We start from the raw sequence: 72,089 nt of genomic DNA, 5'->3' as shown, positions 1-72,089 counted from the left end.
ACGCATCCCTTTTATCTTTTCCCAAACTTTCTGAAAATTCCTAAACAGCGAATACCTCAAATTACGGGAAATTTATTTTTTTAACAAAAAACTTTTCCCGAACAACATTTGTTCGGTTATTATGAGCGAAATAAAGAACAAAGTTTTTAAACGAGGTTAATAAACTTCCATTTATTTTCGCCTATAAGGTATGTGCAATAGCAACGTCGCGAAGCGAGTAACGATTTAATAATAATATAGTTATTATGAATTCACCCGCAATCAGGTGAAAATACTAATACACTTGAATGATTAAACGTTCCGGTTCCATCATAACTACTTCGTCACAAATGTAAGCTTTTGGACTCATTAACCGAACTAAATGAGACCAAATTCAAGGAGCCTAGCAGTTGTGGTAGCAGTTAAAGTCGAAGGTACGAATTTATTATGTTAACAAGTGAAAGTGAACATGCACTTTGAAAATTTCCTCACTGTGAGAGGAAACCCGTGCCCAGCTGTGGAATAGTGATGAGTTGTCGACGATTTTTTTTAATACAATTAAGTGAAAAAGAGAAAGTCGAAAGAGAAAGAGAAGTTTTACAAAAATAATCTTCGAGAATATATATTACCGATACAAAGTATTCAGTCGTTTCATCTCTTAGCCCTTCAAAGTATGACAAGCGATATTTTTTTGTTTACCCCTTGTATCGTTTCAATTTAAAAGTTCATCATATTACAGAAGCGACTTGCAAAGTTGCGTGGAATCTTTTTACCCAATTTTGGGACAATGGGCTTGTCTGCAATGTTTATTGCAGTTGTTTTGTGTTGTTAACAATTAATTTAACAGCACGTAATATTTTTTTCTGCAAGGTTAATTATTTAATTGGACTTTTTACGCGTTTCATTAAAATTTTGTACGACTTTTAAATGAAATATATTTGAGGTAAAATATTAAAATATACTGACATACAAAATTATTTATATTTTTATATGTTCTTTTTTATTTTAAGTACTATTAATGGATTTATTAATAAAATCTATTAAAAAATTAATTAATCTATGAATTCAATTTATTAATCGACTTCTAGATTTTCGGACTACAGTGTTCTACACTAAAATTACCTGTATTAGACATTACTCGTATATACAAAAACAAACCTAAGTGCCCAAATATAGATACCCATATATTTTTAAATATTCCTTTGTCCAAAATAAAAATCTAAATTTTAAGACCAGTATTATATAAAGGCAATAGTCGAAAAGAAAATACAAAATACCTTACAATATTCTAATTTCCTTCTTACGTCAAACTTGGACGAAACCGCAGCTCAAACAAGTTACATTATAATTAAAAACGGGGCATCTAAACCAACTGTGTTTAATTTACCTTTCAAGTTAACAAGCGGGAAGTCAAGTAGAAGATTAAAATAACGCCAGGAAAAATGTAGCTTCAAGAAATAGCGGAATGAAAAATAAACATTTCATAAGGTGCCGGGCTTATTAAGTGCACGCTCGCGTTTTTGTTCTCGTGTTATGAGAAATAGTCTACGCGTTATGCTCGCCTGGTACTTTTTGGTTGTGGACCACGCTTTTGTGAATTGATTTTGGGGAATTTTTGGTTTCTTGTCAACATAAAAATCTTATTGAAAATAGGTTATAAAATAGGTCTGAGGCTCAAATCCCAGACACGCACCTCTGATTTTTCAAAATTATGTGCGTATTAGAAACTAATTATCACTTGCTTAAACGGTGAAGGAAAACATCGTGAGGAAACCTGCATACCTGAGAGATTTATAAAAAAAAATCTCAGGGGTATGTGAAGTCTACCAATACGCACTTGGCCAGCGCGATGGACTATGGCCTAATCCTTCTCATTATGAGAGAACGATAATGGGTTGTTGATGATGACTTGTCTTTTCTCATAACTGGGGGAGGTCTAAATCATACTGCACTATCCTACTCCAATGTGGATTAGTGTAGAGAGGTATGTTAGAGGTATATTAGTGGCCAACTTTGTGAGATGTTACAGGCTTGTGTTCTTAAGTATTGATCTATAAGATCACAAGCGAAACTACATAGACTTATTGAGGAGATTTTGATCATATCCATTGGTGAAAATGCGATGCAGTAATCAACATAATGTTTAAAAACCTTGTAGGAATTATAAGAGCTGGATAATAAGGTTTGCTATCTAATGATAACAACTGAGTCTGGATTAACGTGTCCTTTGAATTCCTACTAATTAACATAAAAGGGTCTAACAATCTAAAAGTTAGAGATAGTTCTACTTGTTAGAAAGGGTGAATTCAACACATTTGTTTCTGCTAGTAAAAGTTAAATTATATTTGTAGATATTAGACCTAGATTTAATACTAATATAATTGGTCAAATGCCAGTCGTACTCGCACACGGCGGGTTCTGTACCACAACATTTTTATTTATGTTTTTATTTTTAGTATTTGTTATCATAGCAGCCATAAAAGTAAATGTATTGTGAAAATTTGAACTGTCTATCTGCTACCTGCTAATCAATAAATAAAGCGAAAAACGCCACAAAATAGAGGTTTCTTGTATGGCAACGCCAATTTATTTTCAACATTTGTTTATTTTCCGTATTTGTTATTATATTGGCAATATTATACATACTCTGTAAAAAAATTAAGTGTCTATCTGTTACGGTTTACGAGATAAAGCCCTGTGATAGACGGACAGACAGACAGACGGCCCGATAGGCGGACGAACATACAGCGGAGGCTTAGTAACAGTACCCATACCAGGAGTTTTTACGTTTCGACAAATATGACTGTTTTGGTATTTGTTTACGTATTTGCCCATACAAATTCCAATCAGCATCAAAACCAAAACAGTCATATTTGTCGAAACGTAAAAACTCCTGGTAAGGGTACAGGGTTCCGTTTTTACCCGTTGGGCACGGAACCCAAATAACGATATTGTTAAATTTTATTAAACGGAAGTATGAAAAATTATAACTCGGACTTTGATGAGTTCAGCGGGAAATTAAAACAAAGGCAGGAAGGAATTAAAACAAAGAGAAAGAAATTAAATACTCTCTTTTTACATCATAAGAAATGAGTAAGTGATTAAATCCAGAAGTCCAAATGATTTTCAGCAAAGTTATTCGCTTAACCTCACAAATATGCATTACCAAATAATTACTTAGTAAAAGGTTTTTAAGTAATTAGAAAATCTAGCTAACCATGGTAACTGCTGCATATGTACATAGTTTGTGTTTGTTGCTGCAAAAATGAAAGGAATCTCGCAAGGTGTACGGATATAATTTTATATCCGGATCCATTCCAAAGTAATTTTATGTAATCAATATTTTAAAGTAAAAAAGAAAAAAATGGCTTAAACTGTCGAATAATAATAATTATTTCATTCTTCATGAAGCTTATCAGAACATCCTAACTAATTGAGATTGTGTTTCCGAAACTTTGAAAATTAAGGATTTCGTATAGAGTTGCCCATATACGATGCTACGAGAACTAAATTACAACGGCGCGGGCAAGTGCTTAGACATACCACAGCCCCTTCAAACTAGAACACTTATTTATAATAATAATTGTGTAGACATCGTTACCCAACAAAACAAACAATGTTAAATGAGCAAAACTATTATGTTTAGTTTTCCGCAGAACGAGCATAACACTTCAGCAGGCTTGTTCGGAAACATATTGAATTTGATAATTAAAGTCAATGACGAAGGAACGGAATAGACTCTTAATAAAAGTTAGGTATTTTAATAGCATATTATGCTGATAAGTACAACTGTAGTACAAAGATACCTAATTTAAATAATAATCTTCTAGTCCGCGCTGAATATAGAAATGCATCGCGTCGTCATAGCAAATTGTATGCCTACACCTACTCAACAACTTCATAACGGGCTAGTAGTTTGGCGCGGACTATATAATACTACTGAAACAGATTTAAGATGAATTTTGCGGCTACAAATATAAATGAAAATCATTTCGAAATTAACTAAGTTAGGCATAGTTTAGTCTATGGCGTGCATTTAACGATATCCAGATAGATCTTGAATAAACGATCTTAGGATTATTTACACCTATAGGCATATATAGTGTCAGGTGCATACGGGCAAACAAAACAGTATTTCTCTAGATAATTTGTAGCAATATATTTGCATCAACCCTTTAACACGGCCGTTTAGACACATGTGTAGAATGGTTATAAACGGGGCCTTAGTTCGACAGTTAAACCCGAGTGTGTACGGCTTTACGTCCGATAGTGGTATCAGATTGTTGTGTCAAATTTCACGGCTGCGAAATGGCGGAGAATTGTTCGACAGGTTCTAAACTTCGGTAGTCGATGTACGGAGTACATTTCCTGATAGCGCCAGGAAATGTTATCTCTAAAATAGTTATAATTAAAATTATTTAATTCTAATATTTAAAACGCTTTCTATAGGCATAACTCATAACACTACAACATGATTCCCTGTGTTATGGTTGCACATAATTAACACACACAAAACGAATAAAACATAAAACGATACAAACATCCAGAGAGAGGACAGATATTTAAATTCATCTTAAAATTGTCTGGCCGGGGATTGAACCCGGACCCCTTTGTTTGTCAAATACTTTTTTAAATTGTTTGATGACAGATGTCGATGGCGAGTTCCTAAATTCGATCCCCGGCTAGTCTGATAGCGTAGCTTAAGTATATTTACTTTAAGTACGTTTGTTACAATTAATACCAACATTCTTCTTAGATATACATATATTAGTTACGTCCGGTCTATTTACATAATTATAATATAATATTAAAATAGATTAATTGTAAGGAGTCTATACTTATAATTTGTCTATGACTACATTTAGTTTTGTCCGACTATGCCTAACAAATGATTGTTTAGGATAAACTAGATAAACTTTACAGACGAGTATTGTTATAGATTTATATATCGTTATGTTCTCTTAGTGTTAATACTAGTAACCTATATACATGACATAACTGTTACTATAAGAGTCTCATATGCGAGAGGTCTTAGGTTCGACGCCCGGCTCCGAAAACGTCTAATTTTTTTATACTGAGTCTGGGTCTGTTTTTATTTCAAATCTTTTCATTTCCTGAAAACATTTTTTTTAATAATATCGGAGTAGCAGACGTACATGCAGTCCACCTGAGAGTAATTGGCTACTGCCTCTGTAATCTGTAATCGACCCCAGATAGGATTAGATATTCCTACCTGAGGTCGACCACAGATGCGCCGCTACCTTTGAGGACTAAGCTGAAACGCCTCGGAAAAGTATGTTTCCCTTACCACACCCTTCAAAACGGAACACAGCAGCGCCTAACACTGCTGTTATTAGGTAGAAATAGGTGTGGCGGTGGTGCCGCCAGAGTCGAACCACAAAGGGTTCTACCACCTTCAAACTATTCAAATTAATCGAAGTAATTACAAATTTAAGACGGAAATAATTTTAATTATTTACGGTTTAATCTAAAATTATAACGTATGCTACCATAGTTACTTGGTATTTACTTGAGACACGTAAAGGAGACAATATGTTGTAGAAATGTGTGAAATGCTTCAAACAGCTAGGAACACGACTTGATGAAATTGTTCCTCCTTCATTATATGTAGGATGAGTTGTGCCTGCGACTTCGTTTGTGTACATTCAGAATAATATAGCAAATTTTATTATGCATGTAAAATAATTGTCAAAGGTCTATATTTATTGATAGCTAAAACATTGGTTAGATAGTTATAATGCGAATATCTTTGTTTATAATGATTACATTAAAAATAAAAAATAAATACTATTTAAAATAAAATTAATACGATTAACGCTAAAATTTTAAAAATAAAGTAAATGGGCCAAATCGCTGCCCCGAGGAAGTGTACCCAAAATACTAGCAGTGTTACCTCGCTGAATTGACAAACTAATGTGTTGGACGTACATCTCCAGGTCTGGGGTCACCGGATAGATTGATTATAATTAATAGGCGTAGATGGATTTGAATTAAGGAAAAACTAAATGTTGAGTCAAGATTAATGACAGAGTATGAACATAGTAAAATTGTTATTTCATAGTAATAGAATAAAAGTATTTCTTGAATCAATTTGCAACTTTTATATTTCCTGCGTAAAATACAAGTCAAATGTCAAAAGCGTTCTGTTTATTTTTTATGCTTACTCATACAATCGTACCAGCCAGTGACTATATAGATGGACACTTATTATTAATTTGAATATATTTCTAACAATTGTATCAAATTCAGTAGTATGGCGTGATTTCAAAGACACAGAAAAGCAGACGGACGAATATTCTAAAAATGCTAGAAAATATTCTCCAAACTCCTTTTTTGCAAATATATGCGATGTACAGACACGCGAAGCCAACATTATTATTACACGTAATATGTATAGATCATGTGTTATTAACATACGTTGGTATGTGTGATGTAGGGTGTGGCAATTTTAGCATTATGAATATATAAGGAATATACTAAACGAGTTAGTTTTATGTTGCTAGGATAATGTTAGGTGCAATATGTAGATAATGTGTATTTTAGTTTAGTGATATATTAAATCTTGGGGAAACTCTAGCTAAAATTAGAGTTTGTAAATGTAATGTATTTCTGCCTCATAGCAGTGTTAAGCGCTGCTGTGTTTTGGTTTATAGGTTGACATATTTATCTTAGGCTTTCCAACGCAGTACTAATTATGTTGCTGCCCCTAGCAATACATCTGCTGCCAACCTCAGGTAGGAATCTAATTTTATTGGGGATTGATTACATGTGTCATTAATGGGCGGTATTAACGAATTAACGACCCTCTGATTTTTCAAAGTTATGTGCGTATTAGAATTTAATTATCACTTGCTTAAACGATGAAGGAAAACATCGTGAAGAAACCTGCATACTTAGTTCTTAAAAAAAAGTTTTCAAAGGTATGTGAACCAACCACCAATACGCTACCAATACGCACTAGGCCAACGCGGTGGACTATGGCCTAATCCTCCTCATTCTGAAAGGAGTCCCGTGCCCAGCAGAGCAGTAATGGGTTGATGATGATGATGATGAACGAATTATTTTAGGTTGAACTGCATGCTCGTTAGTTACTTCAATATTGGTAACAAAAGCGAGAAAAGTTATTATCAGAAGGAGAGTCTTACATTAGCAAATGCTTGAAGATTACAATTGTCCAATTGGTTAAAGGTTCGATATATCTATAGGCTTTCAATATCCAGTTTCATTTACCCCGCTTTACCCTTGTCAATAAATTGTATTCGATACCACTCGTGTTGCTGGCCTCTGTATTATTTACACAGATTCGTACATCTTCATCTAAACGTCTCGCTGCCATTCGATAAATTATGTTCATATCGGAGAAATTTCTTTTAATCTACTAATTACAAATTCCTTTAAACTACAAAAAAAGTAGTGATAGCCTAGTGGCTAAGAACGTCGGCCTCTCGATGGAGAGGTCCCAGGTTCAAATCCCAGGCCCTCTGATTATCACTTGCTAAAACGGTGAAGGAAAACATCGTGAGGAAACTTGCATAACTGAGAGACTTATTAAAAAAAAATCTCAAAGGTATGTGAAGTCTACCAATACGCACTTGGCCAGCGCGGTGGACTATGGCCTAATCCTTCTCATTATGAGAGGAGACCCATGCCCAGCAGTGGGACAGTAATGGGTTGATGATGATGATGATGACTAATTACAACTTTTTCTGTACAAAAGTGGAAAATTTATATTGAAGTATATATAATCTGTAGCTGTATCTTCGGGACATCCATTATGTCCCGTTTAATCTACGGACATAGAATATTACAGACGCGGGCCGTGCAAAAAATGATTATAATTGTGTATAGGTACAATATTTTTACTAAGATCTACAAAAGTCGTGCACTACGCTATAATAATAGTAATGTGAAAAAATGCTTGGTTTTACATATAAGAATCGATTATTTTTCTGTAATAATCAATTTTTAAAAAATATTTTTTTTTTACAATGCAATATGTGTAGCTCGCTGCCTACAATTTGAGCAAATTTCGTAACGAGTATTACTTGTACAATAATCGATTTTATGAATAAATAAATAAATTACTCGATTTTTTGACTCGCTACACAGCCTTCGCTATAATATGAGAAGAAAGATCCAAAAGGTTGATTCAATTCGCATTTAACTTATGTATGGGTGCGTTTTGATCCTGGGGTTTACGTAACGAACTTCCGTTCAATTCCGTCCGTTTACCCGTTTATAATTTTCCAGGGTTTTTACCGATAGCGTACACTCCTCTTTAGAAGTTATCATTTAGTAAAACCGGTAATAATTTCGGACGAGACAAACTATTATACTTTACATATTTGGTATTATTCTTATAGTAATAGAAGAAATTCAGTGATTTCTCCTTTCTTATTATTTTTCATAATCATTGTCCATGGAACATAAAATACAAGATTTTCTGTTTTTCATACATGATCAATGCCCGTATGTTTGAAGGTGGTAACTCTGTGTTTTTACTGGCAATTATATTTCTGCCTTATAGTATTTAGAGCTGTTGCGTTATGGTTTGAAGGGTTAAGGTACTTATCTGAGGCGTTCTGACTTAAGAGTTAGGCTAGCAACGCACCTGTGGCCGACCTTATAGGACATCTTATCTGTCATCATCGTATCTTATATTATAGTCATCTTATCTGGGCAGATGTCTATGGACGGCAACAGCCGCTTAAATATATTTTTAAAACTAGATTAGACATTTTTTCGTCTATTTTTCATCACATTCACAAAATTAAGAAATATTATCACGGAAGGATTGGATATCATACAAGTTCATAAATGAACTATTAGATCCGTAAATAAACGCGGGTACACAGAAATACACACGTCGACTTGTAAAGTATGTTAGTTAAATGCCTGCTCATGGCAAGGGTCTGGCAGATTTAATTTCAGTTGCGGTTTAAATTGTAAGAATAAGCGTAATTTAAATAGTTTTTGGATATTTTATCCAATTGTACTAAAAGAAGGGTATTTTTTAAGCGTTATTACTAAACTATTACTTGTAACTACTACTAAATAATTAAATAAATCCTACTATATGGCTTATACTCTTCTTTTTGTGGGAGGACACAACCGAATTTTTACACAAATAACATTTGTCATTTTTAGGATTCAATTCATTCAGTGAGCATGTTCACAGACGAGAAAGGTGGATACTACTATTTATTTAGTCAGTAAATGTGTACGAAAAACTGGCACATGTATTCGTAAATTTGATGATATTCAATATTAGCTACACTGACCAACCATGGTCAATGAACCTCATGTAGTCAACTACAAATACGATAAATGTCATACGTGTAATCGAAAGATGCCTTTCTTCTCCTAAATACCAAGTTAGTATGCCTTGGATAAGTATCTCCCTTAACACACTCTTCAAACCAGAATACTGCAGCGCTTAATACCACTATTATTAGGCTGAAAAATACGTGGCACTGGCGCCTCTAGAGCCGAAGCACAAAGGGACTCACTGCTTTGTGGATGCAAACATAAAGCAAGTCAGTGATCAACTTGAGTGCTTCGGTTTTAACTGGCTCTAGAGAACAAGTCGCCCGATCAAGTCCTAAAGAACTTTAAGATTCAGCATTCTATTTTTACGCGTTTTTATATAAATAGACGAGCATTCAGGCTACTTGATGATAAGTGGCTACTGCTGCCCATGGATATCTGTAATCAACACCAGATAGGATTAAATATTCCGAGTTGAGGTCGACCACAGATGCGCCACTACCCCTGAAGACTAAGCTGGAACGCCTCAGAAAAGTACCTCTCTCGCTGCCTCCCTTTGAACCATAACACAGGAGAGCTTAACATTGCCGTTATTAGGTAGAAATAGGTGTGCTGGTGGTGCCGACGAAGTCAAACCATTATCTTAAAATGTTAAGTAAATGGACCTTAATAATAATAAATACTAAATTATTCTTACTTCTTCTACTTATATCCTGTCCCTTGCACCTTGTTCCACAAGCCTGGCGTGAATAATTCATCGCTCTCCCCTGAATAAACATGGAACGAAACTGTAAGTAAACGCACTATTATTTTTACCTTTTAGCAGAACTGGCTAAATGACGATTAGTTTATGTGATTTTGAGATGAAATTACTATTTGTCTTTCGGAAACGGAAGTAAATGTAGCTCCGTGGCTTGTGTATATCTTAACCGATGAAGTAGTTAAGCAACATAGATTCCAGCACATAGTCTTTTTACTCCGTTTGAGCTTCAAGCTCGCTAACTAAACTCGGCGAAGCTGTTAAGGTGCAGCAGCAGCATCTATGTATTTCGAAAAAAAAACAAATTGGGAGTCACCCCGCCTTTCGGATTAAGTACTTGAATCGTGGCACGACCGAAGTTTCCCCATTGTTATCCATGTAATTGGGTCCAAATATACACAAAAAATACCGAGTTACTTCCTGTGTATTCGTTACAAAATAAAATAACTAAATTTTTTGATAAAACTAATAGTTTTATCATAAAATTTGAACTGAACTAACAAAAATACTTGTTATTAGTCTTTCTAACTAAACCCTACAAAAATGTTAAACACCATCGCCACGAGGTACCAAAAATACAGTTTCTTAAAATTAACGAAGGATCCTTCCTTATTAAGTAGCTATATAAGGTAAAATATGAAAACCACAATTGCCAACAATGTATGCCGTTATTAGTAGTGACGTAACCGAGAGTCAACATACGAGTAGCATTGATCGCTGTCAATCTCCGCCCGTTATGAAGACGGCGCAGTAATGTCGGCTATAAATTATAAATTACCCACTGGCATGTTTTGATGAAGCCATAATCTGTGAAATAAGTTCACAACACTATTGTGCAAAATGTAGCGATATTTACATACAAAATAGAATAATAAAAATTTAATCCTTTCAGAGCATTCAATATAAAAGTATATAGACTGCATGATAGTCCATATACAGGATGTCCCGTAAGTTCCACGACAAACTTGGGGAGAACATAGGTTAGGGTCTGACCTCTCGGAAAAAAAATACCTTGATAAAAGTGTCACCGTGTTTGCACTATCGATTGTTTTATATTTTTTGAAAAATTCAGCCTTCTTCATCTTCTTTCGTTAACTGCGTGTACAAATTTGATGATGCAGTGTTTATGTTTCCTGTTAAATGCTATCAGATAACAAAAAGTAAATAATAACTAACTAACTAACGTAACTAATAATAACAAGTACAAAAGATAAAGATATACTTTAAACTTCTAACAATAACTGACCAAAATAGAACAGTTAAATTAGGTAGTCGTAAATATCTTTAAATTGTTCGTTTTAAATATTTAAACTATCCAAAGTCTTGCCTACCAAACATCGACATTTGAAAATTCCTTCATACCAGGCGATTGTTAATTTCAATCCTAGATAGATAAAAACTTGAAAGATTGATTATTAAAAGCGGGTGTAAATCCGCTGGCGTTAATAACAACGAAACCGAGAGTCAACATCACATTGATCGCGCCTATCAATCTCCGCCCGTTATGAAGACGGCGCAGTAATGGCGGCTATAAATTACTCCCTAGCATACATTCACGATGTCATAATCTGTATGGGAATGTGTTAGTAATACTTTATTGCCATATATCATATTGTATGTGGTTTATAAATAACTAGGTAAAAAGCTTCTATTTTAATATATTACATATGAGCTATGCCCCGTGGTTTCATATCCTCTTAAAAGTGTACCTGAGACATTTTATGGGTTTTAAATTATTTTTTATAATTTTATTTTTCGAAAGCAAAAATATTCTTTGATACTCCCAAGAACATGAGTTAACTGCAATTGTAAGTCCCGTCAAAGTTGATCCAGTTGGAACAAACAGACAAACAGAAGAAAATGTATTTATTAGCTTTATATAACTTTATATGTACACTTGTATGCAATTTTGAACTTATTTGACCATAGCAACTTAAAACATATAAAATCAATAGTCAAATCGGTAGTGCTAAACGTTTTGCAGCAAACAACATTATTTAGTTTTATCATCTTAAATCTTTTTCACGGCTACAAACTTAGTATTAGTACAAATTTAGATAAACATGACCCATTAAACGTTTGCAAAATTAGTAGTTATTGCTCATTAAAACGGTGGATGCTATTCGGATTATTTAATGGGAACAATTTAGATTATTATCATGTACAGCATATTTAAGTCTAATGTTCTGAATATTCGATGCTAAACTGTGGTACTTAAATAAGCTGAATAATTCGTACAAATTTTGCTAATCAGTGACATTTTGCTAAATGGAAACAAGTTTTATTCGGGAGTTACCTCATTTTCTGATATTGAAGTAGCAAATAATATAATTTTCTTACTGCATTTATTGATCAAATATACATATGTTTATCGTTAGGCAGGTATGTAAGGCACATGTGTACCGCATATAAGCTGCTATCGTTTGAGAATTGTGTTTCAGTCATTTACGCCCACATTCCGCGATGGAAACACTATATTTATCTTACATATATTATTTCACGGCGTTTATCTTCGTGACAAATGTTTTAGGATAACCAACTATTAGACAAATTCATACACTCAAAACCGATTCTGGTTTCGATATTGTCAAATCTATAAAATGTCACACGACTAATTTAGCGTAAATTATGTGTTATTTCCAATGCGTGATAAATAATTATTATGTTAGTGATTCACTAACAATGATAGCCTAGTGGTTTGAAATGTAGTATCTCTTAATCTGGGCGGCCGAGAATTTTTATTATTATTTTTATAATTATACCTAATCGATAAGGCAGACGGGCTACCTGATGGAAAGCACCGTCGCCTATGGACATTTACAACACCAGAGGAGTCGCCAATGCATCGCCGGCTTTGGAGGAGAGCTCTTTTTACACCTTTTTTGAAGAGCCCCATGTCAATCAAATACTGCGTTCGAAAGGACGTATGGTAAGGTAAAGTAGGACACGAGTATGGTTAGACCAGGTAGGAACCATAATCACACCTATTTCTAGCATTAAACAGATCTGCTTTTGGTGGCAGGTGTATGCCGGCTTACTTACATCTTAGTCCTAACTAACCTAACTTCTATCTACCCCATCTGTGATGGGCTTTTTTACTCAGAGTTGGTTACATACTGCCGTGGGTGGCAAACACTATCTATATTTGGAAGGATGATATGAGGTGGAATTCATGTTCATTTGATATTTCTACTAGTATGTTTCGAAAAACATGAGAAAGAAATTACGAATTCTATGTCTATATTTATTTTCTTGATTATGTAAAGATCGAAAGGCGTTGGTAGTTAGACCTATTGCTACATAGATTTTGTTTATTTGGACGTTTTATTACATAGGCATTTTGATAGTAAGGCGACAAAAGAACAATATGATTTTGAAAAGATATTTTCTCTCTCAATATTTTATGAATAAAAGTAACAAAGTCCTTTTTGTCGATAAAACATAGTTTTAACCGACATTCTATTGTAAAACTTAGAACATTTAAGACTTTCCAAAATAATATGAAAGTTTGTGAAATTATCGACTACTTTGTTTATTGTTCTGTGAGTATCAAAAACTAAAGATAACAATCAAGATTAGGCTTTTTAAAAAAATATATATTCTCGATCTCTGTGGTGTAGTCGCTATACTGATTTTTTACAAAGGGATTTGGGTTCGATGCCGGGCTAGACAGGTATTTAAGTAATGATTGGGATTTTCTGGTGTGTTGAATGTCTATGTTGGTTTGTCACGTATAATTCTGGGTTCGATCCCCGGCCAGACATCTGTGATGAGTTTACATTTCTATCCCGGGTCTGGGTTTTTGTACATGTCAGTATATAAGGGTGGAAATGTTAAAATATCACCATATAAGAGTGCTATAGTTTTCAGTTTCCTCATCAACCCATGATTGTCTTACTGTTGGGATCAGGTCTCCTTTCAAGTGTAAGAGGTGTTAGGCTTTCCCACGATGTTCACCGCTACCTCGGATTCGAACCTTGGCCCCTCCGAGAGACAGTCGCTTTTAACCACTAAGCTATCACTGCTTCTCAGTTTAATCATAATTCAGGATACAAGTAACGCCATCTGTAACCTAACCTTAGAACAACAAAACTATGGAGTCGTCTATCTAAATTCCTATCTATTTTAAGTAAACGTATACGTATTATTATTCCAGTTATGCAAATTACTCGCAGCCTCCAACCAATAGCGTGTTCAAAGTTTAGACGCAAAATTCACGAGGTGATATTTCATTGCCTATCTGAATATGTCTCACTGAGGGCTATGTTCTACAAGCGATATTATGATATGATAAAGCGATTGGTACTGTTGACGTCACTTTTTTTACGTCTGTAAGACTTACAACTCTTTTTTTGTCCTACTGTTCGACACTATCCTACTCCTACTGTTCAATCTATCCTCATAGCAGGGGAGGCTTGTAATACTGAAAGATCGTAGAACCCTCTGTGGCTCGATTCCGGTGGCACCACCGCCACTCCTATTTCTGCCTAATAACAATGCCTGCAATGTTAAGCGCTACTGTGTTCTGGTTTAAGGGTGTGGTAAGAAAGACATTTTCCGAGGCGTTCCAGCTTAGTCGTCAGGGGCAGCGGCGCAACTATGTCCGACTTCAGGTAGGAATATCTAATCCTATCTGGAGTTGATTACATGTCCATGGGCGGCAATAGCCACTTACCATCAGGTGGACTGTATGCTCGCCTGCTACTCCTATATTATTAAAAAATAGCTTCTCGCTTCACGTCCTTAGTGCTTACAGTATCTTATTTCCCAACAATATACGGTAACGTCTTAACGGTGTCAACTTGTGCAATTTGAGGGTCTATATTTATATTTATAGCCCACTATCTTACTATTTTAGTTTATGTGCGTAGTTTTCAACCCTAAACCCTTAACCCTGATCTTGGTATGGCGGGAATGCCATTTATAAAGAGAATTTACTAAAATAGGAGAGCTGTTGCAATATTTATGTGTAATTTGTTCGAAATTGCGAATACAGTTTCAATATTAAATTTGAAAATATTACGTAACTTAGACTTGAAACCTTATATCCATTGCCCTAAGAAAAAAATCTAATATAGGTATATAGACGATGTTGCCCAAAATCAAAAGCAATCATAATTATTTTAGATATAATTAAAGTCTGCAATCACACAGTATATTATCATCGATTCTATAATACATAATAAACTTTCTAATAGAAATATCACAGTATTCTATCTTCGGAACTTTTATGCAAAAATTATTTTATCAAATAACTTAGTCTGTGACGAGGACAGACTTTAATATAACGAAGATTTACTTTAAACTCTGAGCATATAAATAGTTAAATCTTACTTTCACATTTTCACAAAATACTTCACTTTCACTCTAAAGACGCACTACTGACTACTTACTCCACCTCCGTCACCTTTAATCTTTCACACTTTCAGAACAATAAAAGCTCACTATGTGAGTTCTAGCTACCCTACGTAGTTCAGAAACGTTCCACACAATACGTCTAATGACCGACGACAGGATTACCGACAGCAAAAAAGTGACACCAAAAAATAAAAAATAAAAAAGTAAAAATAAGTTTGATAGTCAAAAATAATATAAATCTTGACAATAATTTGTGTCGAATAGTTAAAAGATCTTAACGGAAAACTATCTTACTAAGAAACTAGTAAGTTTGAAATATTGTTTTTTCGAAACTTCGTCTTTTTTATAGGTAATTTCAATGTAATTTTGAACTATATAATGGTTACAGAAAACTCGTAATTGTATTACAAATAAGAAAGGGTATTTGTATGTACCCGAATAAAAAAAATATAGATAAGCTTAACGGGTAAGTATAAATAAATAATCATCAGAACTTTATAACACTTTTATTACCTTTTACAATCTTTTGTACATATTCTGACACCTTATATTTTATGATTTCAACACGTACAGATAAAAGAACATTACATTATAATTGTAGTTCTAGCTCTACATGTTACACTGGTTATTGTTTCAAAAGTGTCCGTTCATAAACACAAAACTTTTAGTTTCGTATTAATTTCTCCGCTCCCACTTTCAAAAGTTCTTACGCTGCGACAATCATGGACAATAGAACATTTAAACTTCCGAAGAACATTCGCAACTTGGCAACTTAAAACAAATTTACTTCTCTTTTGTGCGCTGATCATTGTTAAATTAAGATTGTTTTATGACTCTTAATGGAACTACATTTTCATTACAAACTTAAGAATAACTGCTGACAAAATTTAGCGTCCAAACTTTGGTTTGCGCAGTCATTATATTTCCGTTTGCCGCAAATCATTTTTGATATCTCTATTGCGGTAGATTCTGTTTAAAAAGTATGCTGGTTATGCCATCTCAAATATTTCAACTTTTAGCAGCAATACGCTGCTGTCTTATTTTTTTTTTTTTTTTTTATAATATAGGAGTAGCAGACGAGCATGCAGTCCACCTGATGGTAAGTGGCTACTGCCGCTCATGGACATCTGTAATCAACCCCAGATAGGATTAGATATTCCTACCTAAGGTCGGCCACAGATGCGCTGCTACCCCTGAGGACTAAGTTGGAACGCCTCGGAAAAGTCTGTCTCCCTTACCACACCCTTCAAACCGGAACACAGCAGCGCTTAACACTGCTGTTATAAGGTAGAAATAGGTGTGGCGGTGGTGCCGCCGGAGTCGAACCACAACGGGTTCTACCACCTTCTGCTGTCTTATGATTTAAGAGTGTGGAAAAATTCCATATGTAGCACTTCAAATCAAACTTTTGCGTATTCGAACGATGTCTTTGACTTTTGAAATCGCCCGGTCAATCGAAGTATTAATTACTGTTACAATAAAAATATTTTAGTGTAGTAGTTAAGTGCTGGCGTAATACGTTTTTACTTATTGAATCTCAAAATATAAGCACTAAACATTATTGTTTTCTTTAATTCAAATTCAAATTCAAATTCAAATCTCATTTATTCAAAATTGATTCATATAGAATACTTTTTGAAAGTCAACAAACTACCACCGCTTCGGAAAGTATTTCGCTATGGAGAAGAAGCGGCGCAAGAAACTCCTAAGTTTAAATACGTTTAAGTGATATAACTCATCATCTTCATCGAGAGTCGGCATATATTTATATCGATATCTCGATCGATATAACTATATGCCGATATTATATCCTGACGATATATCGTTCTTATCTTAAGAAAATAAATTGAAATGTATTGTATTTTTTAACAAAATATTTTTTTGCTGATACTACTTGTATTCAGGGTCAGGTGAGACCGCGCTCGGCTTTTAGCTCGATTGCTCGCTCTTAACGGCTTATCGTATAAGCAGTTGATGCTTGTATGTTTCCGAAACCTTGTGGATATAAGCGACGTGACTTATACTTTGTCACTGGAGTCAACTGACTTTTATTAAATGTTTAACATATTTCTGTTGACATGTCCTTGTTACAAAGGATTACGCAAAATTGTAACAGAAATGGGCGGTCGGTAATTTAAAAATTATTGCTAGTTTTGCTTGTTTTTGTATTTTTTTGAAGTTCTAACAGTATAGTGTACAAATTTTGTTATTTATTATAATATGTTTACGATATTATGCGGACCTCGGATTCAAACTATGAAGCATTCAACAACCTTAAAAAAATCGGCGACACGCTGTTATGCGCCCTTCAAGTATCGTATATAAAACTTTAAATTAGTATTAATTAATCATAATTAATGTTCCTACACTGCATTAATGTAAATAACACGATGACCCGTAATGGACCACTGCGCTAACTAATAAACTAACTAATTGCGCTGACTGGGGTGTTAAAATAATGTAATAAACCGGTGGCCTAATGTACAGTGCATACGGTGGCAATGTGCTCGTGAGCTCTTTCCAAATTGCTGTTATGGACAAAATTTATAATTTCTAGTTGCATTCACTGCTTTGCCGTCTAATATGTAGTTTATTACGCACTTTTTTATTCTTCAAATATCGCTTATACTTTTAAAATGATAGTCCCCATTTTCAAGTCGTCATAACGTCACTTCGATAATTAATAAAATTTCTTAGGGTTCTGCGCACAGAGCTATGCGCTATAAAAAAGTTTACTAAAGCAATGACAATTCGTTCTTAGGACATTTGCAGTTAAAATAAAATAATTAACAGTTTATTATCACTTTAATATTCTTATGAAAGAGTTTTCCCAAAAAGCCATAACCTATTGTTAATGACAATATTTCGACAGTCAATGGCAAAACTGATAATGAGAAAAATATACCGGCTATTTTGCCACAACCTCGTTCGCCTTATCCTTCGCGATCTACAGCTAAAAATTGCATTGAACAATGTTGCTGACGCAGTATGAAAGGCTACTTTTAATATAATGTGGTCGCGTCCGTCGATCGGTAATAAAGCGTAGATGAAATTTTTCCTCATCTATGAATATCTTCGTTCATACTGTTTACCTATTTTCCATGCCATCTTGAACATAGGGAATCTACAACTACGGTGCGCAGGACAGGTCTACCTGTTGAGGTATGCCCGCGCAGATATACCGGATTCTGTGTAGGAACATGCCTGTGCAGTTTTTTTAACCTGTGCAGGCGACATCGAAAATCAATACTATCGTGTGACACCGTCTTCAATCGATGTCATCGCAATCAGACCTGTACACTTACCATGAGTTTTTACGTTTTGACAAATATGACTGTTTTGATATTTGTTTACGTATTTGCCCATACAAATTCCAATCAGCGCCCCAAGCGGATTGTATCAGAACTATAGTGTCAGTAACGTAACATTAAATGTCTAAATTTACAAAATTGCGCTTTATGTTTTGTCTCTCTTTTTTGCGAACATGTGAGACAGACAAAAAGGCTTGAGCACTTACTTATTGTTACGTTTACCCAGTCTACTGAAGCAAATGGAACAGAATAATGGATTGAGTAAAAGTAACGTAAAATTTTGGGATGTTTGAAAACTCATGGTAAGGGTACGGAACACCGTTCTGGTACACCGGAACGTCGCCATACACACTACTGACGTGCGGTTGACATGTACTGTACAGGCAAATCTGCGCAGGTAAACTGTCCGGTAGACCGTAACGTGTATGGCTTACATAACTGACTGTATAGAAATAATTTCGTTTGACGTACAGTATCCAGCAAGCATGTTTGGCATACATTAGACATATGCTTCGGTTGTAGAAAGTTCAACGTTGCTGGCTGGCTTTCAACTTGATTGCACGAGTTATTGCTAATGTTTGAGTAGCTATTTGACCTGCAATATTGCACTGACGCTTTGTGAGACAAAATTTCAATGTTAATATTGCTATTTTGTATATTGCATTAATAAAGTTGAATATCTTTGATAAAGTGTATACTTATTTTTCACGCCATCTTGAACATAGGGAATTTGATTGTATAGAAATCATTTCGTTTGCCGTATAGTACCCAGCAAGCATGTTTGGTACACATGAGATATATGCTCCGGTTTGTAGAAAGTTCAACGTTACTGGTTCGTTTTCAACTTGATTGCACGAGTTATAGCTAATGTTTGAGTAGCTATTTGACCGACTGCAATATTGCACTGACGCTTTGTGAGACAAAATTGCAATGTTGATATTCTTACTATTTTGATATTTTATATATTGCTTTGATAAAGTTGAATATCTTTGATAAAGTGTATACCTATTTTCCTCGCCATCTTGCACATAGGGAATCTAACTGACAGAATAGAAATCATTTCGTTTGAAGTACAATATCCAGCAAGCACGTTTGAAATACATTAGATATGATATGTTTCGTTCCAGCGTAGAAGGTTCAGCGTTGTTAGCTGGCTTTCAACTTGATTGCACGAGTTATGGCTAATGTTTGAGTAGCTATTTGACCTGCAATATTGCACTGACGCTTTGTGAGACAACATTTCAATGTTGATATTCTTGCTATTTTCATATTTTGTATATAACATTAATATACTTTAATGTCTTTGACAAACTGTATACGTATTTTCTCGGAATCTAACTGACTGTATAGAAATAATTTAATTTGACGTACAGTATCTAACAGTCCGGTATACATGAGATATATGCTCCGGTTGTAGAAAGTTCAACGTTACTGGTTCGTTTTCAACTTGAATGCACGAGTTATAGCTAATGTTTGAGTAGCTACTTGACCAACTGCAATATTGCACTGACGCTTTGTGAGACAAAATTGCAATGTTGATATTCTTGCTATTTTGATATTTTATATATTGCTTTGATATAGTTGAATATCTTCGATAAAGTGTATACCTATTTTCCTCGCCATCTTGCACATAGGGAATCTAACTGACAGAATAGAAATCATTTCGTTTGAAGTACAATATCCAGCAAGCACGTTTGAAATACATTAGATATGATATGTTTCGTTCCAGCGTAGAAGGTTCAGCGTTGTTAGCTGGCTTTCAACTTGATTGCACGAGTTATGGCTAATGTTTGAGTAGCTATTTGACCTGCAATATTGCACTGACGCTTTGTGAGACAAAATTTCAAATTCTTGCTACACAAATATATATAAATAAAGTTGAATATCTCTGATAAAGTAACTTATATTTCACGCCATCTTGAACATAGGGAATTTGATAGTATAGAAATCATTTCGTTTGACGTATAGTACCCAGCAAGCATGTTTGGTATATATGAGATATATGCTCCGGTTGTAGAAAGTTCAACGTAACTGGCTCGCTTTCAACTTGATTGCACGAGTTACGGCTAATGTTTGAGTAGCTATTTGACCAACTGCTATATTGCACTGACGCTTTGTAAGACAAAATTTTGATGTTGATATTCTATTTTGATATTGTGGCACTAAATTATAATGCTTAAGGTAGTTTGTTATTTAACTTCAGAGGAGTCATTATGGTCAAGGTTTCAATTAAATTTATATGAAGCAGTGCATTGTGTAATGTTTTGAAGTTTGAGGTAACTCAGTATTAATAACATGAAAGACTACAAAAATAACGTTATTGTGCTAGTTTTTGCGTGAAATTGGTGCTATAGACAAACACAAAGTGAAATCGGTCAAAGCAAACTCGGAGTAAAAATCTAAATCACTGGCCGCATCCGAACATTATGCAGAAATTATTCCATTTTACCATAGAACCTTTGACATAACTATTTTACTACCCTTGGAGGATAGCTATTTTTATCATCGACAATTCGCATTTTGGTGATTGCATATTTGTGGCATAATATTTTGTCGGCTTGCTGCGTTCGGTCGCTGTATCAAAAACGCACAGTTTGCCGACTGAAGAAGTTTTTTCTTTAAACTTATATATCGATTTTTTGTAATGACTGTACATGACACTGCACTAATGTTAAGTATGTACGACAATAACGCCACATACTCGTATAAGAGAGTACGTTACGTACGTTTCATCTTTCAACGTCGCGACGTTTGCGCTGTTTATACATCCATCGAATAGCAACTCCGGACAAACGCTAGTATCAGGCAGCTCTAAGACACTCAAGAAAATTCGCAATAATCGATTAATTAAAACAGTCACTCGATACTTTATCGACGGCCACTTCTTCATCCTTAAAAGGCGTATTTTAAAGCAATCTAAGGAAACTTTCACAAAAGCTTTCATGGGACTGAAGAGTGCTATTAAGGGAGTTAATAAGAGATAAGCAAACAACCCGAGAATCAGACCGAATCCGATTTCGTGGAAAAACGAATTATGCTCCGTTCGGGGACGTTTTGTCGTCCGTACTTTATTCGATTTGAGGCGATTCGCTTAAATGAGGTTTTTGTATAGAAATTTAATTCTGTAATTCTTTTTTGTGAAAAGTAACATTGTGTGCTGTGGTTTTAATTCGTTTTGACGGAGCCGATATTATTGTTAACCCATTACTGTCCTTCAGCCGGGCATTGACCTCCCTATCAGACTGAGAATGATTTTGTCCATAGTCTACTGCGATTATCAAGTGCCGATTCAAGTAGACTTCACAGAACGTTGATTTTAAAGATTTTGTTTAGGAACATTCGTCTGTCGTGGAGATTTCCTCGTGAGATTTTCTAAGCTAAGTATGATAAAATTTAATCAATTTGTAAACGCATACAGGATTCACTTGGGTTTCAAAAATTGAATCCGAAGCTTGAGAGCGTATATAACAAAAATTCAGCAGGTAAATCAGCGCAAAAAATTATAAAACACTTTTATTATTTTCAATTTTAAGTTTCAAAATTTCTCTTTTACATTTTGTAACGCATGAAAAAGTACTATAATGTACACAAACAATATAAGCAATATCGTACACCTTGAAACGTGAAACCTATTTGACTTATCGCAAAATGCTCAAAAGATAAGCGCTCACATGTATTCAGGGGAGAGCCGACTCATCTTTGTATTCAGCGTTCTCTATTCACAGCATCTGCGACTGAATGCCAGATATTCACGAAGACATGCGGGTTCCCATGATCTAGGGATGTGGAAAATGATAGGTTTTTATAATAATCGACTAATACTGTGTATTAATCGGTTTTTGATATAGTAAAAATCCATTATTTTTTAACAATTCGATTATTCCGTTGGTTATTTTAAGTAAGTAGTCGACAACGCGCGGGCAAATAATTTGTGAGCAAATTTGGTGAGGCGAAGTTTTTTTTCACCTTCAAAATTTCAGGGATTAATGACAACCGCTTTTTTTCGTCGACATTTGTTTCAGTTTTAAAATATTCTATAGACATCGACTGTTGCTTCATCAATATTTTCTTAATAATCGATGTATTTTAATGAATTAAAAATCGATTATTAATTAAACATGTTTTACCCATCTTACATCCCTACCATGATCCCTACAGTAGTATTCGATAGCTATTCGCATCACGTGCCCGACTTCTATATAAAAGCGACATGAGCCTGTTTTTATTTATCGTATAGAAACGTAGAAATTGTGAAGGTTTTGCTACGTTACGTTCGAGTATGAATAGTTTATTTTTCGCGCCCGCTAATAAACTGCGTACGTGGGTATCCACACCATCTGGCTAGCTCTATTGTTATGATGAGGTCAGATCATGTGGTAAGGGAGAAATACTTATTCGAGGCGTTTAAACTCACTCTTCAGGGGAAGAAAAGCATCTGTGGCGGGCCTCATGTATATTTTTATCTTGTGGAGTTTGATGACTACGGAAGATCAGATTTCTTGTTGTGTTGATGACACATGTCCATGGGCGGCAGTAACATTTGTTTTAAGTGGCTATTAATTCTATTTATATCTGTATATAACCACCTCAATATAGTTCGATATAAGTTTGTCACAATTAGTTCACTATCAATTTCACGACAGCTTTACGCTGCTGTTATGAGACAAAAGTAGAAAAATGATCAAAATAGCGTAAACATATTTTCAAAAAAACTTTTTATGAATGAATGTAAAATTTAGGAGACTAAAGAAATTAGGCAAATTATAAAAATTAAGCAAACAGTCTACGCCACCAACCGAGAAACATTACAGTAATTGGTTAGGACCTACAATTTTTGTTTAAACTAAATTCGTTTAATCAGCATTAAGCTAAACATTCCCTCGGTAATATTTACTTAATATAATTATGATTTTTCTCAAAGGACCCCAGTTTTTAAGGCTAAACTCTTCACAGTGAGTAGAAAATCGTGTTTCCTCAGATCTTTCTCCTAATTCCCGCCCCTAAATGAAGTTTATGTCGAGGTAAATATAATTGGAAAATTGTTGCAAAATGGGCGGAAATTAAATTAGTCGGGAAGGTTTCTTTAAATAAATCTTATAAAGGTGCTTAAGAAAAATATGTCCTCTATTCAACCATTGCACCTACTCTCAACTGCATAAAGTACCATATTTTTCCTTAATCATCGTATACTTCACGTCATCTCTTTTGCCTTGACAATTCTCTAATCAAATCCAAGAAGTACTAGACTTCTACGTTAAATTGTCACATAATCATGCATTACTATCCTCGCGGAATGAGTTTCTTGTGTAAAAAAGAAACTATTATTCGGATGTCTGACAGGCTGGAGATCGAACCTGCATCTTTTATATGTCGGACCAGTATGACGATCTTTCATATACGAATTTGTATGCTCATGTGTGGCTTTCCTGCGACGCATGTTTGCCACCGCACGCGTCTCGCTCTCACGCATTCCTATCGTTTCATATGTACACACATAAGGAGCACCAAGGGACTGTAGCGAATGAATTCATGTGAGTTGGTCCCGCGTGATGTGTGTCCCGCATGCGGGCATAAACACGCACGACAGGAAAGGTACACTTAAACCACACACATTCATCCAGGCTAGTGTGAAATAAAACAAGATACTACGTTTAAAAATGGTAAAATTTTAAAAGTGAAAATTGAAACCACGAACCCATTTTATGTTGAAAACTTTCAGCGCGAAACTGCCTCCAATTGGCACTGAAAAAGTGACGTCATAAAGACAGTGGGGAGAATTGAAAGCAATTTGTTTGAAAGTGAAACAGCGACAATGGAGCGCTATTTATTTAATGGTTTCAAATGGTTCATTGTGTGCTGTCACCTGATAAACGTAGGATCTTTTGATATAAACGCTTGAAATACTGATACCGTTATATCATACATTATGTGTCGTGTGATGTAGTTTGTCTTTATTCTTCTACTCCATATTTCGAAGTTTGGTAGTTGGTAATTAGTTTGGAAGAAGTGGTACCTAAGGTACGTCATTTCAAGGTAAAATTATTTTTGGTTCTCCTTTGGAGAACTTCGTCGTCCTACTTGCGTCTATCTAATGTCGAAAGTGTTAAGTGGTGCAGTATTTTGAAGGGTGTAGTAGTAGGATCGTACTAACACTAGGAGTTCGAATTTAGTTTACTGGGGTAGCAAAGGATAATACTTGTATCATTTAGGTTTTTAATCTGAAGCCCATCAATAGATTGGCAGTATCATCGTTTTTTGTTCTCTAAATACTCTGAACAGGTAACAGATTTTAACAACCCCTCTTAACTGCGAAGTTCAAGCTAAATAAATTCAAGGAAGCGTCCTGTAACTATTTGTCAGTAACCATTCCATTTCTATTCCCACTCCGTCCCCATTTCGCAGAAAATCTCGAAATTGTGCGTGAGTCCCTCAAGTGAAGAACAACCTCATTTTATATGGATACCTATCTTTTGTTGCTCTGCACTTTGATTTTATCTGTCGAGTTTTATTGTGTGTCGACATCAAGTATTATAAAATATATTCATATTGTTATAAGTTCTAACTAGAAATTGTCACATTTGGATCGTTCGTACGCGAGAACGGATAGATTGAATATCAATAAAGAGGTTTTAGTAAGCGTTATTAGGTACCTACTAGTATATTACACGATAGATAGACTTGTAAAATTTCTAAGTGTTAAGTGTTCGAATGCAGCAATTCAACCGCTATTTTCTGAGTTATAAAATTCCTGTTAGGTTTTGATAAGACAGGGTTATGCTGTGCTACTACTGAAGATATGTATCTTCAGTAGTAGCACAGTATCTGAGATTACATATAAGAGTAGGGATTATAAAATTGGATCGTGACTTCAGGTTCCATACTCTATCTATACACCATCATAATTACGGACTTAAGTAGACTGTATTCTTGATTGCTACTGTAATTATAAAGTATTAAAAATTTTAACAGTTTCTCCCTGTCACTACTATATCAACATTACCATATTGATTTCAACTAAAGCGAAATATTGGCAAAAAATAATTCATCGCATGTAGGTACCTGTTACAACGTAAAAGTAAATAATATAAGACAGTAATATTATATTAATAACGGTGTTTGGCATACATAACAGTTTAACTTAATTGAATGTTACGATAAAAAATCCTACATGGCTAACCAACTTCCTAAGATACAATTTTGTAGTTATGTACGGTATGTTTATTTTGTAAGGTGTTACACATATTTTCCCTCTTAACACCCCATGCACGACGGCGGTAGACCACGGAATTTGTCCCAATTAAAGCTTAGTTGAATAACGGCCGTTTAATTTACTCGTAACTTGTACTTAGCTATTCGGGGGTTCTACATAGTTTCTCAATTTGAAGTTTGGTAATAAAGGTGATGTTATATTTCTTCATTCTTACTTATTGCGATAGTGTTTATTGATAAAATAATTACATTAAAATGCACCTTTATAGTGTATTTTTGTAAGATCGAAGTAGCAAACAGTAAGTGGAAATTGCTGCCCATGGACACCTATAACCAACATCATATAGAACAGATTTTCTACATGATGTTGGTTATATAACTCGTGAGAACTAAGTTGCCTCATCTTATGAAGTGAGCTGAAATACATACCCTTCCACTGAACATGGTGGCATTGGGAGGTACCTACATTCCCGGTTGAACTACAGTCGTTATACCTTTCATACCTCACGTAGGTCGAACATATCCCAGGTAGGACTGAGGACGTATTTGGAATCGATTACTGATGACAGTTGCTACTTACCGTCAGGTGGTTTGCATGCTCGCTTACCTCAATTATATTTGCCACTCGGTTAAACGCAAACGAGGTTTGTTTACAATAATTTGAGTAATAGTAACTTGTTTGGTGTTTCCGGTTCTCGAAATAATTCTCAACTGTCACTCCTGACCTCAAGTTAAATTCAAAATTATACCCCCATAAATTACTTGTCCGAATTTGCCTACAAATTACGTGCTCTACGCTAACTCCCATTGGTTATTTTAAACTTTTATTAATTTTGCATATTTTAGGCGGTGCCTTTATATCGTGTCTAAAATTGTAAAATGATAATTTGTTAGTTATTTTAGGGTAGTACATTGAACTTTACTCTTTGACTCTCGCGAATCTCGTTAAAGTAAGAAAACTATGAATTGAAGAAAGATTACTCCGAAATTCATACATGAACAGGATTTAGGGTATACTTAACCACATTGGCCAAATATGGCGTTCGGAGACATTTTTGTATATTATCGTAGTGTGTAGTTATTATTCATATACCATAGGCTTGAGAAGCCGATCTCTTTCTAATAGTATTTTAATTTAAGATCGTGAACATGTATTAAATTTACGACAAAATTATTTGTATAATGACAAGATCTAGGTATCTAAAATTTTTTGCTGAAAATATTCTTTAAAATTTGATCTTGTCTTTTTTGTACATTTATTTACTTTACAGTCATGAATTATTTATATAGTATAAATCAAAAGTAGGTAAGAAATTATCTAAAAGTAGATAAAGATATTCATTACATGAACTAAAGCTTTAATTTAAGCCCCGAGGGTAACACTACCCTTACGTTTAATAAACTACCAAGAGCCACTTTAAGTGATTTAAGGGTTAGTGAGAATGAGGGTTGATGTGTCAAGGTAGACGTAGGTACGGTTAATCTTGGTGTTGAAATGGTATTTTGGGGTTTCTGAAATAATCTTTATATAAGTAAAATATGTATATCCTAACTATATATGAATGTGTAAAAATGTTCCCTGAGGATTTCCCTGAGGTTTTCCCTCAGGACTTCGACATGGGGCTCTTCAAGAGGGGTGTAAAAAAAACTCTCCTTCAAGGCCGGCGATGCATTAGCGACTCCTCTGGTGTTGCAAATGACCATAGGCGACGGTGACTGCTTTCCATCAGGTAGCCCGTCTACCTTATCGTTAGGTTAAATATAAAAAAAGGATTCCAAAAACACAATATATATTTCCTTAAACATCAACATTTATAATAAAACATCTTTATACACTCATTTATTACACTTCGATTACAAAACACATTGCAAAAATCAGATGACATTTCATAACTCAATAGACTGAATATTATAAAAATATAAAACTGAAAAAGTATTTAAAAGCGACGTCAATTATCAACAAGGAAGATGGTAGAACCCTTTGTGGTTCGACTCCGTTACGTTACTGACACTATAGTTCTGATACAATCCGCTAGGGGCGCTGTTGGAAATAGTATGGGCAAATACGTAAACAAATACCAAAAAGTTATTTGTCAAAACGTAAAAACTCATGGTAAGGGTACTGAATCTGCGGTTCGAAGCGTGAAATAGTTAAAAATAATATCATTAGCCATAGCGGTCACTCGTAAGACTAACATCGCCATATTGCTTAACTTTGAATATCACTAACAGTTAACACAACGGCGCACCACACACTTCATATATACGTAAGGTTAATCCGTAAAAGGGGTTAATAGAATATGACTGAACTCAAGGCTTCAAACGGACCAGTATAAATTGATACTTCCTTCCTCCACAAACCATAATACCGGGTTCACTGGCGGAAACAACTGTAGAGATTGAGGTGTCTCCCCTAACTGGTTTTAAGTACTGAGAAACTCCGTCTATCTTTAATAGTTGGGAATTACGGAACAATGGGTGAAACGGGGCTTCATTTAGCATTTCCTTTGGAATAATATGGGTAAAGTTTAAGTGTTTATTATTGTTATACTGAATAATATTATACCAATATGAATATGAATATAATAGAAATGTGATTCTATATCTTTTGAGGTAGGGGGTCATAGAACGTTTAAGCTGGTTAAATATCGCTATTTATTTATTTTATAAATATAAAAATAGTTTTTCAATCAAAATCGCAATCTTTACAGTTATAGTTTGTTGTTAACTATATGGATAAATGTTTTAACATTTGTTAAGAATAATGATTTTTATATAATATTGTATGGTATTTTTATAGTTGAAGTAGTAGGTATAAAAATACCAAAAAGTCTATATATCAGTGTAGCGAGAGACCGACATAAGATTGATTTATTTATTATATTAATACATTTGTAATTTAATTATTATTTTACTAAAACACATAAAATATTATATATTTTCTATTATTTAAACGAACATTATTACATTAGGTTCATGCAGGAATCGTGATCTAAGTTCATTGAACTTGTAGATTTCGTGTGACGATGTGTACACCAAATCTTTATCTTCCTTATGCCAAATGGCGATCTTCAAATAACACTCAAGCCAATCTCAGGAACTATTGAATTCACGCTTAAAGACGAACTGCAAAAAACACTTCGACAGTATCAGGAGCTAGTGAATTCCTATTTATTTCGCAGACAGGCTCGGTTCCAGAATATCCAATAAATAAGTCATCTCTACCGTACAGTGATTGCTTCTTACCCCATCTATATTTCGTCTGATTAAACTTGTCGCGACTTCCAAGGCAGCACTGATTTCCCCCGGGATCTGTAAGTCTGATCGGGTCCAATAATATGTTGTTAACCCTGTTGATTCTGGCTTAATAGGCTTATATGGGCTCAGGGCTAAGGGCATCCTGATAGAATCAGCGCTTTGCCCTTGAATGATAGCAGATCCGGAGGTACTTAATGATGTGACCTTTTCTTTCTTTATCTTAGCTACGTTGTACTTACTGTCTCATGAAATTATTTTGTTTGATTTAACCTTTTGTTTTTATGAAATTAAAGTAAAAAAGTGCATGAATCGCATCATCATATTTATCTTCAAACCATAATTACCCCACTACTGGGAACAGGTCATCCCAGAATAAGAAGGCTTTAGGTAATAATCTGGTCTCTGGTCAATTGCGAAGTTGTAGATTTTACACATATTTGCATTTTTTTTTATATGTTTGAGATGTCTTGGGCTTTAAGAGTCTTATAATTTTGATACACGTTAGTGATAATTAATTTTTAATATGCACTCAATTCAATAATACTTAAGCAATTTCATTCAAATTAAAATGAACCCTGATGTAAAAGATCAGAATTTATATGATCATAGGCTATCATTGCTTAAATACAAAAATATTGAGAAATACTTAATTTGATTACAATTTAACTAGATAGAAGATTTATAATGTTAATGGTTTTTTTATAGAACTTAGTATAAATAAAGTTTGAAATTGCTTAATTTGATAATAATGTCAGTTATAAGACATTACCGTCAGAAGTCAGAACCAAAATCCGTATTTTAACATAACAAAAGGACATTCGTATGTCCCGTGTTACGTATTGTCCAGTGGAAAATGTGTTTTTGAGAAAACTCAAGACACATACAAAGAGGAGTCAAGCGAGATCGCGAATAAGAGAGATAGGTATGTCTTTGTTCCGCGGATCTCGGATCAAAAGCTTACATATATTTCTTTAAATTGCAAAGCGCAAACATGTCACAACAAATGTAATGGAGAACAAAAATGCATTACATTTTTGTTCTCCGTTACAGAGATAGTGTTTGCAATTCCGTCTTATGAGATTTTATTGCAATTTCTAGGACATCATGGTATTATATAGTTTTGTATAGTAACCCCAGTTTGTTCGGGAGTAAATCTTTAACACTAAATGTTCTCTTAAATCTAATCAGAACATTTTAACGTTAGGTTGACGACAAATAGACATGGTCTTAGAAAGTTGAGTTTATTTTGAAGTTTTTGAAATCATTTTTTCTCTCTAATAACAGCAATATACAGTGCTGCTGTATTTCGGTTTAAAAGGTGCGATAAGAGAGTCATACGAAGCATTGCAACTTGGTCCTCAGGAGAAGTAAAGCATCTAGTGCCGACCACAGTTACGAATCTATCTTAACTGGGGTTTATTAGACACGTTCTTGGGTGGAAGCAGCTGTGACGATTTCACGGATCAAAATCATCGGATATCGACCTCCGGTCTGAGCAGGGGGTCGTCTACTCGTCCAAACTGAGACTGTCGGAGCACGGCCGCTCCCCGGGCATGATCACCTAGCTCGGTGGGAGATTATACCTTAACTCCGTGTTAATTTTTACTATTATAAAAAAAAATATTGCTTATAAGAAATAAGCTTATGCTTATTTCAAATAAGAAAGCGATAAAAAAATCAGTTTTGTTGTCTATGAGTTTGTTGATGAAATAAAATAGAGCCCTGTGATGACGGATAGTCAGACGCACAGACGCACAAACAGCAAAGTCTTAGTAATAGGGTTCCATTTTTACCCTTTGAGTACGGAACCCTAAAAGTAGATCAACATAGTAAATATCCTTGAAATGGCATTTTAGCGACAAAACCGTTCAATAACGCACTTATTTCGTTCATGTAACAAAATTACGCTCATATTTCTTTAAAATAAAGTTATTGAAACGAAAAATAAAATTTGTGTTCGTAATAACTTACAGTGCGCGGTGCAGCAAGACGTCCAATTTTATTAATATATGACCACATTTGAATCACATATGAATACTTGAATTTTCGTAATAAATATTCTCGTGAAATATAGTCAGCATTTAGAGAACGTGGTAGAAAGTTTTGTTGCCACTTATTATGATCTGAATTTAGAAGAGACTCGTGGTTAGCCTACAGTTGCCACCTATTCTGAGGAGGTGGCTGAAAAACGCTCAATGAGTTCTAAGCCTAAACATTCTAATATAAAAATCTAAATCGTAATCGAAAATCTAATTCGTTATTTCATTAAAATATTATAAAGTCATCATTTTGTTTATATTCAAAATATGTCTGTGAAAAGTCTTTTAGTATTTATATTAACCCTTGTTTTCACGGTTCAGTCGCGCTATTAAACAAATTAAGCAGCCTTTTGAAACCTAACAAAACTGTAACAATTATATTATTTTAAACGGAAAAAAGGAATTCCACTTTATATTTTTATTATGTGTCGTTTAAAAGAAAATGTTGGTGTTACTCTGTCGAGTTTTATTTTTACTCTTTGTTTGCTACACTTGTATGGTGATAAATATATACTTTTTTATAATATAGAGGTAGCAGACGAGCATGCAGTCCACTTGACAATAAATAGCTACTGCCGTACTGTGATCCATCCTAGGTAGGATTGGATTCCTACGTGAGGTCGACCATAGATGCGCCGCTATCCTTGACTAAGCTGTAATACCTCGAAAAAGTATCTCTCCCTAACTACACCCTTCAAACCAGAACACAGCAGCGTTTAACACATCTGTTATTATGTAGAAATAGGTGCGGAGGTGGTGCCGCCGGACTCGAACCACAAAGGGTTCTACCACCTTTAACTTCCTTTAATATATATACGCTTAAAAATATAGCCCTTGTCATTCCCACAATTTAGACTAATTCAGGACGCCTTATACGTAAAAAATCTACAAACTGTACTATGTCCAAGAATGAGACATATTTGTATGTACATTTACACATATGAACACAAATACTTATGTTTGAAAAAAATAGCGTCCGCAGGCGAGAAAAAATATATCCAAAAGTACATCATATGAGAGTAAAAAACTATATTCAGTTTCTATGTGATGTTATTGTATTGTTACACAATAATAAATCAGGTTCTTCTGTGTCAAGGCGTGACTGATCTGTCCAGAAAGTAGGCTAGCAAAAACAAGGTCGACAGACTTAGGATGGGCATTGGGCATATGATGGACAAAGGTTTTACGACCATACATCTTATGAGACAGATCTTAAGAAATAGTATATTTATAACATTTTCTTGCTTAGTAGTTTTAATGTTGATTTCCTGTAATAGTATTCAGACTTTTTGACCCCTTATCTTGTTTTTGAAGCTCACTTTTAATGATTATTTATACCAGTTTGGGTATAGGGGGTTCCAGGTTCAATCCCAGGTTGGGTAGACAAAATAATAAATCAAGATTTCTGTTCTGGTGTACAAAAAAAAACATATTGTATTTCTGAAACGTAAATGTAAATACATTATTTAGTCCGCTTGGTCGGGATCAAACCTAAAACCCTTTGCGAGACAACTACACCAGTATCGCTCGTATTTACAAGATAGTGAGTTACATTATAAATCAGAATTATTTCTGTTAAATCAATTCCTTGTATCATTCAAAATAGGAGCCAAGACGCAACTCAATTTGCGGGCAATTTTTCTCAATTTGTCATAGACGGCGATGATAAGCTCACGAATAATGGCTCGATTAAATAAAATGCGATCGATTTATCATTCGAACGGGCCATTACACCGCAGAATCTTTCATTTCAACCCATGATGTCAATATTCAATTTTTAAATCAATTTATCAACGCTTTGAGGCAGTTTTACCGAAGTGTACTGTGGTATTCTAAAATCTTATAACAATAGGGAATTGTAGACAAAGTTTAACGCCTCTATGGTGCAAATTCATATTTCATTTATTCAAAATTGATTTATATAGAACTCTTCTTGAACGTCAGCGGACTACCACCGCTTCGAAAGGTTTCGCTATCGAGAAGAAGCGGTGTAAGAAACTTTGCACGTGCTCAACTGTACCGTGATATTACCCATTTACCTAGTATAGTTCTTCTATCTCAGGATTTTTTTCTCTTTCTTTCTCATTTTCTTTCTTTTTTCATGCTCTCCTTTCACCCTTTTTTATTTTTTTTAAATTTCCTATTATTATTATTATTTTTTAGTAAAGTTGTACCGCCTTCAATTTTTCTGTTTCATTTACAAATTAGTTTCATCACAGATCAGAACCAATTATTTTACTTTTGCCGATTTTTCTAAGATTATTAAAATTATGCTTAATAAAACAACATTTCTCAGTAACAAATCGTTTATTTAAACTTTAAAATCATACAAACCGTATTTATTTGCCGTAGTACTTTTCACTTACAGCTAAAGTACATTGTTCGTTTATAGTACAAGATCCCGCTACATTATTTTACACTGATCTGTATTATAAAATTTGCCTTTAATGACATTTAGTGCGAAATAAGTAATTCGTTATTCTTTATTGTATGACGCTTCAAGTAGTGTGTTATATTTTTAAAGTATGATTTATTGAATATGTTATAAATATTTTTATATGACATAATATAGGTAATAGTTCAATTTAGTATATAACATGTTCTTATACAAAACCAAATAAATATCAATAAATAAATAATAATATTTTTTAAACCAATAAGCTGAATATTGATGCAAGTCTGAGTTCAGAAATGTTAATAAATAAAATTAATCCATATATAGTAAACTTCCTTATGAAACTTCGTTTTGTATTTGCAAAGTCATCAAACACTATATTTTCGATTTATATAAAGACTATGAATCAGTAAGAGTAATGCAGCGAGTTCCTAGATTATAAACAAAGTAAAATATTTGTATAAATAATTACATTAATTATTAAATAAAAAGCAAAAGCTGTGATGTTAATAGCATTTCATGGAGTCCTTACATTATTAAATACTTTGAATATGTTTCGAAAATAATATTTGAAAATGACTTTTTTAAGTAAAAATATTATTTGTATATTTTGTACTATTAAAAATGTAAAAGACTAATTATTTTAAATACATTTTGTGATACAACTGATTTTATGATTGAGTTTTTTATTTTCACTTTAAATGAGATTAATTTAATGATATTCGTAATTTTAAGTTGTAAAATTAAATATAAACTGTTAAACATTTGACTAGATTATCGTAACCATTGGTATATAGACTAGTTTCGTTTCACATTTTCTACAATGATTACAAATAACATTACAATATCATTGATAACATAACACTACTTGTAAGAAGAAATAAATAGTAATATAGTTGGATAAGACTGGATTTCGTACAAAAAGTAGGCGTTATAAGTTATATTTCTTTGGCATGATTAAAAACAACTATAAGGACATTGAACCTGTCGTTTATGTGTGTCGGTGTGGCGATTATATTAAACTATCGCTCCTACAAACACGCGAAGAAGTGTAGCTTTCGATATAAAAAGATTATTTTATGAAAAAGGTATTAATAAAGATTATAATGTATTTGGACAGAGTAATAGGTACTTGTATTTTATGTGTACATTTAAGTATTCTTATTTATTTACACTTATATGTGGATAATAGAAGTATACTTATTTATAATGACTAATTTGTTTGTAATTCTAATTGTCATCTACATATTTAATTAAATGATACTAAGATTAATGAAGGATGATTGCAATGATGTTATTTTAAATGCATTAATTAAATAAAAGAAAATTCGTTTTGGATAACTTAATGTTTCAATTTCGATCGGATTCGAGGGCCCAAAAATTTTTAGAAGTGATTTTTATATTATTACTAAATATAATTTTGTAATATTATACAGGTAACTTTTTACAATCAATTATTTGTTATTGTTGTAATTAATATTATTGTATTATAAAAACCAAACTGTTAAATAAGTCGGGCGTAAAAAATAATATGCCAAAACAAAGGATTCGCCAATTTGATATTACAAAATTTGATATTTTTACTTTCGATAAAAAAGCTGCAGACGAAAAGAGAATAAAAGCGAAGAAGGAAATAAGAAAAGGTATTAGAATAATTATAGGAAGATGAATACACTATTAGGGCTTAAATCTGTAACTGTTTTACAGTTATTTACAAAAACCTATTATATTATTCTTCTTTGCAGTACTTCTTGGACCTGTAAATAAAAAATATACTTTTATTACTCATTAAACAATGATTCTTCACACGGTGAACACGATCCGTGTAACTTGTTCCATACATTGCTTATCCTATAAAATGTAAATAATTGAAATTTTATTACATTTTATAGAAAATAATATATATTTTTTCCGCAATGACAGTAGTGGTAGAACCCTTTGTGGTTCATCTCCGGCGGCACCACCGGCCACACCTTTCTACCTAATAACAGCAGTGTTAGGCGCTGCTGTGTTCCGGTTTGAAGGGTGTGGTAAGGGAGACAGACTTTTCTGAGGCGTTCCAGCTTAGTCCTCAAGGGTAGCGGCGCATCTGTGGCCGACCTCAGGTAGGAATATCTAATCCTATCTGAGGTTGATTACAGATATTATTACTATTACTAATATTATTTACAAAAGAAATGTATTTTTACGTGTTGAGCTATCCTATATTCTATGGAAATTCAGAGTAGGCTCGGAAGGCTAATGTGGAAAGTCACGACATTTTACCGTGAAAATTTTCTTATTTTCTGTAAATATACTATTGAAGAATATGTAAAGATATAGTTTATAACAACTTAAGAATAACCGCCCAATAAAAATATGAGCTTTCTATGATCTAATATGGTCGTGGTATCTGAACTCTTCATTGAATATTTGTTTGATCAGAGGTTGAACTCAAAACTTTTCATTGTCATAAGTTGCCATATGGGTCGCTTAACTAGTCTTTGAAATTATTTATCGATTAATTCTAAATTTAATAATATAAAATATGCTGCAAAAAGAAAACAATTGTAAAACTTACTTTAAAACACTTGGACTCTATGATTTTCTCTGTCGCACACGATGATGTTACCACCGGACATGACTGCGATGCCCTCGAGGCCCTTGAACTCCCCGTCTCCGGAGCCCCAGGAGCCGAACGCCCTGAGGAAGGTGCCATCAGGATGGAAGATCTGGATGCGATTGTTGCCGGAGTCAGCGACCACGATGTAGCCTTGGTCGTCAACTGCTACACCCCTGGTGACAGAAATAAAAGTTTGTAGATATTTTGCGATACAAAAATATTTCTTTGCAGAAGATGTTGGAAAAAATATTGGAGTCTTAGGATGGATGGATGGTATCAGTAAAGGATTTATATTATAGCAGTCTAACTACTAAAGTCCTAATTAATATAAATACGTTATCCATTAACTACCGCGGAATGCCTCCAATAGAGAGTTTAAATTACTAGCTGACTCGGCAAAATTTGTACCACCTCAAAATCTATATAAAATATACCCTATGTTACTCGTGGATAATGTAGCTTTCGAATGGTGCAAGAATTTTTAAAATCGGTCCAGTAGTTTTCGAGCCTATTCGTTACAACCGAACAAACTTTTCCTCTTTATAATATTAGTAAAGATACCAAACTTATTTTAAGTAATGATTATGTGGTGATTTATTATTTTATAGTTATTCTTGTTGTCGTGGTTTGTTTGTCGTGTTTATTATTTTATAGTGGCTCTTGTTCTTGTTTGAAAACACCGTAATTTTGAAACGCTATGTATACTAATGAATTTCGTTTTCTGGTCGAAATTAGACAATAAATTTAAATTTTCTAACGACTTTTATTGATAAGGATCATATATAAATCAGTAGCTACCAAAAATGCTGATTTATTTTTTGTTAAAAAATAGAAAAAAAAAACAGTGATTTACTTTGTCTAAATAATCTAATGAGATTTTAGATAAAATAAAAAATAATAAAATAAATGTAGAAACCCTACTTAAATTCGCAAAATATTCCGATTTTGATAAATACTTTCTTACACGTGTAACACGTTTCTTAACGTTAACTTAATGTCTTTAAAGATTCTTACACGCTGCAAAGGCAAGTATAACTTGATACGCACTTAAGCATTTCATAAGGGAATACCTATCAAATTCTGTTATCTTTGTTCCAGCTTCTAACAGAATTTTCAGAAATTCCTATGAAACACCTCACTTTCTTTCAGCATAATAAATTATTGCTTTGTAAACAGACTCGGGGGATTTTCACTGTCTTTAGGAATTACTCCGTCTTTTATCTTCCAGCAGACTTCGCAACAATGTTCAGTCGTAAGGCATTTGTTTCACAACTAGTGTACTAGCTTTTTAATCTACTAGTTTTATTTTTCCATACTAAACTTTACTTGGAAAGCCGAAATGGTTTGGTTAAATTTAATAGTAATATGAAACAAAATTTACTCAAACACATTCAAATTATATTATATCTGGTCCAATGCAGATAGTATAACTAATAGAATAGATATATAACTAATTAAAACAATATTAAACGCTGCTGTGTTAGAAGAGTATGATGAGGGTGATATTCTTATCCGAGGCGCCCCAATGTCCTCAGGAATAGTAACTCTATTCTTTCTTGGGGTTAACTACAGATGTTTGTGGATTGCAATGGCCACTTTTTTTAAGGTTGACTACATGCTTGTTTACTTCTTTTTTATTTAAGTAGTTAAAAAAATGAATAAGTACACCTTGTGGTAAATGGTAATTGCTGGTTATGGATATTTTTAATCAATTCTAGATAGAAGTAGAATTATACTTGATTATCTTAGGACCACGTTGGAATGCCTTGTGGGTATCTCCCAAACCACAACCTTACACTAGAACATAATATCATCTAATAACATTGTCATCAATATGACTGACGATCGATGTGCCTTAATATTGTAGATATTGTAACTCTAATAACTTAGTTACTTCTTACGGTTATAATAAATAGTGATTTGGTAATAGATATTTAATTTATTTTCCGGTCCACCATATAGTCCACCACCGGTGATACCAAAATTACCTTATCTTCAAGACGCACTATTAAAAATATTCGGTAAACATACCACGTATTCGGGTCACGTTCTCATACTATTTCTCTGAAGTAGTCCAAGGTGGTACCAGATTAAACTTTTAAAATTAAAGCAACTGTACCTCTTGTTATTGCTTTTCATTTTGTGAATTAGATACCCGTCTAGATGGATGGCATTGTTGAAAGATCTGTAGGTGCGTTTATACGTAAGCGGGCTTTGGCACGCCGATCTATGCTTATAAAAAAAACAAATATAAATGGTTCCCTCACGACTAGACTATCAGGACACGATTGCCATATTACAATTATAAAGAATTCTTTGTTCAGGTTCGACAAATGCCTAAGATTTATTTACAGAAGGAATTTTAAATTAGTACCATCTTGGTATTAAATCTATAGTATTTATGTTTATGATCTTTAATAACCACCTGATATCAGCAGCAAAAAAATCTGTGTTCAAAAAATTATCTTGGCAACGTCCATTGTACTCTACCCCGGATATCAGTTTTCATCGTGAGAGCCATATATATGTCAAGTATTATTAAAGCAAAATCTACCAAAGCAATCTACCGTCAGCCCCTCTATAGATGGTGCCTAATATTCCCGTATTAGACCGAGATTGTGATGTCCTGGCGAAATGAAAAAAGTTACCAAGTTCTCGCTTGGCTTAGTTCTTTATACAGTTTTTGTAAGTTATTCCAAAAATTAGGTTTGACGCGTATTTGGGTCTCTATGGGTGTGTAGGTTATGATAATATTTTCGAGAAAATTAACTTCAAACGTCTGTAGGTTTCTGTATTTTATTTGTTTATATTTTTTATGATACAGGTAATGTTTTAGTCAGAATAGTATTTAGTCATCTACAGACAAAGTTTGAGGATAAGTAATTAATTCCCAAACTTTGTCCATTCAAGAGTAGTCATAGGAGTTTATATTTCGGAGAGTGAAGTAATAAATGTAATGTTTTAAAACATTTCGTTTATAGTTAATATTTAGGTCGAATTATTAGTCAAACGGTTTAGACTATCAGAAAGTTGTGTTTAGCTACACATTTTTGTATATAAAAGTTTAAGTTCAATTGCTCCTCAAGATTCTATGTTTACAGCATATATTTCCGCAAAATTCTGACTATTAAGTACTTTCGATTAAAAAATAATGAATTTAAAGTCCTTTCTACTTTGCTTAATACGACCAATAATTTGAAAACTTAGATAGTTACTAATTAAGAAAATCATGGACACTTACCTCGGGAACTTAAACTGTCCATCTTCAGAGCCTTCCTCACCGAACGACGAGAGCACGCGTCCATTGACGTCAAAGACCTGAATCCTGTGGTTGTTGGAGTCGGAGACCAGCACGCGGTTGGTGCTGGACACCGCGATGTAGTGGGGATGCTCCAGCTGGCCCAGCTTGGAGCCGAACGAGCCGAACTTGCCCACGAACGTACCATCGGATTGGAATACCTGATAATTTGGGATATGGTGAAAAAAGGGAAAAAATTAAGGTTATTGCTGTTCTAGAATAATTTATGTGTAAGAGTTATGTTAACATGCAAGAAAATACCTGGAGTAGAAATGAACCATAAAAAGTAAACAACTATGCATATTTAAAATCACCTTTCTGTTGTTAATTACGCGAAGGTATGACAGAAATATAATGTAAGGTAGATATAATGTAAGAAATTTCAGTTTCTTCCCTAGAGGCAGCATAACTTTGATCGGCTTCAGGCAAAAAGTTGAATACCTATGTCACAAAAGGGACAGGAGAGTGACGTCTTATTTCCAATCGATTACACATTTATATAAAGAAGAAGTGACAACATACTATCGAATGTGCTGCATTATTGTGTGCTGTTTGTCTCTTGTTTAATAGACCTGATTTTGTCAATATCCAGGAGTATGATCAAGACCCTTGTAATTACCATTATTACTTCAACGAGTATACAGAGTTGATGTTGATGAAAAAGTCAAGGTGTTTGTACCCACCTGCACTCTATGGTTTTCCTTGTCACACACGTATATGAATCCGAGGGCGTCCGTGGTTATGCCCCACGGGTAGTTGAACTTGCCGTCGCCAGTGCCTTGGCTCCCGAACGCTCTGAGGAAACGTCCGGCCGGGTCGAACACCTGTGGACAAATGGATTATTATTTACAATAATTAATATAAAGGATAAAAATAAAAACAAAAACTCGATTGCTTGAAGTTATATCCTATGTTACTCTTACAATTTAGACGAATGTCACCTCTTATTTTAAAATTCTTAAGCCGTTTCGGCTGGAGGGCATGTCAAACGGACTTATGTACACAAATAATTACGCTTGGAAAACATTACTTTCCGCATTCGGGTAAAAAATGAGAAAATAACTAGAATTTGCAGTGTCCATTGTTCTCCCACAAGTTTAGGAGGACAAAAAATAATATCATACAAGAAAAAACGGTCATATAGGGCAGAAAGAACAATTGCATTATGGACGACATTTGTTGGATTTGCAAGACATTCATAGTATTTAATTATGAAAATACTTTTGAAATAAAAGAGAAAGGCGAAGAAGTGAGCGCGTGGCAAGTTTTAGTACTGCCAACTAACAGCTAACAACTTTGACGGGTCGAAGAGTACAGACAAAAAACCAGGTACACAAATATTAAATCTGAACTTCACTGAAGTCGCGTAATACAATTTTAAAGTTCGCAAATCTGTCTCAGGGTCTCGCGTGTCTTAGTTTCTAAAACTTCTGCCTTTTCAAAATTACAACGAACTGAATGTGATTTATATTTAGGCCGCGTTCACACTGACAGCACACGCTTTATTTATTATTTATCTTTTTTATTGAGCGACGCATTGCAGATGATTACTTCTAATGCATTTGCCAAGCTTCGCTGTGCATTGTCATGTAGCTCTTTGAAATATTGCAGAAATTGATTAAAATTTATCCACGTCATTATTTTAATATACAGTTGCTACTACTTAAAATTAAGTAAAAACGCCTCGTGATCCTATTGCCGATATAGAAAGGCCTCATCAAACTAATTTCCTATCACGCAGGCTTTGTCTCGTCATTCGGGGTTAAGTCTAGCGGATGTCTGTCTGGGTACCTTATGCATCTTTTAATTTCATAGATATGTTTCTTGTCACGCATGCTACATGCATGCGAGTCGCTAGAGGCGGCAGCAAGTTTACATACGCGTCAATACCGCTACTAAATGCAACATGAACGCAGCCTTACATAAAATAAAGACACTCATGTGTCGTTGAAATGAGCCTATTACAATCCCGCGGCACGCGTCGCGACACGCTGTGTTCACGTCATTAATTTTAATTGTATGAATTATTATAATTACCATTTGGGAATTCATAAGTTGGAAAATGTTTCCTAACTCTGCCTATAGCACCCCACAGCGGTGCTATATTGCATTGATTTATACGAGGCGTTAGAACTTAGTCACGGTTAGCAACATTGTCGATTGAAAAAAAAACCTTTGTTTTAGCTTGCGATGGAATTGTTAGCACGTCAGTTATTGATCTGGATTTTGGTATAATTAAATTTTGAAAATTAAATATTGATGCTTATAGTAAATAATTTTTTCGACGCTTTCAGCCGCACACTAAGATTTCCTGTGTCGTAGATAGAAATATGTATTCCATAGAAAACTATAAAAATACCCAGTTCTAGACAGAAATTTATGTCTGTACTGACTTTGGGTTTGAATTTAATGTGGCATCCTCTGCACATTACATCGGTACAGTGACAGCTATGCCAAACGTGTCGCCAATATTCAACTATGACTTAATAAATCATCCTAGTTTCTGCATAATTTTAAAACTTCTGGCTGTAAACCAAAACAAATGTACAACAAAGGCGTAATTTTGTGAAGTTTTGCAGTTTTCAAAACGTCAACAATAAAATTTAATTTGGCTCAAGTGAAGCACTTGGCCCATCTGTCGCTGTAATGAGCCTATCATACTCTCTTGTCACGCGTCACGACGTGTTGCTGTCATTAATTAAAATTGTATATTAATTATTTGCTTAATCGCCCTTTAAGTGTGGTAGAGAGCTTCGTGGTTTATTGTTATCTCTATTTCTGGGTTATAATAGAAGAGCTAGGCTCTGCTGTGTATTATTCTTTAGGATATTAGGGTTAATTCCAAGATTTCTAACTTATTTCAGGAGCAAAGCGTCTCTGGTCCATTTAGTGTTTATATTACTAAGTTGTAACCTATTTTATGTCATAATGCATACATAATGCACTGCTCCCATTAATGGCGAATGTTGAAAGTTGGCCGCTTTTTTGTCACGCATGTTAAAACTCACGCACGCGTCCCTTCCTCACGCATAACACTTGCGTCCTATGGTTTTATACGCACACGGAGACAAGTCTCTACGAGACGAGCTACTTAATTCGTTTATATGTGTGGGACGAGCGTGCGGACGTAAAATTGCGCGACAGGAATGGCACTTGAGTGTATGAATCGGAAGTTTTCAAATAATACATAATGCCTCCGACAAGGTTTAGACAGATCGAGACCAACGCTGTCCTAACTTCACGCCTCCAACTTCGACGGCGCACGATGTTGCTAACTTTGTACATCAGTTACCTACATAAGCTGTACGCCGCGCTGCAGTGTAGTATAATATTATCTAGATGTTGCATAATTGTATGAAGTCTCCCACTATATGGAGAAGTGGTGGTTATACAATAGAAAGTCTTTGTACTCATGTTTACTCATTAGGCGCTAACTAACTTACTTTTGCTGCAATTATGGCCTTAATTAATTTAATTAGACCTTTCTGAGACAACATAGTTAATTTTCGTTTGTCTGCATTGCTGTCTTTTGGAAAACAAATGAATAATTTGCCACTTTTGTTTGTTCACAACTACCTGTGCCTTTCTTTTATAACTTTTTATTAGGATAACATGTTCTATGAAAAAGGTAAGGAAATTACATGGCTCTAACTGATACTTTTCAAATGGAACAATTCAGTCCAAACACTATGACTATATAAAGACTAGGATTGTTTTTAATTAGCAAATGAGCATGTAGTTTACCAGGTAAGTGGCTACTATCGCCTATGAACTTCAGTGACGCCAGATAAGATAAAAATCCTACTTGAGGTCGGCCATAGATAAGTTGCTATCGTTCAGGACTAAGAGGGAACGATTTGAAAAAGGGAATCTGTCTTATTACTATACTAAAGCTATAGAAGTAGATGTCTTAATGTCGTTACAGACATAACAAAGATATTTTATTTTTAATGTCATCCCAGTACTGTCCCACTGCTGGGCACGGGTCTCCTCTTACAGAGAGGAAGATTTAGGCCATAGTTCATCGCGCTGGCCAAGTGGTAGAGTTCACACATATTTCAGAACTTTTAACATAATAACTCTCAGGCGAGTAGGTTTTCTCGTGAAATTTTCCTCCACCGTTACAATATCTTTGTTTTAACAACATATTATTTTATTATCTTTTCCTGATACCATAACTCTATAAGAATAATTCCAATGTTTGGCAAACAAAGCCAACAAATAGTAAAACGTGACTCCGGATAATATATATCTTTGGAGAATAAATTCAGAATATTTACTAACAAAGTAGATATATTGTGGTACGTGCTACGGAAGTCAAATGTACAATGAACTGTAATGGCTTCCATTTGTTTTAATTTTCCCAAGGTTCACCGCAAAATAGGATAAAAGGTGAATAGCTAGAAAATATTCTTTTTCATACAATACGTTCTTTGTAAAGATATTTTTTTTTATATAATATAGGAGTAGCAGACGAGCATGCAGTCCACCTGATGGTAAGTGGCTACTGCCGCCCATGGACATCTGTAATCAACCCCAGATAGGATTAGATATTCCTATGTAAGGTCGGTCACAGATGCGCCGCTACCCTGGAGGACTAAGCTGGAACGCCTCGGAATAGTCTATCACCCTTACCACGCCCTTCAAACCAGAACACAGCAGTGACTAACACCGCTGTTATTAGGTAGAAATAGGTGTGGCGGTGGTGCCGCCGGGGTCGAACCACAAAGGGTTCTTTCTACCACCTTCGTCTGTTTGTGATTCTTTGTAATGTTTGTGACTGTATTTTAAAGGATATCATTGCGTCTCAAAGAGACGCTCGTCAGTGTTTTAATTTTTCCGTGCTCAGGAGTGCGACAATACTACTGCTGGGCAAACATTTTCTCCCAATGTAAGAGGGGTTAAAGCCATACTCTAACCCGGTGGCCAAGTGCGGATTGGTTAATTCGATAGACATCACTGACACTTGACAACGTTTTTTTAAGAATTTTCATTTGCGTAGGTTTTCTCTTAATGTTTTCCTTCGTGGCATAAAAAGTAATTTTTAATACGCACCCAACTTCGTAAAAACTGTGATCTGATATTTGAACCTTAACCTATGGCTGATATAGGCCGAGATTCTAACCACTACGCTATGAGTTAGAAAACGGTTAAATAAATTTACGTGTCCATGATTTTATTACATTCAAACATGTTCAGATTTTGGCCACTAGTAAACCAAAACTATAACCTCATATTTTCAAAATAAAAAACCTTAAACGAGGTTCTAGCGAATATGAGTTGGGAAAATAAATGCACAAAATTTCAAAGCAGACATGCGGGGACGTCGGAAGTGGAATACACAATGAACTATAATGGCAGCCATTTGTTTCAATCTTCCATAGGTTCGCTACACAAATAGGGTAGAGGAAGCCACCCATACTGTACCGTGGGTAATGTCTTTATTAGTTATTTTATCTAGTTTTAACAGACTGCGAAGGCTAACGCTTTTCGCGCTTATCGCATTCGTCTGATTCTTTGCCTTTTTTGTATCCTGTAAACCTTTACAGATTACAAAAAATGCCGTGGGAGCGACTTGGGCTTATGTGGGATTTTTGTCTTAAAACCCTGGTGGCTGTCTTCGGCGCTGCATAGAGGACTCAGGGATCTCCAAAGGAACGGAACCAAAAGGCTACAGCCCAAACGGCTTGACGAATTATAAATGACGTTGAACTCATCTATATTGTGAGTGTGAAAGAAGCAATATTTATAAGCAACCGAGTTTTTTTTATAATAATTTTCTAGCTTAAGATGATAGGTAATGGGAAAAGTAAACAGTTATAGTAACATGCGATACAATGACTGTCATTTAGTTGCTGTGGTATATATGTCTTTAGGCTACTTTTTAATAAAAATACGGCATTTTAACTTATATACCTAGTAATAATCAATGTGACAAATATGCTGATTAATATTAAGATATTATCAAACTCAAATTTCATAATCAAGTATGGTAGATTTTATTGAGAGTAATGTGGAGCATACGCGACTTTACGATAAAAAAGCAGAACATTTTCTTTACTCACCTGTATGCGATGATTGTATCTGTCCGCGATGATGTACTGTCCAATGCGGTTCACGGCGACGCCGGCGAGGCAGTCGAACTCGCCCTCGCCGCTGCCGTACTGTCCGAACTCCTTCACGAATATGCCGTTTGAGTCGAACACCTGCGGCAAAATTGTAAATTTTACGCTGCGGCAAAATTTTAAATTGTACCCTGCGGCAAAATTGTAAATTTTATGCTGTGGCAAAATTGTAAATTTTATGCTGCGGCAAAATTGTAAATCTATCCAGTGGCACAATTGTAATTTACATCTGCGGCAAAACAACTAACGTGGCTTTCCTCTTTATGTAGGTGGCGCGAACAGGTTGACTTCTTTAAACCTGGCTCCACCGCCCTTACTTTCCTATAGCGGCGAAAAACTGCTGTATTTCAAGAGTAGTCGTAAGCATGATAATTTTACGTAAAGTTGTAACTGTTTTCAAAGGTATACATTTCTAAGTGATATCTGATAGGTCTTCCGCCTTATTTACGGTCTTATTTCCGTTTCATTTACAATAACCTTAAATAACTTATCCTAATGAAGTAAATAACCCATCAAATAAAAAAAATATTATTTAAAACAACACAAATTATAAGACATGTCCATACAATTTATTTCTGTATTTAGCACAAAATCCAGACGCTCTAATCAAATTGAGCACTAAGCAAAAACTAATCAAATTCTGTTTCACGAATATAATAAATATCTTAGTCGAGATTAAGAGGAAATCCGAATAACCCGTTCGTCTGATATTTTACTTAAAGGATAATTTCATTTGCCTTTATTATTAAGGGATTTTACACGAGTTTGGGCAAGTTAGTTTTCAAGGGCAATATCAAATTTACGGCTGTTTCTGTTTTGATTTAATTGTACATGAATTGTGATGATATAATTTATTTAGCAATACTTATTAAAGGTAAAATTTTGTTCTAAAGAATGTTATGTACCGTCAAGTAGTAAGATAATAATGGTTTAATAATAATTATGTTATATTTTATTACAACCTAATTTGTTAACTTTATTTAAAAGGTAGTGTGGGTAAGGGTTAGTTACAAAGCAGTTTAAAGAGAAATTCTACTAATTACTTTCACCATTTTGCAAGGTTTTTTGTAAAGGAGGGATATGGTGAAGGAAACTCAGTAATAAACAATACTGATCTTAAATTTCAGTTTCAATGTTTTAGTAAGATTTTTTTACATATTAAAAAATTCTTACTTAAATTAAAGTATTAAAGATTGAGTGACGGATAATACAAAGTTTAAGCCAGTCAGTTCAGATGTATGAAATTTTGCACAACAGTTCCTTATATAAAATAGATGAACACTTAGTGGGACTTTTTGAAAATTCCTCTCCTGAGGGGCTAAGTAATAAGCGCTCGTAAATAAATAAACGCCGACGATGCAGTTTGTTAACTAGAAAATTCGAAGTTGCATCTAAACTATCTTCTAAATAAAGTAACTCTCCATTTAACCTCACAATTTACGCGCAACTTATCCAACTAGCTACGTCTTAAACTTCTCAGAATAATTAAATCGTGCAACGAAACGCCGCATAGAGCTTCAGTCTTGAATAAAGCAAATAAAATTATCTCGTTGAGTATAATTAATGGTAATTAGGAAGCTAATTGCTGAAAACAGTGGGAATTGGCTGGATAAAGAGTACAGGGTGAATGGAAGTGGTGTAAATTTTCTGCAACTATTATTATGTCGCTGGATATAAGTGTATCCTCGCAATTGATAGAAGGTAGGTATTCTGGCTGTATATAGAGTACAGGGTGAATGGAAGTGGTGTAAATTTTTTGCAACTAAGAAGGTAGGTATTCTCGAAGGCTTTCAACTAATTAGTGACCCCATTGTCGGACACCATTTTCTACCCGTGCTTGCTTTCCTCAAAGTGAAAGCCATAGTCCACTGCGCTTGTCAAATGCTTTTTATAGACCTTCGAGAACAAGTCTTTGAGAACAACTTCTTAAAGAATTCTAAGGCGTATAGGTTTCCTCTTGTGTTTTCCTTTACACGGCACGAATAAAAGCAATCATTGCAAAAACCAAATTAATTGTCATTTACTTATTAAATATAAATCAGCTTAGTCATTGAGGATACAACATTACAAATTACAGAAAATGAATTCATTTGCTAATAATAAAAATATGATAAAGGCTTTTTGAACCTATTCATAAATTTGCAAATAACTATTTTATTTCACTCTCATTATTATTTTCGGAAAACAACGGTATTATTATATTCAGTTTTTCCGGTACATGGTAGATAATTAATGCGTGTGTCACAACAAAAGCCGGAGTCATTAAGAACATGTTGTTATCCTTCCTTGTGGTATATCTCAAATGATAATAACGACAGCTTTCTGGCAAGTATAATCCGAACATTATTTGGATATTACTATGGTAGTTTCGAATTAAATATTTCACGATAAACGTGCCAACGGAGCGAGGCCAGACGGTTTCCGCACTTTTATGAGAATGTAAACATTTTTACTGACATTAAGGCTGCCTGGCCACTGGCTACTATCGCTTTAAAGTTGTATTTATAATATTGAAGTAGCAAATAAGCATGCAGCTCATCTGATGGTAAGTGCTCTCTACTGGACATTTATAATCAACCCCAAATAAGATTAGGTTCTTACCTAAGGTCGGCTATAGATACGCTGCTACCCGTGAGGGCTAAGCTGGAACGGTACGAAAATTATGTCTCCTTTCCCACACCCTTCTAACCACAACACGGCGGTGTTTAACGCTGCTATTTTTAGACAGGAATAGGTGTGGTGACACCCGGAGTCGATCCACAAATTCTGCCACCTTGTTTGAACTGAATACTACCACCACCTACAGTTTGTGCCAGCGATAGTCGCAAATGGGCGGTCAGCCTAATTTGTCATTTCAGACGCTCAACGTGCCCGAAGATCTCAGCAAACGCTTACTGAGATTTAAGGAGAGTAAAACATACGAGTAATATGATGTAATGGTTATTTAGTGGCGCTTTGAGCTGGGGCCGTGTGAGTTTATGTGTTTTTTGGTAATGGGAAAATGTATACCAAGTGGATTAATGCAACATGACCGTGTATTATTGATCTTGAATATTACTTATAGGTTTTTAACTAAATTATTTTCGTAAATAATCGCATCGAACAAAATAAATGTACGGGCTACTAATAAATATTGATATACGGACGAACTCTTCAATAGGTAATTGTATTTACCATTGTTGGAAAATAAATCATTTTCATTCAATAAAATCGGTGCATGGGTAATGAAAAACTAATTTCATTTAAATTTTATTGTCATGTATGAAATAATGCCAATGAAATTAAGGTATGAATTCGTATTGACTGATAGTATTATATATGGTATTCCGAATAATATCTACATAGTATAAGTTTAACCGAACTTACTCGTCTGAAATACGCATAACTTAAGATATGAATACAAATTACATAATTTGAATTTTTAAATTTAAATGTCTGTCAATGGATTTTCTTTTTTTGGTAGTTATTGACAAGCTACGAAGCGACGTACGATTAGCGTTATAAAGAAAAAAAGTAAAATTTACAAAATGTAAGAAAATTATAAATTTGATAGAAGCTCGACGACCAGATAAATTACTCTTTCTTATTAACTTTAATTAAACGAAAATTTTACCTGTACTCTGTGGTTGGATGAATCAGCCACGACCATGGTATTGTCGGGCCCTACAGCGATGCCACGAGGCCATGTAAAGCAACCGGGTTCGCTCCCCCGACTCCCCACGCTGAATTGTAAACGGCGTTTCTGCAGATACTGGCTCCTAGGGGAGGAACCTGCTGCTGCGAAACCTAAGAGCAAACAAATTCAATTAGAACACAGAAACAAATTGTTCGACTGACACTCCCATTTCCACAAGCACCAAACCTATTTACACGCCACTCGTCTTTCTAACCTGCTACCGCTGCTGTAGCCGCCGTAGGGGAGATGGGGGAGCCTGCCGCGTTTTTTGAATCGTCATCAGAACTGGCAAGCTCGTTAGCTGAACGTAAAGGTAGCCCGAGAGACAGGCGACGCGACGTGCTCGACGCGGTACCAGTCGGGTCCCGCTCTTTCCCTCGAGAACCGTATTTGTTCTTCAGATACCTCGCCCAAGAGCTCAACGCAGCACCGTCTTTCTCAGCGGGTGGCGGGCGCTCGGGCGAGCTCTCTCTAGACTTTAGCGCGTGTGAAGACCGGCTACGAGACAACTCCGAACCGCCTGTGCCGGAGCCGTATCGAGCCGCGAGATACGCTGATGGTGACGCAGTTGTTGGTGATACCGGTTCATCCGGATCATCATCGTCACCGATACCAAAGCCGGTGTGACTGCTTTTGCTTCTCGCGAGACGATTCCGACGTTCTTTCAAAGCAAGATACCTCGATCTGGCAGTCGGATATTTTGAATCGTCATCTAAAGAAGATGTCACCTCTTCTTCTTTAGGTTTAGATCCATAGCGGTTACTGTACGATGAACCACTGGCACCGTAACGAGAAGTCGGTTCTTCTTCTGTGTTAGATTGCTGTCGGCTACGGTAACGAGACTGAACGGGGGTATCCTTATTGGATTTATTCTCGATAGCGTCATTGCGAGCGTTCGTGCTACGTGCAAGTAGTGGCCCTATGTCACTACGGGATATCGCCTGACTCTCGGGCTTTCTTTGCGGTGCAGGCTCCTCTTCACTCTCCTCTGACGAGTCGGTTTCTTCTTCAGAACTCGTGTCGGAGTCTTCGTGTGCCGGCTCGGCGGGCGCCGGGGCGGGTGTCGGACGTTGGGAGCCAATGAACCGACTCTGTACCCGTTGTGCGCCGCCGGCTGTACCATTCGTTGTCACCGGTGTTGATCTCTCGTTGCCTGCGGACAAAAAGCGAGAGCGTGGTTTTGGTGGGAGCCCGTCTTCGCCATACTTCGCTTTTAATTCTGCGATAGATAGAATCGCACCTGTGTGTTTTACCGCCGAGCCGGAGCTTTCTGTGGATGCGGTGGATTCGGTGCTAGCAGCGCGAGGTGGTGGACGGTGTGCTGTAGGCGCATCGGACGCCGATGGTCTCCGTGTCACTGCACTTGGCTTAGGCGCAGGAGCTGAATTCTTGCGCTGTGTTCGCTGTAGCGATCCAACAGACTCATCGGATTCACCATCGCTGGATGCCTGAGAAATATACTTAAATCGGTATTGACACCAAAATAGTAATCTGGTAAAATTTTATTGTAGTGTTGTGTTTATGTAAATGAGTTAGACGTGGAGTGTATATTATGGAATGCCGTTAGTTTTGCGTATTTCCTTGTTAGTATCGATGATTTCACTAAATCCTATATTGTATAACTCGTCTTAATGTTTCAATCTGTCTCCTCGTCCCAACTCACCTCCCGAGCTGGTGTCGGTGGTTTACGAGTTATAGAGTTTCTTTCTTCCTCTGCGGCTCTCTGTGTTGCGCGCTCTGGTTCTTGTGATGAAGCTGCGCCTTTGTTTTGTCTTTTGAGCCTCGTTATTTCGTCGTCTTCACTCTGCTGTCTCGCTGGTGGTGCACGACGCTGCGGTTGAGGTGCTGGCTGAACCGGCTTCGGGGGTGGAGGTGGTTCTTTTTTTTCCTTCTTCTTACCACTATCCGCATCCAATATTCTTTGCATTACGCGAGGACAGTCACTTAGCCTGAATATCCCACTCAAAGGACCTCGTGTAGCATCTTCGGTATCGGCCACTTTTTCTTTTTCTTTCTCCTTCGGTTCCGCCTTAATACTTCGTGTGGTCTGCTCTGAATCAGAGTCATTGTCTTGCTGATGACTCCTTACAAAGCGAGAGCGGAATCTACGAGATGGCCTATGCTCAGATTCGTATCCACTATAATCATCAGTAGCACCATAATCCCTTGTATGCCTCTCTGGTGGAGGAGGTCTACGCTCACCAAACTTACGACCACCTAGTACAGGTTCCTCATTTTCTGTGTAACCTTTAGATTCTTCTTGTTGGCGGAACTGTGACGCTAAGCGGTGATCACTTTTAGATCTTGTCAATCCCTGATTGGGCTGTAATCCCGACGCATATGGGTTAGGATGAGCGATATTTAGTTCACCGTAGCTGGCAACGTGCATCACAAGTTGGTTGGGATCATGTGTCATTATGAAACGTATCCTACGGTTGTAGTCACCCGCTTCATAATCAAAGTTTCGTAGAAATTCTACAGTTTTTAAGAAAATTTCTTTAGTGTCTACTAATTCGGTGTCCTCCCATTCTACGTCATCGTTCATATATTTGTCGGCGAGATCACAATTGCTTTGTATATTACTTAATTCTAATTCTAGATTATCTTTGAGATTCGTGAGGTTTCGGAGTTCAGTAGCTAGGTAACGATCAACTTCATTCCTCAGGAAATCCGTCCTATCCTTTAGCGCCTTTGCTAGCCTCTTGTGGATTTCATCTACTTCGCCAGCAACTGCACCGCAATTTGTTTGAAGATTTGCCGTATTACGTTCGACAACGCTTAAAATATCTTGGAGCCTATTAATACCACGACGTATTTGGTTATTGATTCTTGATATTTCTCTACGGAGTACTTCCATATGAGCAGACTTGCAGTCTTCGCATACTTTTTTGTCGCAATGAGCGCATGGTCCACAATATGCTTTTTCGGAGCACACGTTACATCTTTCCATAACCTGTCCCGCAGTGGGATCTGGAAGCTCTCCTGCAATTTGAGCATGCAGTTCTAAGAACCGCTGGAGAGTAACATTCGTAGGGAATCCTTGGACACCCTGATAAGGGATTCGATGCTCCGCTCGGCATTCTGGACATTTCACCTGCAAAAAGATTACTTGTTAGTATTTTGAAAACAAAAAAGAATACACACAGCAAACCAAACCAAGCACCTCTGTATATATTTACAAAAGCCGTCCACGAAGAGGCTGGAATAGTAAAATTTGTTATAAGCTCAATTGGTTAGGAAACGCACCTGTCGTCTAACGTAGTCGACCAGGCCGTCCATGCACGGCTCCATACAGAAACTGTGCTGACATGGTAGCAGCTTCGGGTTTCTGAACCGGTCTAAACAGACGCAGCACGTCAGGAGTGACTCAAACTGCTCCATATTTGTTTAGCTCCTTGTTATGTATCTGCAATAGAAGAAAATATTATTAATAATGACATTTACTAATATTTTGTTGTTTAAATTTGCGGAGGATAAAAATTAATATCAAGTTAATAAATTATTTTAAAGAGAAAATCTTATACATTTATGACAATTGTTATCGTGAAAAGGCAGAGTTTACAAAGATTCCCTCATCACGAAATTACGAATAGGCTTTTAACGAGGAAAATTCAAATACAAAACAGTTGAAGATGATACGAATAATTACATCAAACTTCATAAAGTAAAACATTTCAAGCAAACATTCTTCTGAAAGGACTAACCGAGTCTCCTTTCAAATTATATTTACCGTAATCATTTCTTAATACCAATATACTCGTAGAAACGGTTTCGAGATGCCTCTCAATATTTGAAATACGGTTCGAGTATATTTGTGATGAAATTAAATAAAAGACAGACACATTTAGGAGGAATTTTATTCTTCGGTAACTTCGAATTTATTTTTGCAGGCGTCTTAAGGCTGGGAAATGTATGGAAAAAATTATTACAGCTACAATATATTTACCTCACATTTATTGAACAAAGAATTTGCGAATAGACAACATTTATTTATATAGACAGGTTGAAGACAATTAAAATATGTTTTATATTTTAATAGTCCCAAACGTATTGATGATTTATGACATCTAGAATTAAAATTTTATGGATTAAAATAACAATTTGAATTCTTATCCCAATATTAATAATCGAATAATAAAGAAGTAATTCCAGTGACTGACAAAGTGTTACAGAATTGTTAGTCCCAAATAATAATTCAATATACAAAAGTGGTCATTAAATCCTTGGCAAAATAAATATGGAAATGACGAAAAGAAAATATTAAAAACGCATAACACAATTTTTTGGTATCCATATATTTGTAATATAACAATTCTATATGTTGTAATACTGATAAAGATTCGCATATAAACAAATGTGTAAATACATTTGACATACTATCAGGGACAATACACCTGGGCTTTAAATCAAAGCAAAAAATCAGGAAAGGTATAAATGTCAAGGTAAAGTCGGATAAGATTTGCGATATCCAAACGGGTTCCCTTTGCCTGTAATTTATGACTGTCGATCGACATAGTTCGGAACGGTTCTGGAGGAATATAACTATGTAGAAATTCGAGTAATCTAGATTTTCATTGAAATCGTTCAGGTTCTTAGCTTAAGTTTATTGAATATAAAATTTATGTACTAGTTATTAATACTTCAAAGATTTTCTAGGATACATTCATCCATCATCACCAGCTTTTGGTCCCTAGACCTTTAATAATTATTGCCACGCTAAAAAGTTCTATGCTTTGTGAATCCAATGATATCGCGCTGCTTTATTTAAATAAATCATCGGTCCTGATTTGGCTGATTGGATTCAGGCGTCAGGTTAGTAAAAAAAATGTGGTCCTTTTGCTTAAACGTAGTGACCAGTTAAGAAGGTCGTGCAATCTAGATGGATAGGATTTTATATTCAGGAGATTTATAAGCAATATAAGCGATATTTAATAATGGTTTACAAACCTAACAAGAAATGACTTAACCTAATATGAAAACCTGCTTAATGTTTTGCTTCATGTGTTTTGAAAGAAAAATATTTTATATCAGAATCTATATAAGAAATATATGTTCTCTTTGATATTTACACGAAAAACGTACTCATAGTAACAAAAGATAAAAAATATTCTCTTGAAAACGGTAACAAAGTGAGAAAAGTTGCTCGACAAATAATATTAGTAAAGCCAAATGAAACGAAAATAGCTCCGAATCACAACAATTACTGTGATTCAAGTTATACTATTTCCAGACCGCCGGAACAAAGATTAAGCGTCTGTTTCATCTCAATGGTACTTGAGCGGATATAAACAAGAATGTTGTTCAAGTTAACTTTTGTATTGTCCCTTCTGTGTGTTGTGGTTTTTTGAATTCTTATTAAATTTCGTCGAGTTAATAAGCCATGTTGAATCTTCTGTTTAATAATTCATCATTTGAATTTTGGTCATAGCTGTCGTCGAATTTATTATTGTGCTTGGAACTTCTTTCAAAAAGGAAGTTTAAGGAAAGATTTCAAAGTATACCGCTAAGAATATAGAAAAACTCTCATCGTTTAAATATTCTCCTAAATTTTTGAAAACTTTTGCGTCAAAACTTTCCATGGTACAAAACTGTGATGGAAACTATTGTTTGGAGAAGGTGTTTTTTTTCCTAAGTCCGCCAGTCTTTACTGAGATAGACTTGGGCGCGTTATCAATAAAATTAATCTATTCAAGATTTTTTGTATCAAAGATTGAATCTTTACAATTTCTAGTAAGCAGAAATTGTCTTTCAATGTTTGGTAGACAGAATATTGGATAATTTGATTATTAATACGGACGTAACTATAGTTGAATCTACTCTTTCTAAAAGGGAAATATGTCCAATGTCCACTTGCAAGACAGTTATAGAATAATGACGAGTGATCGAATCGTATACGATTTCGTCTATTTTAGAAGACCCACCTTCTCCACAATCTACAAGGAGATCATAACTCGCGGTCGAGTTTAATTTTGGTGTTTGCGCGAGTATACGAAGATCCGGCTGCGTTCCAAAATAACCCCGTCTGGTTCACACGCTGGGATCGTTTAGGACGATACACACGTGAGGGAAACGTGGAAATACTGAACATGTGATCATAAAATTTATATAATCTGAGCTCTAAGCTCGTGTTCATGGTTTCGAAAAAATTCTAACACTGTGATTCTGAACGCGAATCTAAACATACATCTTTGAGTTTTGGAAGTAATTTGCATATTGGGCATAAAATTATTTTGAAGGCGAAGAGAAATGTTATGCGGAAACCTAGTTGGCTATTTCACAACATTCTCAAAGTATGTGAGTTTGACTATGCCATTTTGATCCAGGGCTTTGTTTTCTTTGTGTACTTATTGGGCACTTTTCTCCATTTAAATTAGTCGATAACAATATTGGTAATGTAACTTATATTGCCCTCAAAACTTCGTCTCTAACGTAATTCTATTCGATTTGGTACAAATTTCATTAAGATTTAATTATTATTGACATTGCTTAAGATGTTCATAGGCGGAGTAGCAACTTATCACCAAGTGAGCTGCTCGATTGCTGCGTCGATATTATGAAAATAGAAACAATGGGAAGTCAGCTTTAGAGCCAACGTTACAGCGTTACGAAGTTATAATTTCAGCACGTCATCTTCTATTTGTTATGCGGGCGTCAATTTGTTTGTCGACATTTGTTTTTTGGCGCCAAAGAGGGTAAGCTGACATAAGGTATGGATGAAAACGAATTATGTAGAAATAGTCTACGCGTCACATCATTTTTTATGCTTATGTCATCTGTACAAATGCTGTCGTGTTCTCTAAATACGTGCCAGAAATAGGAATGTGATAGAGATCTACTTACTAAGGTTTAGTGATAAATTGAGATAAAGATATATTTTTACTAATTGGCCCGTCCATCTTATCCATGTTGGATTATATTCTCGGTTACACGGTATTGTATAAATGAAGGACATATTCAAGTTTATAACAATTTAAGTTTAAAGGGATTACTTTGAAAAACACATTAAAATGTTATATGAAAAAAAATCCATATAAGGACAACATAGCGATAAAATATATCAGGATAGGAAGCGTTAGAATTACAATATAAATAACATCTTGGCGTATTAATAGCCTCGAAATATTTTACGCCTTACGAAGGAATGTTTTGCCTATTTTAGTTTCAGTACATGCTATCACTTACTACCTAAAGTGTATAGTGAGCGTAAACATTGTTACCTTGCGGCAGTACCACTGTCACACCTATTTATCACTGTGCGGTAAAACAAAATGTGATTTTTTAAATGGTGGTACCATTACCATATATTTGTTTGACGGGCAGAGGGCCTTGGGTCGGAACCCCACTCAGACCGATATCTGAAAGATGAATTAAGATTTCTTTTCTGGGTCTGGGTGTTTGTGTATAATATTCGTTTTGTGTATCCATGGTATCCGCGACATGAAATTCTACTGTGGGGCTGTGAGTTTAGAAAGCTTTTATTAAGAGAAGGTTTTGCTCCATCTTTTATCTATCTATGACTAATTTATTTATCTAAGGCCGTCAGAAATATTTTAGATCAACGTTTTAAGTAGAAGTTTGTAAGTTTTATATAAATAAGGCAATAATAGCTCGGCAATCGGCTGCTCAAATTACTTATTTTCTGAGAGGTGCTGTTCTTTATACGATACTTTATACTAGTAATTTAAAAAATAGTATGCCACCAATTAAATAGAAGCGACGATTTTAATATGTTAACTGTAATACGTACCTTTAAAAATAATCTATTTACAATTAAATACATAAACAAAACTTAAACGAATGTAGTACCTAACTATGATTTGAAGATAAAATAAAGCGTCCAAATGGATCCTTTTCGGGAGGGTCTAAGTCGGCAGCGATACCGCATTATACATAAAAATTCAATCTTAATCTATACCAAAAATATAAAGATCCTAGGTTCACCGAAACTTCAATAATATGTGACGATGTTTCTTAACCCTATATTTGACATTGTGCACTTAAATGCACATTCTCATCAGATTTTTTTTTCTGAAAAACGAAACATCGAATATTTTTAATAATAACTCAAAGCGATTTAGCAAACGTTTCTTTACGTCAGAAAATGAAATGTATATGTGTCTCGTTCACACATTGTCAGTGGTAAACAAAATAGTGAGCCGTCGGTCAGCGCCTGCGCAACGCTCTAAAAGTATCTAATTTTATCCGAATGAAATTAAGTTATATGTATGAAATTTATATAATTTTACTTTCTGCAAGCTTTATGCAATTTTTCCGTGATATTATTTTTGACATATAATGTTTTGAATATATAGTAATTCATGACTTTTGTTATGTGTGCATTAAAATGCACACTGCCAACGACATACACTATTACTGTTTGTGAATATTGTGTCTTTAAATGCACATTGCCAACTTTGCTACTATATACTAAGGTTCTGCACCCAAGGTAGGGGTAGGGTGAATAAGGTTCAGACAGACTTTTTTTTTATAATTCATAACTGCAATTCACATTTCCCCCCTTCCTCTAAATTCCCAGTCCTTAGCTTGCAATTTTTTTCTTTCATATGACTGGAGGCTGAAAAATTTTAGCTTTGGTGTGTAAATTGCGTAATTAAATCTGACGTAGAAGCCATCAAATCTTAGAAAGATGAATTCCAGATGTGTAGGTCTCATCAAGACGTCTCTGAACTCAAGTCTTGTCCAATCAATAGCGTCTTCTGTCAAAAATGTAAACATGTAAACATCTCCAATCATAATGATTCGAGAACATCTGCAGTATCAATCCCAGATAAGACCAAATTCCCACTTGAGGTCGGTCATAGATGCGCCACTAGCCCTGAAGACAAAGCTGGAATGCCTCAGAAAAGTATACCTGCTTACCACAACCTTCAAACAAGTGGAATAAGGTCCAGTCATATGCTCAAATTTAATACAGCATTGTAACGGAAACAAAGATTAAGGTTTAAACAGACAAGTCGCTTTATACCGTACAGATGTGATAGGCCATCGTTTGTATTGTCTTCACAGAATTTGGACATCTTTGTCTGTAATGCCTGGTTGCTGTTTCGCCATGAGAACAGTAGTAAACAAAAATTATTGCCACTCACAAAGTTTCGAGTCGCTTTATTTGGGAAACTGCGTTTTTTTGGGAGGAGGTCTTCTAATGTCTCAACTCAACTAAAATATCTCAAAACTTGTCGATATGTCATAACTTCCGAGACTTTTATCTTTAGTATTTTCAAAATATATGATATTGTTTATGTTTTTAATTATTTCTTAGTTTACTGAGTACTTGGCGGTGTGCATTTGAAGACAAATTTTTTTTCTTCTGAACCTGGCAGTGTGCACTAAAATGCACATACTATATCCTGAAAACTGAATTTCAGAGATTTATTATTTTATTTTTCCTAATATCCTTATAACCCAATTAACGCAAGGAAGTAGCAAAAATATATTTTTTTAGGGTAAAATTCTCTGCCAAGTATAGGGTTAAAAAGGAACGTACTCTAACCACATTACTTTTTAACCGCTAAAGAGTTACCATCCCTATGGTATATTTGCGCTGAACGATGAATACCACATTATAAATACCGGAAGTGATGTTCATACATTAATGTGTTTCGCTGCAAAAATACATATCAATGATGTCATATAAAATAGTTATTTCAGAATCATTCATATCGGATCTGCGTCATGTAATAAAACTATGTCAGTATGTGGTCATATTATAGGGAAGTAAGCGATGAAAGTTTGCTTGACGACTAAAGTCTTAACATTTTGATTGAAGTAACAAACGGGCACCATTCAGTCCACCTAATTGTATTTGATTAGTGCCGCCAATGACATCTGTAACCAACTTGATATAGAACAGGGGTTTTAACTGATGCCGATCGCAAATGCTTTTTCTTATTACTATAATGACAAAATAAAATACAAAATGGGATTACTTAACACAAAAGGATTTGCTTTAGCTTTACGGACATGTTAAGGTACAAAACTAAGAAAGTTAATAAAGTTTTAATGTAAGAAAATTAGGACTGCAATATAGTCTGGATGTGGATGCAAAAGTCTCATTTTGTCTTGAATCTTACGACATTGTGAAAATGTGCTAGCATTCATACATAGCTTTAGGGCACAATTTCTGTAAACCGGGTTTATATCTGTGTGCTGATATGCGACTGGCATCATAATATAGTTTTATAGATAATTTTCTTGTCATGTGTGCCACACTCTCGCAGGTTACGAACTAAATGCATGGAATTAATTCACGCGTAGGGAAGGGACATGCGTGCACCTTTCCGATAAGACCCCCGTGATAGGAAAAACGTCTTGACACATAAACCAAGTTTTTCTTCAATACGTTCTTTGTGAAAACGCAAAGCGGAAAAGTTGGGCGAAAACCCCCTTATCGTGGCAAATTAATATCCCCTTGTCTACATACGTTATTTATTATTGCATATGCAGAGACACGTGACTTTTGTCGAGTAAGTATTTTGGCAACGTTTCACACGTGTAACACGAAAATAATTCTCACACAAAAAAAAATCTAGGTCTAAATGAATTTGGTTACTAAGTATTCTTTGCAATGAAAGTAGGAAATTAGTATATAAAGCAACTGATGAACGTCATCCACAATAGACAAACCCTTGAGAGCTAACCATAATGAACCTTTTTTGTTGTAATCTACTAAACGACAATAGTTACATAGCGTTTTACATGCCACTAATTTCTTATATCGCTTAGCTCCGTCACTCGCAAGCGGTGAAACGATCGCCTTATTTCCATCCGTATGCTTTTAACAATAAACAAACAAGCCTTTTCTAGCCCAAGGAAAATAAGCCGAAGAAATAAGATTGGATAAGACGAGATTTTCAAGCAATCCCTCTTATTACGGTATTTTTTGTTAATGTTGTTCCAAGTTTCGGAGCTTTAACGATAATTGTCCTTGTGCGTATATTTTTTCTTCTCGATTTAATGTTATCAACGTCTTTATTTACGTTACGGTTTCATAGTTTCGTCTTAAAATATGAAAGTAGATGTGACATTTATTTTACTCTGGCGAATTTGTTTATATATCAAAAATATTTTAATGGTACTGTTTTTATGGACTGGTAGAGAATGCCATCAGGCGTTAAGTTTACCCTTTTGTACTGTATTTGTGTTAAATAAAGAAATAAATAAATAAAAATAAATAATGCTCATTTTAGTGTTTAAAACGATCAGTAATCTATAGATAAAATCAAAGTATCGGTTTATTTTGAAATTTCATTTTGCATAAAGTATTCATTTTTGATTCGTTGTATTTCATGTTTTGATATTACCTACTTTAATTTTTTTATGTTTATTTCGTCATTGTAATAAAAATACTAACGAATAACTTCTAACAAAATTTACGCATTAATCTGTATTCACAATATAAAATACAGTGTCATTTGAATTTACTTTTTTTATCTTCTTCATTTATGGACAAAGATTTTCTGATTCGGACTATTGACTTACATTTATATACCAGTTAGTCTATTGACGCTTAATTTTTTGATTTTTATCAAAACAAAATTCCACAGTTGAATCACAGTACAAATCTGTATCGTCTCCGGCTGTTTATACCGTCAGAGCTATTTCGGACAAGGTTGGCTGGTTTTTTAATACTTTCTTCGTATTTGGCTTGTTCTCTCAACTTCTTAATTACGCATTTCTAACCATGTGGTGTGTCATTTGTAATTTTGGAGCTGATGTTCCATTTATTGCGTAAGTCTTCCTAGTATTCGCTGTAGGTAATTAGTTTCAGAAGTAGAGGATTTTCTATGTATATTTTATTAATATTTAGTTGAGATTTCGGAGAGACAATGTTTTAAGAATTGGCAGTCTAAATGGAAGCCAGTTTACATTAAAAATATAAGAGCTTTTAAATTTGGAAGAGGAACCGGTAGACACCTAAATTCTAAAAACGTTATTTTCGCTTGGGCTTGAGGACTATCATATGTATGTTGTATTAGGGCTGATAAGAAGTTCTTTAATTCCGTGCCAGGCTATACATGTAATTGATTTAGATGTCTAAATAATAGGCTTCCCCTTAAATCGACCACAGATGAGTAGCCACGCCTGAGATCTAATGGTCCCGTCATATGTAAGTCATCCTGCATCCATCTTAACCGCCCTTATCTTTTATCTGTCCAGTGTTATACGACACAGTATCAAGGTATATACCACCCACACTCGTAAATGTAATCATATGATAGAACACGCAATAATATCAGACACAACACATGTATACGTCAATATATTGTTGTACCATAAACACGTGGTATCCGAAAATAGAACATACATATTTCACTTCGGAAATAAATTTATTATAAACAATAATATTTGCGGGAATTAGTTTGAAAGCGTCAGGTATATAAATGTATTTTTGTTATTGTTATGGGTCTGGGTGTTTGTGTATATCTGTATATATGTGAGTGTGTGTCTTTGGTACACACGTAGTATGGGGCTAAAAGTATTATTATTGACACGCTATCAAACTATCATCACCTAGCCTGTATACTTACAATACTATATGTTTTAATACTACAGAATTTACTATAGGAATAATTGTAGCATTGCCAATATGGAAAAGTATACATGTGTACAAGATACTATATACTTTTTATTTTTTTAATTTATCAGACAACACACATACGTAAGTACTTATATTGTAACACCCTACTTAGAGAAATTAGGTTCACACGCCCTTACTGGCGTTACTCGATTTCCTTACCTAAGGAAGCTCAACATGCAGCTCTGTCATTAAATGTAATTAGAAGGCGAATGTTAATTGTATCGATTCCCTCAGCTGATATTAGAGCCTTGTGTACCTACTTTATCGATTACTATCAGGGCATTTTGTCTTTACTTTTATAGTGAAACAGAAAAAATTAAAACAAGAAACAGTGTAAAAATAAAATAAACCTGTACATAAATTCGTTTTCATAAAAAAAATAATGTTCGTAACTAATCTACAAAGTTGAGCAACTTTGTGTGTGATCGGAAGTCGGATGGGTGACCGCTAGCGGTTAACTTCATGCGCTTCCCCACGGATAGCCTTCGGTTCCGGTTGTAAACAAATGATGGCAGTAATTAAATATTGTAGGAAGCCATACGGTTTGGAAACATTCGATCCGGGTTAGCCAGTAATCTAGTATACCTTTCTTCACTAGCCGGCATTATAGAAATGATACGGGTGGTACGGATTCCAACGTGGGCGACTCGCACGTTAATGGTAAATAGAAGCTTAATTCTGTCCATAAAAATCATCAATTTTTGTACGGAAGTTCTGTAAAAAAAGCAGTCGTTTTTTTGTACAATTTAGTTGTGTAAACTCTATTTATTCCTTCGTGTGTAATATTTGTGAAACGTTTACATATTTACTCATATTCCTTTGAGTATATAATAGGAGTATATTTTGAATTTGTCAACAGAAAATTCAATTGTATTTATTTTATTAAAAAAAAAAATAAAGGTAATCAAATCCCAGTTTCGTTTGGATCAAAACCATCGAAAACGGATCCATCCATTGGAAATTTAAACAGGAATCGTTTTCCTTTGTTTGTTTTCGAATTTCCTCTTTCCGTTTTTTGATAATAACGCTTCAAAGTGTTTTTGCTATTTGATCGTTACCGGTTTTTTCACTTCCATAAAAACGGAGCGAAGATTGATAAATAAAGATAAAAGAAGCAATTATTTTACGCGTTCAAAATTATTTTTTTGCAAAGTTAACTTTTAATTACAAAGTCATTAGGTTTTAATAGGTTGGTAATGCTGTTTTTAATTACTATCTACCGTCGCTTCGGTAAAATAAACTAAGTTTTAATCTAAATAATTTTCAATTATAAAGTAGCAAACTAATATTTAATGATAATGACATGTTTGTAATAGAATTAGTAGTCGTTTGTCTAATCTCGAGGTTTGCGACTCAAAAAAAAATTACTAGACTGGCTGGAATAAGTCGAATTGACTAGGTGGGCTAGATAATCATATATATAAAACTCTCGTGTCACAATGTTAGTAACCGTACTCCTCCGAAACGGCTTTACCGATTTTCACCAAATTTAATATGCATATTCAGTAGGTCTGAGAATCGACTACTATCTATTTTTCATACTCCTAAGAGATAAGGATTGTGCACCCTTAACATTTTTTTATTTATTTGGCAACATAACGTTTGCCGGGTCAGCTAGTAAACTATAAAATACTTGTTTTACAATTATTTGCTTCCGCCAAGAATTAAACCCGGCATCTGTGCCACAAAAGCATTCTTTCGTTCACGTCAAAACCATTCATTCACAATTGCAAATATTCGCAACAATAGAAATGCATACTTTTCAATACACACAACGCTTGTCGGCGAAAATAGAGACATTTGACGTCACACATTGAAGCTTCGCATAACCACGCTTCAAATTCGTCATTGGGCTTCCGTCTCTGTTTTTCTACATAAGAGTGAAAGAGAGGTATAGTTTCTTTAGACGGAGCGTGAGTCAAGCGTGATGAAGTGAAATACGAAGACTTTTCTTTGCTTTGTGAAGGAACTTTTCTTTTTGTTAACGGAAATCGTTGTGTTAAAATAATACTACTACTATTATTTTTCATGTAATTGGTAGTGAATTTAAAAGAAGGGACTTTAAGTTTAAAAGAGATAAAGTTATAATTGTTAATTATCAAAATATATTCTAATTATCATTTAGACTACACTTATATAATTAGCTTTCCAATAAAATCTATAAGGATAGTCTTAGTTTTATTGTAATTATGAAAATAGTTGCGCGCCTTGCCTTATGAGGTTAGGTTATGTTAGGTTATATGACTTCTGCGCTTTTGTTTATAATATTAATACGAATACACACAGGACAGGACAAATTATACATAGCTATCACGAAATAGGTATCACTTTGCTCTATATAATATTGCGTACAATAATTAAAGTATTTTTTTATTTTCATAGTAAAATTACGTTTTTGAACATGCATCGTTTTATATAAATATAATTTAAATAGTTAAACCTTAAATCTGATTACGACTTAGCACCCAAGCTCGGTACTTACAGCGGTTTATGGCACATAAAAAACAAAATGCACTCGGAAATCCAAAACACAAGCGGGGTAGGCTTTAAATCCACAACTATTTACTTGTCATTTTGGGCGTCAGGTCACTATCTGTCAGGCGCGACTGGGTCTGTCAGGCGCTTACCCCACCGGCTTGCGGTGTACTGACGGCAATACGATACTGGTGCGGGGGAAATTATTTTTGGATGCGCGAGCGCACGCAGTGGTTACTTTTGGACGTGAAAAGGTCATTGGACATTCGGCGTTTCGATAATGAAACGTATTTCGCTCGGAACGTTTCAATGCCGTATAGCGCTTTGTTATTTGGGTCATTTTCTTTATGTGCTTTTTGCATTGTCTTGCCTTTATTGTTTAGGTGAATGGGGGTAAGGAACTAAGAAGCGCATCGTGAAATTAAATGTGCAATCCAGCTGATTGTAAGAAGCCACCGTCGTTCATAGACAACTGTAATCAACTGAAAATAGGAGTGGCATCATATTTAAGATTAGTTAAATAGCATTTACATCCTTGACAATTAAGTTTAGCAGGTGGTAAAATTAGTAGCTACAGTTCGAACGGCGTTGTGCTACTATCACACCTATTTCTAACGTCGTGCAGTACTTACATTTTTATAGAAGAATGCGGATGCCGACTGACTTACTTATGAGATGACGATCTTAGTCTTCAGAAGAAATAATGCGTCTTGGTTAGGCTTCAAGTGGGACCCCTAATCTAGATGGAGATTATATGCTCGTGTGATTCAGTTGTTTAAAAATGCTGAAATGACTCAATTAACAGTCTCTCTATTATAACCTTAAAACTAGGACTTAGTAAGCATTGACACTACTCAGCTGTTATAAAGTAGAAATATGTGGTGACGTGCTGCATCTTTAATCACGCAATGTTTAACGCATTTTATGTCTAACAAAGAAAAAGAAAAATATACGAAAATACAATATTATAACATGAAAAATTTTAAATATTTGTGAAATTCTAATGTGATCAAAACAAACGATGTTGTTTTTCTATAACCATTAACCCATTTCTATTCCCTTGAACACATTTTTATTAGAATTTATCTGAAATTAATTAGCATATATAACATAAAAGTCACAAAGAAAAGTAAAATAAAAAGGTAACAATGTTTAACTGTAGATATAAAAATATATCTTTCAAAATTTAATATGAGTCGGTGAACTTTACTTATTGATATAAGTAAGATATTGTTTTCAATACACTATTGAATTATGGGCTCTAATATACGAGCGATAGCCCGCGTCGGCGTCGGTCACCAACGATTGCGGTCGCCAACAACAGCCCCCCGTCTGTTACCGACCATCGCAGCCTATCATCAGCAACCGATGATAAAATGATGAATTTTTTTTTTTTAGTAATTTAAGAGTAGCAGACGAGCAATCCACCTGATGTTAAGTGGCTACTGCCGCTCATGGACATCTGTAATCAACCCCAGATAGGATTAGATATTCCTACCTGAACTCGGGCACAGATGCGCCGCTACCCCTGAGGACTAAGCTGGAACGCCTCGGAAAAGTCTGTCTCCCTTACCACACCCTTCAAACCGGAACACAGCAGCGGTTACCCCCCCTAGCTCCCATCTAAAGATTGAGATGAAATGGTGTGTAAGAAATTGCACAGACTAATATATCTTCTTGAGAATCTAACACCAGATTCTTAAGTCAGGTCGCCTTCCAAAACGTCAATCAAAATCGATCAAACTTCGCAGTGTAATATATCGTTCCGATCGAATGAAACCTAATTAGTGGAATTTGTGTCAAGTAATACTGTTTATGACATAAATTAATGTGTTTCTATAGTTAGAAGTCTAAATAATTTGATAGGTCTTCGAAAAGACAATCTTTTTTTTATAATGTAGGAGTTGCAGACGAGCATGCCGTCCACCTGATGTCCACGGGCGGCTGGCTACTGTATCTGTAATCAACCCCAGGTAGGATTAGATATTCCTACCTGAGGTCGGCCACAGACGCGCCGCTACTCCTGAGGACTAAGCTGGAACGCCTCGGAAAAGTATGTCACCTTACCACACCCTTCAAACCAGAACACAGCATCGCTTAACGCCACTGTTATGAGGCAGAAATAGGTGTGTTTTATTTTGTTACTGATTTTTATAGCCGAAAAATAGCAACCTGGCTGCCACCACCTATTTTATGTGGCTACTGGTTTCGTGGCTATTTGAAGTCAGACACTTTTGTGTTGCCATCGAATTTGTGTGGCGTAACGGTCACTTTGTAAAATACAGAAAATTCCAAGTTTAACTTCCACGTAGGCGTGGTAAATGGTTGATGGGTGGGAATTAGGCTGTTTGTATTTGTGACTTGGTATGCTACTGCGCTTATGAAACAATATTCTAGAAACCTAGAGAATACAACATTATTCCATCAGTATCTTCTTACCTTTAGAATCCTACAACACGTTTAGAAAAATATAACTAAGTCAATTCTTGAACTCAATACCTCAGAAATTATCCGAAATAAATATATCTCAGACACACGTGCCGATATCACGGGTCCTATCACCTTTCGAACAAATTCCCCAAATAAACCTTTCAATACTATAAATAAACAATGAACCGCCGTCCTTTCGCTACAAATGCCAATGACTCCGAAATAAATAGTGCCGGTTCGATTGCCAGAATTAAAAGATACGGTATGCGGCTCTTTGATCCATCCGAGACATGCGGACACTCACTACTTAAAAATGTAGCACCTGAGTAGTTTCTCTTGTCATCAGGGTTTCAAAAGCCTGCCATTTCTATTGCCACCACGCCAACACTGCCAACTACCATCTATTCTGTTGTAACTCTGTACTAATAAAGCTGTTGGTTAACTGTTGTTGACTGTTGTTTGTTGTTAGTTAGGGGTGACTCTAAAAAAAAAAATCAAAATAAGTCCAGTAGTATTTGTGAAAATACTACTGGACTTATATTGATTTTTTTTTTTATTTGAAAGATTATGATCGAACTTGAAAACGAATATAAGTGCGGTCTTGCTTTGGTAATTTACCTTTATAACAAAATTCATTTATTCTACAATATGTTAAACGATGATATTAGCGGAACGCATACTATACATGGTGTTTCATGGATAAATGTTTTTTTTTTTCGAAATTGTTGTCGATATAGGTTTTTCTAATATCTCAGTAATCTTATTTAGTTAGTTTTATCTCAAAATTGGCCATCCACGTACAGTTAAAAACTTCAGCCTGTATGAACTAAATTATTAAAAAAAAAACATTAACCAATTTTTTACATACATTTACAGTACAGTCCACTCAATGTAGCACACTTACCTACAAAATACTATTCAGTTTTATCTCATATTTTCGTGAACAGAAAAATGGTAGTTGCAATAACTCTCAGTACAATAAATTTGAAAGGGGACATTTTTGTTATAAAGTACGTAACGACAACCTTTGTAACCTGATAAGAATGAGATAATGAAGGTACGAATTACATCTAATGCGCACTAAGCCGTGCCATTATTTATCCTAAGCTGTTAACGAGAATTATCTGCTTCTATAAATTTATAAGCGCAATGTATTTCACATTAATGTAGCCGTCCGATAAGGCCTACTCGCAATTTAGGGTACGCTTAAGGAAACATAGGAAATGGTCTAAACGAGATATAAATTACCTGTTAGTCCTTAAGGGCTATTGGGACATTATGTTTCATTTTACAGAATTGTAGACAAAGGAATTTATTGATACTTATCTGAAACAAATATAAGCATAGATATCTCACCGCCTTGTAATTGAAGGAAGCCATTACATGGCTTAATCGGCTGACAAATGTGTCAGCCATATAATGGCTGTCATGGTGTAATTTACGCGGAACAATGCCGACATGTGCATAAGTGGTAAAAACACGAAATTGGAGAAATATTGTTTCATTGGTAAATTATCTAAAAACTACATTTTTTAAATATTTTTCAAACACGAAAATAGACGACAGTGACAATTTCAATTGTCGAAACTGGTTACATTTTCTTGTAAGGAGTGAGTAATCTTTACTAATCTATGATATGGAATTATAAAAGTAGCTAACTTGCTGCGTTTCTTCCGTGTGAAAGAATAAAACTATATCTTCAACTAATTTATAACCTTTATTATTCCCGCGCAAAATACAACTTAAACGTCAAGCCTTTTCTTTTTATGCTAACTCATACAATCGTACTAGCCAGTGACTATATAAATGGAAACTTATTGTTATAATAATAACACATCATGAAAATAACACAAAATTAAAATAATAAATATAATAAAATAATTTAAATATATATTTATAAGTGAAAACGTGAAAAGTAAGAACTTAAACATAAAGACATACAGCGTCGCGTCGTGGGAACGATACGATGTCGTGTCGGGTAAGTTTTATCACTAAATTATGTGCTTTGTATCTGCATTTCCACATCTTTAACCTTTAACCACTGATGTGAATTTACTTACATTAACTTTTACGCTCACTCGAAGATTCAATGACGTCTGTAAGACGTAGCGTCAGATTTCGATATTCATTTCCGAGATAAAAGCTTCAAATTTTCTCTTTAAGCTGCACTATACATTCAACTGCTACTTTTTCCTCTGGGATAGAGAAATCCATAAAATCCCGGATCCCGAATCCATGTTTTAAAACCAAAACACAGCTATCATGGTAACAAATTTCTTTTCCAGAAAACGTATGTGAAATCGTCGTTCAAAAGATATCAGCCTTAAGCCCTTTATATTTGCCAATGTCAATGACACCAGGATAGTCACAATTGATTTGCGAATATATTTCCCAGAAGAAAACATTAAGAATAACATAAACTATTTTTAATAATATTCTTTAAATATCTTTATGAGTGTCAGGTATTATTGATATATGTTTCGAAAGAAAACATTTTCTGACTCAGAATATAACAGTCAACGGTATCTTTATTACTGTCTTCATCATCATCAATAATCTTGGTTGTTTTGTTCAAAATTTATTAATAACACAGTATTTTTGCTTAAGAACGTGAGAAACGCCGAATTCAAAGAAAGCTTGGATTTTTCCAAGGAAAACATGTTATTTAAATGTCTTCAGTTTTGGAATCTCTTGAGCAAAGTAAGTCAAAAAGAGTAAAAGCTATTCAAATTATGGAATTACTGTTGTTACAATATTTATTGACGGAATAAATTAAAAAGGATTAGATATCTTAATGTAATATCATTAGTGTTATTCTCTTTAAAGTAGGGAATCTGAAATTTAACTCAAAATAGAATAAAACATATTATGTAGGCGTAAGAGGATATTGCAGTTTTTAGTAAATGATTTGCTTTATTTACATATTGCTCTAATTAAAAAGATAATAACCATAAGCAATAAGTTCGTAGGAAATCTCAGTGAAGATCTATTATCACATCAAAACTAACAAACGGGAAACGTGCAAACATCGACAAATAACATGTTGGCAAGAATACCAGACATAAAGAGAACGCAACACCAAACAAATAGTACAATTTCAGGAAGAAAACGCGAAATACCTTCTGGAATAATCAAACACGAGCCATTAATACCTTGGCATAAGTCAGCATGGAATCCAAACGATTTGAATGTGCAGTGAAATTTGTAAGCGGATCGCTGCCAAGGTCATGTAAATGGAGCGGGTGACCTTGTTCATTGCACTCGAAATCAAATTAGTTTTTAGGTTATTCTCAATACATGTGTGTAATAGAGATCGTTGATTTTTTGGTGACACAGGATTTAACTTATTATATATGGAGTATTCTTTGTTAATTATTAAACTTAGGAAGACCGACGAGCCACCTGGTAAAAAGTAGTCACTAAGACTTGTGGATATTTGTAACAGCTCTATTTGCAGATTTTTTGACAAACCCCAAGTTGTAGGGCTTCAGAAATAATTTGGTAGCACCATAATTAACGTGCACGTTGAAATAATATCGTGTAAGTGAACAGTAGAGGACCATGACTTCAGTTAATGTATAGCTAATCTCATTCTTTGTCGCGTCGTTTAATGGAGGAAGACACTAATATCGATGTTAGAATTTAACATTATATTCCTTTTTATCCTGAAGGACTGGCACATGTGAATCCAGTTATTTAGGGTAGGAACGTATTAGAGATTATTTTGGGCGATGTACTAACGGAGAATGTTAATCACTAAACATCAAGTGACACGTGTTATTTGCCTGTTTACTACATTTTATGGTGAAATATGATGTACACGCGATCAAGAAATATGAATAATTTTATGACTGTAAAATACGTATAGTGGCGCAAGAAGATACTTAATTGTGGGAACATAATTATGTCGTATTCGTACCCACATCCTTTGAAGTATATGTTGAAACGCTACGTCTAAATGTATCTCCGTTAACACACCCTTTATATCAAGAATCAATAGTCTTTGTTGTTAAAAGGCAGAAATAGGTGTCTGTGGTACCTTCAGAGTCGAACCACGAAGAGCTCTAAAGCATTTTAAATCATTTAATGACGATAATTTCAAATAAAGACTAAGTTAAAGCAGGAAAGATTTGCATTTCCTTCCATAAGTCTTTATTTATTCATCATCATTTTTTACCGTTTGCAAACTCTGCAATATGATTTTTAATATTATCCACATTGCACTAGTTTAACGACCAGCCGCCCGCCAACTGCTCGTTAGTTGTAAATGATCTCGCTCGCTGTTTCAGTATAATATTTCACTTACGTCCATATTATTTTTGGGCGCAGAACTAGGTCTGCAATCGGCTATGTGAAAACTGACTGGTGTCATTAATTAATGCAAATATTTATTTGAAGAATATTCTAGTAGCTCCGATGACTCTCTGTGACTAATAGTATTTAAGAGATTTTAAAGGCAAGGTGTTTAATTTCTTATTTGTCAAATAATATTGTCAGGTATTACTTGCGAAAATATTTTCTATATAATTTAGATAAATTATTTGGTATCAATCCGCGGCCGACGTATATTTATATATGAACTTAAACAATGGCTTGCCCTCCTTCTCATATAGGACACATACGAATACAAAAAAAAAACAAAAATATACATGAAACATATTACTATGAACAGATTCTTTTCAAAACTGAGTATCATCAGGATTAATTCTATACGAGTCAATCTTAATAAAATGGCGTAAGAATGTAAATCCTACCATTTTAAATCGAAAATAAGTTCAGTCTTTGAATGATAATTGCTTCATTTTCTCTGAATGTACTTTTTCTACTAAATCTAGGATGTTTTCCAAGAATATTCATCTAAGAGTAATGGCTAACATACCACTATGAGCGAATGACTCTGCTTTTCTGAGTATTTTTATTTTACTTTCATAGACAAAGTCACAGAGAGAATTGTAGGTGAAGTCCGAGCGAAAGTCTGTTAAAACTAATTTAAGTTTTCATACTTATTCTTGACGATAAGAGACATGACTTTGAAAAGTGAAAATGTAGCTGTTGAAAATATACAAGTTGGAAATTGCTATGATGTAGTTAATGCTTTTGACGTTAACATGGATAAAGAAATTTAAAGACATTTTCATGAGATCAAAGTAGCAAACGAGATCTTAACATACTTATGCTATCTTATTTTATCTTTAACCAACTCCATATGGAGTAGATTTTCTAAGTGAAGCCGATCACAAATTCATTGCCACTCTTGAGTAATAAGATGGTCGTCTCACAATACTTGT

General features: G+C 34.8%; 1 protein-coding gene across 1 annotated transcript; it reads right to left on the bottom strand.

Moving 5' to 3' along the window:
* Nucleotides 1–33,490: 33,490 nt before the first annotated feature.
* tn (tripartite motif containing protein thin) lies at nt 33,491–64,553 on the bottom strand. Its single transcript, XM_073092864.1, has 11 exons — nt 64,463–64,553; nt 52,545–52,704; nt 50,962–52,392; nt 50,539–50,746; nt 49,513–50,451; nt 49,236–49,408; nt 45,563–45,703; nt 40,181–40,321; nt 39,441–39,658; nt 36,158–36,372; nt 33,491–35,354 (listed from the first exon to the last, which is right to left on the bottom strand). Exons 2-10 carry the CDS (start codon nt 52,677–52,679, stop codon nt 36,159–36,161), a joined length of 3,600 nt encoding a protein of 1,199 aa, XP_072948965.1. The 5' UTR covers nt 52,680–52,704; nt 64,463–64,553; the 3' UTR covers nt 33,491–35,354; nt 36,158.
* Nucleotides 64,554–72,089: the final 7,536 nt, after the last annotated feature.

Source organism: Epargyreus clarus, unplaced genomic scaffold (assembly GCF_041222505.1).
Source record: "Epargyreus clarus isolate Ecla_fem2 unplaced genomic scaffold, WU_Ecla_fem_2.2 ptg000004l, whole genome shotgun sequence".
NCBI classification, from domain to species: Eukaryota; Metazoa; Arthropoda; class Insecta; order Lepidoptera; family Hesperiidae; genus Epargyreus; species Epargyreus clarus.
Note: the sequence above shows the minus strand (reverse complement) of the source record. Positions and strands in the feature narration are given on the sequence as shown.

Bases quoted from the DNA above. Each gene is read 5' to 3' on its own strand.
- tn (XM_073092864.1), bottom strand. From the start codon at position 52,679: ATGGAGCAGTTTGAGTCACTCCTGACGTGCTGCGTCTGTTTAGACCGG. The intron at 50,747-50,961 runs GTGAGTTGGGAC...TATATTTCTCAG, and splicing joins CACCGACACCAGCTCGGGAG to GCATCCAGCGATGGTGAATC. The intron at 36,373-39,440 runs GTAAGTGTCCAT...TTCTGTCACCAG, and splicing joins GGACAGTTTAAGTTCCCGAG to GGGTGTAGCAGTTGACGACC.